Source organism: Ranitomeya imitator, chromosome 1 (assembly GCF_032444005.1).
Source record: "Ranitomeya imitator isolate aRanImi1 chromosome 1, aRanImi1.pri, whole genome shotgun sequence".
NCBI classification, from domain to species: Eukaryota; Metazoa; Chordata; class Amphibia; order Anura; family Dendrobatidae; genus Ranitomeya; species Ranitomeya imitator.
In genome coordinates, this window is record NC_091282.1 from 745,472,987 (window position 1) to 745,545,075 (window position 72,089).

Consider the following 72,089-nt stretch of genomic DNA (forward strand, 5'->3'; position numbering starts at 1 on the left):
GTCACCACACAACATACAGAGGTGGACCAAGTGGACATTTCTGTGAAAACAGAAGAGACAGTAGAAACATCATTATCTGTAGATGAACACTCAAAAACTGAAGAGGAAGTGGAAATTTCCACAACAGAGGATGCTGTAATAACGCTGTCTCTCAGAAAGGAACAAATAGTTGTCCCCACAGAAGATACAAAGGTTGACCAGGTGGACATTTCTGTAAAAATAAAAGACACAGTGGAAACATCACTGTCTGTAGAAGATAAGTCTAAAACTGACGAGGAAGTGAAAATTGCCACAACAGAAGACGTAATAAGCACATCTGTCCTACAAGAGGAAAGAGTTGTTGCCACACTACATAAAGATTTTAGCAAAGCAGACATTTCAGTGAAAGCAGACGAGACAATAGAAACATCACTGGATGCAGAAGATAGCTCTATAATAGAAGAGGAAGTGAAAATTGCGACCATAGAAGATTCTGTAATAACATCTGTCAGTCAGGAAAAAATTACTGTCACCACACAACATACAGAGGTGGACCAAGTGGACATTTCTGTGAAAACAGAAGAGACAGTAGAAACATCATTATCTGTAGATGAACACTCAAAAACTGAAGAGGAAGGGGAAATTTCCAAAACAGAGGATGCTGTAATAACGCTGTCTCTCAGAAAGGAACAAATAGTTGTCCCCACAGAAGATACAAAGGTTGACCAGGTGGACATTTCTGTAAAAATAAAAGATACAGTGGAAACATCACTGTCTGTAGAAGATAAGTCTAAAACTGATGAGGAAGTGAAAATTCCCACAACAGAAGACATAATAAGCACATCTGTCCTACAAGAGAAAAGAGTTGTTGCCACACTATATAAAGATTTTAGCAAAGCAGACATTTCAGTGAAAGCAGAAGAGACAATAGAAACATCGCTGTCTGCAGAAGATAGCTCTATAATAGAAGAGGAAGTGAAAATTGCGACCATAGAAGATTCTGTCAAAACATCTGTCAGTCAGGAAAAAATTACTGTCACCACAGAACATACAGAGGTGGACCAAGTGGACATTTCTGTGAAAACAGAAGAGACAGTAGAAACATCATTATCTGTAGACGAACACTCAAAAACTGAAGAGGAAGGGGAAATTTCCACAACAGAGGATGCTGTAATAACACTGTCTCTCAGAAAGGAACAAATAGTTGTCCCCACAGAAGATACAAAGGTTGACCAGGTGGACATTTCTGTAAAAATAAAAGACACAGTGGAAACATCACTGTCTGTAGAAGATAGGTCTAAAACTGATGAGGAAGTGAAAATTGCCACAACAGAAGACGTAATAAGCACATCTGTCCTACGAGAGGAAAGAGGTGTTGCCACACTACATAAAGATTTTAGCAAAGCAGACATTTCAGTGAAAGCAGAAGAGACAATAGACACATCACTGTCTGCAGAAGATAGCTCTATAATAGAAGAGGAAGTGAAAATTGCGACCATAGAAGATTCTGTAATAACATCTGTCAGTCAGGAAAAAATTACTGTCACCACACAACATACAGAGGTGGACCAAGTGGACATTTCTGTGAAAACAGAAGAGACAGTAGAAACATCATTATCTGTAGACGAACACTCAAAAACTGAAGAGGAAGTGGAAATTTCCACAACAGAGGATGCTGTAATAACTCTGTCTCTCAGAAAAGAACAAATAGTTGTCCCCACAGAATATACAAAGGTTGACCAGGTGGACATTTCTGTAAAAATAAAAGACACAGTGGAAACATCACTGTCTGTAGAAGATAGGTCTAAAACTGATGAGGAAGTGAAAATTGCCATAACAGAAGATGTAATAAGCACATCTGTCCTACAAGAGGAAAGAGTTGTTGCCACACTACATATAGATTTTAGCAAACCAGACATTTCAGTGAAAGCAGAAGAGACAATAAAAACATCACTGTCTGCAGAAGATAGCTCTATAATAGAAGAGGAAGTGAAAATTGCGACCATAGAAGATTCTGTAATAACATCTGTCAGTCAGGAAAAGATTACTGTCACCACACAACATACAGAAGTGGACCAAGTGGACATTTCTGTGAAAACAGAAGAGACAGTAGAAACATCATTATCTGTAGACGAACACTCAAAAACTGAAGAGGAAGGGGAAATTTCCACAACAGAGGATGCTGTAATAATGCGGTCTCTCAGAAAGGAACAAATAGTTGTCCCTACAGAAGATACAAAGGTTGACAAGGTGGACATTTCTGTAAAAATACAAGACACAGTGGAAACATCACTGTCTGTAGAAGATAGGTCTAAAACTGATGAGGAAGTGAAAATTGCAACAACAGAAGATGTAATAAGCACATCTGTCCTACAAGAGGAAAGAGTTGTTGCCACACTACATAAAGATTTTAGCAAAGCAGACATTTCAGTGAAAGCAGAAGAGACAATAGAAACATCACTGGCTGCAGAAGATAGCTCTATAATAGAAGAGGAAGTGAAAATTGCGACCATAGAAGATTCTGTAATAGCATCTGTCAGTCAGGAAAAAATTACTGTCACCACACAACATACAGAGGTGGACCAAGTGGACATTTCTGTGAAAACAGAAGAGACAGTAGAAACATCATTATCTGTAGATGAACACTCAAAAACTGAAGAGGAAGTGGAAATTTCCACAACAGAGGATGCTGTAATAACGCTGTCTCTCAGAAAGGAACAAATAGTTGTCCCCACAGAAGATACAAAGGTTGACCAGGTGGACATTTCTGTAAAAATAAAAGACACAGTGGAAACATCACTGTCTGTAGAAGATAAGTCTAAAACTGACGAGGAAGTGAAAATTGCCACAACAGAAGACGTAATAAGCACATCTGTCCTACAAGAGGAAAGAGTTGTTGCCACACTACATAAAGATTTTAGCAAAGCAGACATTTCAGTGAAAGCAGAAGAGACAATAGAAACATCACTGTCTGCAGAAGATAGCTCTATAATAGAAGAGGAAGTGAAAATTGCGACCATAGAAGATTCTGTAATAACATCTGTCAGTCAGGAAAAAATTACTGTCACCACACAACATACAGAGGTGGACCAAGTGGACATTTCTGTGAAAACAGAAGAGACAGTAGAAACATCATTATCTGTAGATGAACACTCAAAAACTGAAGAGGAAGGGGAAATTTCCACAACAGAGGATGCTGTAATAACGCTGTCTCTCAGAAAGGAACAAATAGTTGTCCCCACAGAAGATACAAAGGTTGACCAGGTGGACATTTCTGTAAAAATAAAAGATACAGTGGAAACATCACTGTCTGTAGAAGATAAGTCTAAAACTGATGAGGAAGTGAAAATTCCCACAACAGAAGACATAATAAGCACATCTGTCCTACAAGAGGAAAGAGTTGTTGCCACACTATATAAAGATTTTAGCAAAGCAGACATTTCAGTGAAAGCAGAAGAGACAATAGAAACATCACTGTCTGCAGAAGATAGCTCTATAATAGAAGAGGAAGTGAAAATTGCGACCATAGAAGATTCTGTAATAACATCTGTCAGTCAGGAAAAAATTACTGTCACCACACAACATACAGAGGTGGACCAAGTGGACATTTCTGTGAAAACAGAAGAGACAGTAGAAACATCATTATCTGTAGACGAACACTCAAAAACTGAAGAGGAAGGGGAAATTTCCACAACAGAGGATGCTGTAATAACGCTGTCTCTCAGAAAGGAACAAATAGTTGTCCCCACAGAAGATACAAAGGTTGACCAGGTGGGCATTTCTGTAAAAATAAAAGACACAGTGGAAACATCACTGTCTGTAGAAGATAGGTCTAAAACTGATGAGGAAGTGAAAATTGCCACAACAGAAGACGTAATAAGCACATCTGTCCTACGAGAGGAAAGAGGTGTTGCCACACTATATAAAGATTTTAGCAAAGCAGACATTTCAGTGAAAGCAGAAGAGACAATAGAAACATCACTGTCTGCAGAAGATAGCTCTATAATAGAAGAGGAAGTGAAAATTGCGACCATAGAAGATTCTGTCAAAACATCTGTCAGTCAGGAAAAAATTACTGTCACCACAGAACATACAGAGGTGGACCAAGTGGACATTTCTGTGAAAACAGAAGAGACAGTAGAAACATCATTATCTGTAGACGAACACTCAAAAACTGAAGAGGAAGGGGAAATTTCCACAACAGAGGATGCTGTAATAACACTGTCTCTCAGAAAGGAACAAATAGTTGTCCCCACAGAAGATACAAAGGTTGACCAGGTGGACATTTCTGTAAAAATAAAAGACACAGTGGAAACATCACTGTCTGTAGAAGATAGGTCTAAAACTGATGAGGAAGTGAAAATTGCCACAACAGAAGACGTAATAAGCACATCTGTCCTACGAGAGGAAAGAGGTGTTGCCACACTACATAAAGATTTTAGCAAAGCAGACATTTCAGTGAAAGCAGACGAGACAATAGAAACATCACTGTCTGCAGAAGATAGCTCTATAATAGAAGAGGAAGTGAAAATTGCGACCATAGAAGATTCTGTAATAACATCTGTCAGTCAGGAAAATATTACTGTCACCACACAACATACAGAGGTGGACCAAGTGGACATTTCTGTGAAAACAGAAGAGACAGTAGAAACATCATTATCTGTAGACGAACACTCAAAAACTGAAGAGGAAGGGGAAATTTCCACAACAGAGGATGCTGTAATAACGCTGTCTCTCAGAAAGGAACAAATAGTTGTCCCCACAGAAGATACAAAGGTTGACCAGGTGGGCATTTCTGTAAAAATAAAAGACACAGTGGAAACATCACTGTCTGTAGAAGATAGGTCTAAAACTGATGAGGAAGTGAAAATTGCCACAACAGAAGACGTAATAAGCACATCTGTCCTACGAGAGGAAAGAGGTGTTGCCACACTATATAAAGATTTTAGCAAAGCAGACATTTCAGTGAAAGCAGAAGAGACAATAGAAACATCACTGTCTGCAGAAGATAGCTCTATAATAGAAGAGGAAGTGAAAATTGCGACCATAGAAGATTCTGTCAAAACATCTGTCAGTCAGGAAAAAATTACTGTCACCACAGAACATACAGAGGTGGACCAAGTGGACATTTCTGTGAAAACAGAAGAGACAGTAGAAACATCATTATCTGTAGACGAACACTCAAAAACTGAAGAGGAAGGGGAAATTTCCACAACAGAGGATGCTGTAATAACGCTGTCTCTCAGAAAGGAACAAATAGTTGTCCCCACAGAAGATACAAAGGTTGACCAGGTGGGCATTTCTGTAAAAATAAAAGACACAGTGGAAACATCACTGTCTGTAGAAGATAGGTCTAAAACTGATGAGGAAGTGAAAATTGCCACAACAGAAGACGTAATAAGCACATCTGTCCTACGAGAGGAAAGAGGTGTTGCCACACTATATAAAGATTTTAGCAAAGCAGACATTTCAGTGAAAGCAGAAGAGACAATAGAAACATCACTGTCTGCAGAAGATAGCTCTATAATAGAAGAGGAAGTGAAAATTGCGACCATAGAAGATTCTGTCAAAACATCTGTCAGTCAGGAAAAAATTACTGTCACCACAGAACATACAGAGGTGGACCAAGTGGACATTTCTGTGAAAACAGAAGAGACAGTAGAAACATCATTATCTGTAGACGAACACTCAAAAACTGAAGAGGAAGGGGAAATTTCCACAACAGAGGATGCTGTAATAACACTGTCTCTCAGAAAGGAACAAATAGTTGTCCCCACAGAAGATACAAAGGTTGACCAGGTGGACATTTCTGTAAAAATAAAAGACACAGTGGAAACATCACTGTCTGTAGAAGATAGGTCTAAAACTGATGAGGAAGTGAAAATTGCCACAACAGAAGACGTAATAAGCACATCTGTCCTACGAGAGGAAAGAGGTGTTGCCACACTACATAAAGATTTTAGCAAAGCAGACATTTCAGTGAAAGCAGACGAGACAATAGAAACATCACTGTCTGCAGAAGATAGCTCTATAATAGAAGAGGAAGTGAAAATTGCGACCATAGAAGATTCTGTAATAACATCTGTCAGTCAGGAAAATATTACTGTCACCACACAACATACAGAGGTGGACCAAGTGGACATTTCTGTGAAAACAGAAGAGACAGTAGAAACATCATTATCTGTAGACGAACACTCAAAAACTGAAGAGGAAGGGGAAATTTCCACAACAGAGGATGCTGTAATAACGCTGTCTCTCAGAAAGGAACAAATAGTTGTCCCCACAGAAGATACAAAGGTTGACCAGGTGGGCATTTCTGTAAAAATAAAAGACACAGTGGAAACATCACTGTCTGTAGAAGATAGGTCTAAAACTGATGAGGAAGTGAAAATTGCCACAACAGAAGACGTAATAAGCACATCTGTCCTACAAGAGGAAAGAGGTGTTGCCACACTACATAAAGATTTTAGCAAAGCAGACATTTCAGTGAAAGCAGAAGAGACAATAGACACATCACTGTCTGCAGAAGATAGCTCTATAATAGAAGAGGAAGTGAAAATTGCGACCATAGAAGATTCTGTAATAACATCTGTCAGTCAGGAAAAAATTACTGTCACCACACAACATACAGAGGTGGACCAAGTGGACATTTCTGTGAAAACAGAAGAGACAGTAGAAACATCATTATCTGTAGACGAACACTCAAAAACTGAAGAGGAAGTGGAAATTTCCACAACAGAGGATGCTGTAATAACTCTGTCTCTCAGAAAAGAACAAATAGTTGTCCCCACAGAATATACAAAGGTTGACCAGGTGGACATTTCTGTTAAAATAAAAGACACAGTGGAAACATCACTGTCTGTAGAAGATAGGTCTAAAACTGATGAGGAAGTGAAAATTGCCATAACAGAAGATGTATTAAGCACATCTGTCCTAAAAGAGGAAAGAGTTGTTGCCACACTACATATAGATTTTAGCAAACCAGACATTTCAGTGAAAGCAGAAGAGACAATAAAAACATCACTGTCTGCAGAAGATAGCTCTATAATAGAAGAGGAAGTGAAAATTGCGACCATAGAAGATTCTGTAATAACATCTGTCAGTCAGGAAAAAATTACTGTCACCACACAACATACAGAGGTGGACCAAGTGGACATTTCTGTGAAAACAGAAGAGACAGTAGAAACATCATTATCTGTAGACGAACACTCAAAAACTGAAGAGGAAGGGGAAATTTCCACAACAGAGGATGCTGTAATAATGCGGTCTCTCAGAAAGGAACAAATAGTTGTCCCCACAGAAGATACAAAGGTTGACAAGGTGGACATTTCTGTAAAAATACAAGACACAGTGGAAACATCACTGTCTGTAGAAGATAGGTCTAAAACTGATGAGGAAGTGAAAATTGCCACAACAGAAGACGTAATAAGCACATCTGTCCTACAAGAGGAAAGAGTTGTTGCCACACTATATAAAGATTTTAGCAAAGCAGACATTTCAGTGAAAGCAGACGAGACAATAGAAACATCACTGTCTGCAGAAGATAGCTCTATAATAGAAGAGGAAGTGAAAATTGCGACCATAGAAGATTCTGTAAAAACATCTGTCAGTCAGGAAAAAATTACTGTCACCACAGAACATACAGAGGTGGACCAAGTGGACATTTCTGTGAAAACAGAAGAGACAGTAGAAACATCATTATCTGTAGACGAACACTCAAAAACTGAAGAGGAAGGGGAAATTTCCACAACAGAGGATGCTGTAATAACGCTGTCTCTCAGAAAGGAACAAATAGTTGTCCCCACAGAAGATACAAAGGTTGACCAGGTGGGCATTTCTGTAAAAATAAAAGACACAGTGGAAACATCACTGTCTGTAGAAGATAGGTCTAAAACTGATGAGGAAGTGAAAATTGCCACAACAGAAGACGTAATAAGCACATCTGTCCTACGAGAGGAAAGAAATGTTGCCACACTACATAAAGATTTTAGCAAAGCAGACATTTCAGTGAAAGCAGAAGAGACAATAGACACATCACTGTCTGCAGAAGATAGCTCTATAATAGAAGAGGAAGTGAAAATTGCGACCATAGAAGATTCTGTAATAACATCTGTCAGTCAGGAAAAAATTACTGTCACCACACAACATACAGAGGTGGACCAAGTGGACATTTCTGTGAAAACAGAAGAGACAGTAGAAACATCATTATCTGTAGACGAACACTCAAAAACTGAAGAGGAAGTGGAAATTTCCACAACAGAGGATGCTGTAATAACTCTGTCTCTCAGAAAAGAACAAATAGTTGTCCCCACAGAATATACAAAGGTTGACCAGGTGGACACTTCTGTAAAAATAAAAGACACAGTGGAAACATCACTGTCTGTAGAAGATAGGTCTAAAACTGATGAGGAAGTGAAAATTGCCATAACAGAAGATGTAATAAGCACATCTGTCCTACAAGAGGAAAGAGTTGTTGCCACACTACATATAGATTTTAGCAAACCAGACATTTCAGTGAAAGCAGAAGAGACAATAAAAACATCACTGTCTGCAGAAGATAGCTCTATAATAGAAGAGGAAGTGAAAATTGCGACCATAGAAGATTCTGTAATAACATCTGTCAGTCAGGAAAAAATTACTGTCACCACACAACATACAGAGGTGGACCAAGTGGACATTTCTGTGAAAACAGAAGAGACAGTAGAAACATCATTATCTGTAGACGAACACTCAAAAACTGAAGAGGAAGGGGAAATTTCTACAACAGAGGATGCTGTAATAATGCGGTCTCTCAGAAAGGAACAAATAGTTGTCCCCACAGAAGATACAAAGGTTGACAAGGTGGACATTTCTGTAAAAATACAAGACACAGTGGAAACATCACTGTCTGTAGAAGATAGGTCTAAAACTGATGAGGAAGTGAAAATTGCCACAACAGAAGACATAATAAGCACATCTGTCCTACAAGAGGAAAGAGTTGTTGCCACACTGTATAAAAATTTTAGCAAAGCAGACATTTCAGTGAAAACAGAAGAGACAATAGAAACATCACTGTCTGCAGAAGATAGCTCTATAATAGAAGAGGAAGTGAAAATTGCGACCATAGAAGATTCTGTAAAAACATCTGTCAGTCAGGAAAAAATTACTGTCACCACAGAACATACAGAGGTGGACCAAGTGGACATTTCTGTGAAAACAGAAGAGACAGTAGAAACATCATTATCTGTAGATGAACACTCAAAAACTGAAGAGGAAGTGGAAATTTCGACAACAGAGGATGCTGTAATAACGCTGTCTCTCAGAAAGGAACAAATAGTTGTCCCCACAGAAGATACAAAGGTTGACCAGGTGGACATTTCTGTAAAAATAAAAGACACAGTGGAAACATCACTGTCTGTAGAAGATAGGTCTAAAACTGATGAGGAAGTGAAAATTGCCACAACAGAAGACATAATAAGCACATCTGTCCTACAAGAGGAAAGAGTTGTTGCCACACTACATAAAGATTTTAGCAAAGCAGACATTTCAGTGAAAGCAGAAGAGACAATAGACACATCACTGTCTGCAGAAGATAGCTCTATAATAGAAGAGGAAGTGAAAATTGCGACCATAGAAGATTCTGTAATAACATCTGTCAGTCAGGAAAAAATTACTGTCACCACACAACATACAGAGGTGGACCAAGTGGACATTTCTGTGAAAACAGAAGAGACAGTAGAAACATCATTATCTGTAGACGAACACTCAAAAACTGAAGAGGAAGTGGAAATTTCCACAACAGAGGATGCTGTAATAACTCTGTCTCTCAGAAAAGAACAAATAGTTGTCCCCACAGAAGATACAAAGGTTGACCAGGTGGACATTTCTGTAAAAATAAAAGACACAGTGGAAACATCACTGTCTGTAGAAGATAGGTCTAAAACTGATGAGGAAGTGAAAATTGCCACAACAGAAGATGTAATAAGCACATCTGTCCTACAAGAGGAAAGAGTTGTTGCTACACTACATAAAGATTTTAACAAAGCAGACATTTCAGTGAAAGCAGAAGAGACAATAGAAACATCACTGTCTGCAGAAGATAGCTCTATAATAGAAGAGGAAGTGAAAATTGCGACTATAGAAGATTCTGTAATAACATCTGTCAGTCAGGAAAAAATTACTGTCACCACACAACATACAGAGGTGGACCAAGTGGACATTTCTGTGAAAACAGAACAGACAGTAGAAACATCATTATCTGTAGGCGAACACTCAAAAGCTGAAGAGGAAGTGGAAATTTCCACAACAGATGATGCTGTAATAACGCTGTCTCTCAGAAAGGAAAAAATAGTTGTCCCCACAGTAGATACAAAGGTTGACCTGGTGGACATTTCTGTAAAAATAAAAGACACAGTGGAAACATCACTGTCTGTAGAAGATAGGTTTAAAACTGATGAGGAAGTGAAAATTGCCACAACAGAAGACGTAATAAGCACATCTGTCCTACAAGAGGAAAGAGTTGTTGCCATACTACATAAAGATTTTAGCAAAGCAGACATTTCAGTGAAAGCAGAAGAGACAATAGAAATATCACTGTCTGCAGACGATAGCTCTATAATAGAAGAGGAACTGAAAATTGCGACCATAGAAGATTCTGTAATAACATCTGTCAGTCAGGAAAAAGTTCCTGTCACCACACAACATACAGAGGTGGACCAAGTGGACATTTCTGTGAAAACAGAAGAGACAGTAGAAACATCATTATCTGTAGACGAACACTCAAAAACTGAAGAGGAAGTGGAAATTTCCACAACAGAGGATGCTGTAATAACTCTGTCTCTCAGAAAAGAAAAAATAGTTGTCCCCACAGAAGATACAAAGGTTGACCAGGTGGACATTTCTGTAAAAATAAAAGACACAGTGGAAACATCACTGTCTGTAGGAGATAGGTCTAATACTGATGAGGAAGTGAAAATTGCCACAACAGAAGACGTAATAAGCACATCTGTCCTACAAGAGGAAAGAGTTGTTGCCATACTACATAAAGATTTTAGCAAAGCAGACATTTCAGTGAAAGCAGAAGAGACAATAGAAACATCACTGTCTGCAGAAGATAGCTCTACAATAGAAGAGGAAGTGAAAATTGCGACCATAGAAGATTCTGTAATAACATCTGTCAGTCAGGAAAAAATTACTGTCACCACACAACATACAGAGGTGGACCAAGTGGACATTTCTGTGAAAACAGAAGAGACAGTAGAAACATCATTATCTGTAGACGAACACTCAAAAGCTGAAGAGGAAGGGGAAATTTCCACAACAGATGATGCTGTAATAACGCTGTCTCTCAGAAAGGAAAAAATAGTTGTCCCCACAATAGATACAAAGGTTGACCAGGTGGACATTTCTGTAAAAATAAAAGACACAGTGGAAACATCACTGTCTGTAGAAGATAGGTCTAAAACTGATGAGGAAGTGAAAATTGCCACAACAGAAGACGTAATAAGCACATCTGTCCTACAAGAGGAAAGAGTTGTTGCCACACTACATAAAGATTTTAGCAAAGCAGACATTTCAGTGAAAGCAGAAGAGACAATAGAAACATCACTGTCTGCAGAAGATAGCTCTATAATAGAAGAGGAAGTGAAAATTGCGACCATAGAAGATTCTGTAATAACATCTGTCAGTCAGGAAAAAATTACTGTCACCACACAACATACAGAGGTGGACCAAGTGGACATTTCTGTGAAAACAGAAGAGACAGTAGAAACATCATTATCTGTAGACGAACACTCAAAAACTGAAGAGGAAGGGGAAATTTCCACAACAGAGGATGCTGTAATAACGCTGTCTCTCAGAAAGGAACAAATAGTTGTCCCCACAGAAGATACAAAGGTTGACCAGGTGGACATTTCTGTAAAAATAAAAGACACAGTGGAAACATCACTGTCTGTAGAAGATAGGTCTAAAACTGATGAGGAAGTGAAAATTGCCACAACAGAAGATGTAATAAGCACATCTGTCCTACAAGAGGAAAGAGTTGTTGCCACACTACATAAAGATTTTTGCAAAGCAGACATTTCTGTAAAAACAGATGATACAGTAGGAACATCACTGTCTGTAGAAGATAGCTCTAAAACAGAAGAGGAAATAAAAATTGAGACAACAGAAGATGCTGTAATAGCGCTATCTGTCAGTCAAGAAAAAATTACTGTCACCACACAACATACAGAGGTTGACCAGGTTGACATTTCTGTGAAAACAGAAGAGACAGTAGAAACATCACTGTCTGTAGAAGATAGCTCTAAAACTGAAGAGGAAGTGAAAATTGCCACAACAGAAGAAGCTGTAATAGCGCTATCTATGAGTCAACATGAAATAGTCTCTATAGAAGATGCAGAGGTTGACCAGGTGGACATTTCTTTAAAAACAGAAGAGACAGTGGAAACATTGCTATCTGTAGAAGACTTTTCTAAGACAGAAGAGAAAGCTAAAATTGCCACTGCAGAAGATGCTGAAATAACACTCTCTGTCAGTCAGGAAAAAATAGTTGTCACAACAGAAGATACAGTGGCTGACCAGATAGACTTTTCTGCAAAAACAGATGAAAAAGTAGAAACATCATCGTCTGTAGAAGATAGCTCTATAACTGAAGAGGAAGTGAAAATTGCCACAACAGAAGATGCTGTAATAATGCTACCTATCAGGCAGGAACAAATAGTTGACATCACACAACATTCAGAGATTGAAGAAGTTGACATTTCTGTGAAAACAGAAGAGACAGTAGAAACAGCATTGCCTATAGATGACAGCTTTGCTGCTGAAGAGGAAGTGAAAATTGCCATCATAGAAGATGCTATAATAAAAATGTCTATCCAACAAGAGGAAAAAGTTGACAAAACATCGTTATCTGTAGCAGACTTCCCCAAAACTGAAGAAGTGAAAATTGTCACCACAGAAGATGCTGAAATAAAAGTATCTGCCCAACTGGAAGAAATAATGATTATCACACAACATACAGATGTTGGTCAAGTGAACATTCCTGTGAAAACAGAAGAGACGAGAGAATTATCACAACCTGTAGAAGACAGCTTTAAGACTGAAGAGGAAGTAAAAATTGCCACCACAGAAGATGCTGAAATAAAAGTATCTGTCCAACAGGAGGAAATAGTTGGCACAACCACTGATGTTGGCCAAGTAGACATTTCTGTCAAAAGAGAAAAGTCAGTAGACACATCATTCCCTGAAAAAGAAAGCTCTAAGATAGAAGAAGAAAATATTTTCAAAGAAAAGTCCTTATCCACTTTTCAGATTCCACTGTTGAGTGAAACAGAAATTAAAACTGAGACTTCTACACAAGATCACAGTGAAATCACGACACAAACCAATGTGGAATTCACCACCAAAACTGCAACATTAGACCATGAAATAAAAGAGTCTCCAACCCCTGAAGCAGTTCTCAAAGAAAAAGAAAGAAGAACAAAGACCAAACTTGATATATCAATATCAGAGGGTGAAGAACAAAAAGTCAAAGAAGAAAATTTACAAGAAGAAACAGATTTAAGTTTCAAGATGCAACTGGAAAGTGTCCAAGTACCTATCCTCAGATCAGTTGAAGAAACTGTAGATGTAGTTTCTCAAACAATTTCAGTCTCAAAGGAGATTGAAAGGTGTGATTTGCAATTGGAGTCTCTATCTGAAAAACCATCACAAAAGTTAGGGTCTGTGCACATAGATGTGTCCCTCATTTTACCAACAGAAAAAATCAAACTTGAGACTGCAGAAGAGCTTGTTGAGGAAGCAAAAAGTCCAGAAGAAAAACTTCTTCTGCCTGAAAAGCAGCCATCAGTTAAAGTAGATGATGTTGAAAAAGTAAGAGTTGAAATGACCAGTGTCATAACAGAGGTTACTGAGGTTGATGAACAATTTCCTGCAACAGAAGGTGTTCAACTAAAGCACAAAAGTGGAAAGCAAAGGAAAAAGTTCACAAAGGTGGAGAAAACAATTAGGACTCAAGCAAGTTCAGAAACAGATACAGTAATTTCACCAATAAAATCTGATTCATTAGTATTTCAGACCAAGAGTGTTCCTACAGAAAGTCAAATCAAGGAAATATCTCCAGATGCTGAAATAATGGAATCTTTCCAGCAGGAAGAACTAGTCATCACTACACCACATATAGAAGGTAGTCAAGTGGACACTTCTGTGAAAGTAAAAGAGACCATAGAAACATCACAACCTGTAGAAGACCGCCCTAAGACTGAAAAGGAAGTGAGAATTGACACCACAGAAGATACTCTAATTAAAGTATCTGTCCAACAGGAGGAAATAGTTGTCACCAACACAGATGTTGGCCAAGTAGACATTTCTGTCAAAACAAAAAAATCATTAGAAACATCATTGTCTGAAAAAGACAGCTCTAAGACAGAAATGGAAGAAAACATTGTCAAAGAACATGGTGAAAAGTCCATATCCACTGTTCAAATTCCACTGTTGAGTGGAACAGAACTTAAAACCGAGACTTCTACACAAGATGGCAGTGAAATCACTACACAAACCAATGTAGTTCTTACACATGTGGAATTCATCACCAAAACAGCAACATTAGACCACGAAATAAAAGAGTCTCCAACCCCTGAAGCAGTTCTCGGAGATACAGAAAGAAGAACACAGACCAATGTTGAGATATCACTATCAGAGGGTGACGAACAAAAAGTCAAAGAAGAAGAAAATTTACCTGAAGAAACAAATTTAAGTTTTAAAACGCAACTACAAAGTTTCCAAGTACCTATCCTCAGATCAGTTGAAGAAACTGTAGATGTAGTTTCTCAAACAATTTCAGTCTCAAAGGAGATTGAAAGGTGTGATTTGCAATTGGAGTCTCAATCTGAAAAACCATCAGAAAAGTTAGAGTCTGTGCACATAGATGTATCCCTCACTTTACCAACAGAAAAAATCAAACTTGAGACTGCAGAAGAGCTTGTTGAGGAAGCAAAAAGTCCAGAAGAAAAACTTCTTCTGCCTGAAAAGCAGCCATCAGTTAAAGTAGATGATGTTGAAAAAGAAGTAAGAGTTGAAATGACCAGTGTCATAACAGAGGTTACTGAGGTTGATGAACAATTTCCTGCAACAGAAAGTGTTCAACTAAAGCGCAAAAGTGGAAAGCAAAGGAAAAAGATCACAAAGGTGGAGAAAACGATTAGGACTCAAGCAAGTTCAGAAACAGATACAGTAATTTCACCAATAAAATCTGATTCATTAGTATTTCAGACCAAGAGTGTTCCTACAGAAAGTCAAATCAAGGAAATATCTCCAGATGCTGAAATAATGGAATCTTTCCAGCAGGAAGAACTAGTCATCACTACACCACATATAGAAGGTAGTCAAGTGGACACTTCTGTGAAAGTAAAAGAGACCATAGAAACATCACAACCTGTAGAAGACCGCCCTAAGACTGAAAAGGAAGTGAGAATTGACACCACAGAAGATACTCTAATTAAAGTATCTGTCCAACAGAATAAAATAGTTGTCACCACCACAGATGTTGGCCAAGTAGATATTTCTGTCAAAAGAGAAAAGTCATTAGAAACATCATTGTCTGAAAAAGACAGCTCTAAGACAGAAAAGGAAGAAAACATTGTCAAAGAACATGGTGAAAAGTCCTTATCCACTGTTCAAATTCCAATGTTGAGTGGAACAGAACTTAAAACCGAGACTTCAACACAAGATGGCAGTGAAATCACTACACAAACTAATGTAGTTCTTACTCATGTGGAATTCACCACCAAAACAGCAACATTAGACCACGAAATAAAAGAGTCTCCAACCCCTGAAGAAGTTCTCGAAGATACAGAAAGAAGAACACAGACCAAAGTTGATATATCACAATCAGAGGGTGAAGAACAAAAAGTCAAAGAAGAAAAAAATTTACAAGAAGAAACAGATTTAAGTTTCAAGATGCAACTGGAAAGTGTCCAAGTACCTATCCTCAGATCAGTTGAAGAAACTGTAGATGTAGTTTCTCAAACAATTTCAGTCTCAAAGGAGATTGAAAGGTGTGATTTGCAATTGGAGTCTCTATCTGAAAAACCATCACAAAAGTTAGGGTCTGTGCACATAGATGTGTCCCTCATTTTACCAACAGAAAAAATCAAACTTGAGACTGCAGAAGAGCTTGTTGAGGAAGCAAAAAGTCCAGAAGAAAAACTTCTTCTGCCTGAAAAGCAGCCATCAGTTAAAGTAGATGATGTTGAAAAAGTAAGAGTTGAAATGACCAGTGTCATAACAGAGGTTAGTGAGGTTGATGAACAATTTCCTGCAACAGAAGGTGTTCAACTAAAGCACAAAAGTGGAAAGCAAAGGAAAAAGTTCACAAAGGTGGAGAAAACAATTAGGACTCAAGCAAGTTCAGAAACAGATACAGTAATTTCACCAATAAAATCTGATTCATTAGTATTTCAGACCAAGAGTGTTCCTACAGAAAGTCAAATCAAGGAAATATCTCCAGATGCTGAAATAATGGAATCTTTCCAGCAGGAAGAACTAGTCATCACTACACCACATATAGAAGGTAGTCAAGTGGACACTTCTGTGAAAGTAAAAGAGACCATAGAAACATCACAACCTGTAGAAGACCGCCCTAAGACTGAAAAGGAAGTGAGAATTGACACCACAGAAGATACTCTAATTAAAGTATCTGTCCAACAGGAGGAAATAGTTGTCACCAACACAGATGTTGGCCAAGTAGACATTTCTGTCAAAACAAAAAAATCATTAGAAACATCATTGTCTGAAAAAGACAGCTCTAAGACAGAAATGGAAGAAAACATTGTCAAAGAACATGGTGAAAAGTCCATATCCACTGTTCAAATTCCACTGTTGAGTGGAACAGAACTTAAAACCGAGACTTCTACACAAGATGGCAGTGAAATCACTACACAAACCAATGTAGTTCTTACACATGTGGAATTCATCACCAAAACAGCAACATTAGACCACGAAATAAAAGAGTCTCCAACCCCTGAAGCAGTTCTCGGAGATACAGAAAGAAGAACACAGACCAATGTTGAGATATCACTATCAGAGGGTGACGAACAAAAAGTCAAAGAAGAAGAAAATTTACCTGAAGAAACAAATTTAAGTTTTAAAACGCAACTACAAAGTTTCCAAGTACCTATCCTCAGATCAGTTGAAGAAACTGTAGATGTAGTTTCTCAAACAATTTCAGTCTCAAAGGAGATTGAAAGGTGTGATTTGCAATTGGAGTCTCAATTTGAAAAACCATCAGAAAAGTTAGAGTCTGTGCACATAGATGTATCCCTCACTTTACCAACAGAAAAAATCAAACTTGAGACTGCAGAAGAGCTTGTTGAGGAAGCAAAAAGTCCAGAAGAAAAACTTCTTCTGCCTGAAAAGCAGCCATCAGTTAAAGTAGATGATGTTGAAAAAGAAGTAAGAGTTGAAATGACCAGTGTCATAACAGAGGTTACTGAGGTTGATGAACAATTTCCTGCAACAGAAGGTGTTCAACTAAAGCGCAAAAGTGGAAAGCAAAGGAAAAAGATCACAAAGGTGGAGAAAACAATTAGGACTCAAGCAAGTTCAGAAACAGATACAGTAATTTCACCAATAAAATCTGATTCATTAGTATTTCAGACCAAGAGTGTTCCTACAGAAAGTCAAATCAAGGAAATATCTCCAGATGCTGAAATAATGGAATCTTTCCAGCAGGAAGAACTAGTCATCACTACACCACATATAGAAGGTAGTCAAGTGGACACTTCTGTGAAAGTAAAAGAGACCATAGAAACATCACAACCTGTAGAAGACCGCCCTAAGACTGAAAAGGAAGTGAGAATTGACACCACGGAAGATACTCTAATTAAAGTATCTGTCCAACAGGATAAAATAGTTGTCACCACCACAGATGTTGGCCAAGTAGATATTTCTGTCAAAAGAGAAAAGTCATTAGAAACATCATTGTCTGAAAAAGACAGCTCTAAGACAGAAAAGGAAGAACACATTGTCAAAGAACATGGTGAAAAGTCCTTATCCACTGTTCAAATTCCAATGTTGAGTGGAACAGAACTTAAAACCGAGACTTCAACACAAGATGGCAGTGAAATCACTACACAAACTAATGTAGTTCTTACTCATGTGGAATTCACCACCAAAACAGCAACATTAGACCACGAAATAAAAGAGTCTCCAACCCCTGAAGAAGTTCTCGAAGATACAGAAAGAAGAACACAGACCAAAGTTGATATATCACAATCAGAGGGTGAAGAACAAAAAGTCGAAGAAGAAAAAAATTTACAAGAAGAAACAGATTTAAGTTTCAAGATGCAACTGGAAAGTGTCCAAGTACCTATCCTCAGATCAGTTGAAGAAACTGTAGATGTAGTTTCTCAAACAATTTCAGTCTCAAAGGAGATTGAAAGGTGTGATTTGCAATTGGAGTCTCTATCTGAAAAACCATCACAAAAGTTAGGGTCTGTGCACATAGATGTGTCCCTCATTTTACCAACAGAAAAAATCAAACTTGAGACTGCAGAAGAGCTTGTTGAGGAAGCAAAAAGTCCAGAAGAAAAACTTCTTCTGCCTGAAAAGCAGCCATCAGTTAAAGTAGATGATGTTGAAAAAGTAAGAGTTGAAATGACCAGTGTCATAACAGAGGTTACTGAGGTTGATGAACAATTTCCTGCAACAGAAGGTGTTCAACTAAAGCACAAAAGTGGAAAGCAAAGGAAAAAGTTCACAAAGGTGGAGAAAACAATTAGGACTCAAGCAAGTTCAGAAACAGATACAGTAATTTCACCAATAAAATCTGATTCATTAGTATTTCAGACCAAGAGTGTTCCTACAGAAAGTCAAATCAAGGAAATATCTCCAGATGCTGAAATAATGGAATCTTTCCAGCAGGAAGAACTAGTCATCACTACACCACATATAGAAGGTAGTCAAGTGGACACTTCTGTGAAAGTAAAAGAGACCATAGAAACATCACAACCTGTAGAAGACCGCCCTAAGACTGAAAAGGAAGTGAGAATTGACACCACAGAAGATACTCTAATTAAAGTATCTGTCCAACAGGAGGAAATAGTTGTCACCAACACAGATGTTGGCCAAGTAGACATTTCTGTCAAAACAAAAAAATCATTAGAAACATCATTGTCTGAAAAAGACAGCTCTAAGACAGAAATGGAAAAAAACATTGTCAAAGAACATGGTGAAAAGCCCATATCCACTGTTCAAATTCCACTGTTGAGTGGAACAGAACTTAAAACCGAGACTTCTACACAAGATGGCAGTGAAATCACTACACAAACCAATGTAGTTCTTACACATGTGGAATTCATCACCAAAACAGCAACATTAGACCACGAAATAAAAGAGTCTCCAACCCCTGAAGCAGTTCTCGGAGATACAGAAAGAAGAACACAGACCAATGTTGAGATATCACTATCAGAGGGTGACGAACAAAAAGTCAAACAAGAAGAAGAAAATTTACCTGAAGAAACAAATTTAAGTTTTAAAACGCAACTACAACGTTTCCAAGTACCTATCCTCAGATCAGTTGAAGAAACTGTAGATGTAGTTTCTCAAACAATTTCAGTCTCAAAGGAGATTGAAAGGTATGATTTGCAATTGGAGTCTCAATCTGAAAAACCATCAGAAAAGTTAGAGTCTGTGCACATAGATGTATCCCTCACTTTTCCAACAGAAAAAATCAAACTTGAGACTGCAGAAGAGCTTGTTGAGGAAGCAAAAAGTCCAGAAGAAAAACTTCTTCTGCCTGAAAAGCAGCCATCAGTTAAAGTAGATGATGTTGAAAAAGAAGTAAGAGTTGAAATGACCAGTGTCATAACAGAGGTTACTGAGGTTGATGAACAATTTCCTGCAACAGAAGGTGTTCAACTAAAGCGCAAAAGTGGAAAGCAAAGGAAAAAGATCACAAAGGTGGAGAAAACGATTAGGACTCAAGCAAGTTCAGAAACAGATACAGTAATTTCACCAATAAAATCTGATTCATTAGTATTTCAGACCAAGAGTGTTCCTACAGAAAGTCAAATCAAGGAAATATCTCCAGATGCTGAAATAATGGAATCTTTCCAGCAGGAAGAACTAGTCATCACTACACCACATATAGAAGGTAGTCAAGTGGACACTTCTGTGAAAGTAAAAGAGACCATAGAAACATCACAACCTGTAGAAGACCGCCCTAAGACTGAAAAGGAAGTGAGAATTGACACCACAGAAGATACTCTAATTAAAGTATCTGTCCAACAGGATAAAATAGTTGTCACCACCACAGATGTTGGCCAAGTAGATATTTCTGTCAAAAGAGAAAAGTCATTAGAAACATCATTGTCTGAAAAAGACAGCTCTAAGACAGAAAAGGAAGAAAACATTGTCAAAGAACATGGTGAAAAGTCCTTATCCACTGTTCAAATTCCAATGTTGAGTGGAACAGAACTTAAAACCGAGACTTCAACACAAGATGGCAGTGAAATCACTACACAAACTAATGTAGTTCTTACTCATGTGGAATTCACCACCAAAACAGCAACATTAGACCACGAAATAAAAGAGTCTCCAACCCCTGAAGAAGTTCTCGAAGATACAGAAAGAAGAACACAGACCAAAGTTGATATATCACAATCAGAGGGTGAAGAACAAAAAGTCAAAGAAGAAAAAAATTTACAAGAAGAAACAGATTTAAGCTTCAAGATGCAACTGGAAAGTGTCCAAGTACCTATCCTCAGATCAGTTGAAGAAACTGTAGATGTAGTTTCTCAAACAATTTCAGTCTCAAAGGAGATTGAAAGGTGTGATTTGCAATTGGAGTCTCTATCTGAAAAACCATCACAAAAGTTAGGGTCTGTGCACATAGATGTGTCCCACATTTTACCAACAGAAAAAATCAAACTTGAGACTGCAGAAGAGCTTGTTGAGGAAGCAAAAAGTCCAGAAGAAAAACTTCTTCTGCCTGAAAAGCAGCCATCAGTTAAAGTAGATGATGTTGAAAAAGAAGTAAGAGTTGAAATGACCAGTGTCATAACAGAGGTTACTGAGGTTGATGAACAATTTCCTGCAACAGAAGGTGTTCAACTAAAGCGCAAAAGGGGAAAGCAAAGGAAAAAGATCACAAAGGTGGAGAAAACAATTAGGACTCAAGCAAGTTCAGAAACAGATACAGTAATTTCACCAATAAAATCTGATTCATTAGTATTTCAGACCAAGAGTGTTCCTACAGAAAGTCAAATCAAGGAAATATCTCCAGATGCTGAAATAATGGAATCTTTCCAGCAGGAAGAACTAGTCATCACTACACCACATATAGAAGGAAGTCAAGTGGACACTTCTGTGAAAGTAAAAGAGACCATAGAAACATCACAACCTGTAGAAGACCGCCCTAAGACTGAAAAGGAAGTGAGAATTGACACCACAGAAGATACTCTAATTAAAGTATCTGTCCAACAGGAGAAAATAGTTGTCACCACCACAGATGTTGGCCAAGTAGATATTTCTGTCAAAAGAGAAAAGTCATTAGAAACATCATTGTCTGAAAAAGACAGCTCTAAGACAGAAAAGGAAGAAAACATTGTCAAAGAACATGGTGAAAAGTCCTTATCCACTGTTCAAATTCCACTGTTGAGTGGAACAGAACTTAAAACCGAGACTTCTACACAAGATGGCAGGGAAATCACTACACAAACCAATGTAGTTCTTACACATGTGGAATTCATCACCAAAACAGCAACATTAGACCACGAAATAAAAGAGTCTCCAACCCCTGAAGCAGTTCTCGGAGATACAGAAAGAAGAACACAGACCAATGTTGAGATATCACTATCAGAGGGTGACGAACAAAAAGTCAAAGAAGAAGAAAATTTACCTGAAGAAACAAATTTAAGTTTTAAAACGCAACTACAAAGTTTCCAAGTACCTATCCTCAGATCAGTTGAAGAAACTGTAGATGTAGTTTCTCAAACAATTTCAGTCTCAAAGGAGATTGAAAGGTGTGATTTGCAATTGGAGTCTCAATCTGAAAAACCATCAGAAAAGTTAGAGTCTGTGCACATAGATGTATCCCTCACTTTACCAACAGAAAAAATCAAACTTGAGACTGCAGAAGAGCTTGTTGAGGAAGCAAAAAGTCCAGAAGAAAAACTTCTTCTGCCTGAAAAGCAGCCATCAGTTAAAGTAGATGATGTTGAAAAAGAAGTAAGAGTTGAAATGACCAGTGTCATAACAGAGGTTACTGAGGTTGATGAACAATTTCCTGCAACAGAAGGTGTTCAACTAAAGCGCAAAAGTGGAAAGCAAATGAAAAAGATCACAAAGGTGGAGAAAACAATTAGGACTCAAGCAAGTTCAGAAACAGATACAGTAATTTCACCAATAAAATCTGATTCATTAGTATTTCAGACCAAGAGTGTTCCTACAGAAAGTCAAATCAAGGAAATATCTCCAGAGGCTGAAATAATGGAATCTTTCCAGCAGGAAGAACTAGTCATCACTACACCACATATAGAAGGTAGTCAAGTGGACACTTCTGTGACAGTAAAAGAGACCATAGAAACATCACAACCTGTAGAAGACCGCCCTAAGACTGAAAAGGAAGTGAGAATTGACACCACAGAAGATACTCTAATTAAAGTTTCTGTCCAACAGGATAAAATAGTTGTCACCACCACAGATGTTGGCCAAGTAGATATTTCTGTCAAAAGAGAAAAGTCACTAGAAACATCATTGTCTGAAAAAGACAGCTCTAAGACAGAAAAGGAAGAAAACATTGTCAAAGAACATGGTGAAAAGTCCTTATCCACTGTTCAAATTCCACTGTTGAGTGGAACAGAAATTAAAACCGAGACTTCAACACAAGATGGCAGTGAAATCACTACACAAACTAATGTAGTTCTTACTCATGTGGAATTCACCACCAAAACAGCAACATTAGACCACGAAATAAAAGAGTCTCCAACCCCTGAAGAAGTTCTCGAAGATACAGAAAGAAGAACACAGACCAAAGTTGATATATCACTATCAGAGGGTGAAGAACAAAAAGTCGAAGAAGAAAAAAATTTACAAGAAGAAACAGATTTAAGTTTCAAGATGCAACTGGAAAGTGTCCAAGTACCTATCCTCAGATCAGTTGAAGAAACTGTAGATGTAGTTTCTCAAACAATTTCAGTCTCAAAGGAGATTGAAAGGTGTGATTTGCAATTGGAGTCTCTATCTGAAAAACCATCACAAAAGTTAGGGTCTGTGCACATAGATGTGTCCCTCATTTTACCAACAGAAAAAATCAAACTTGAGACTGCAGAAGAGCTTGTTGAGGAAGCAAAAAGTCCAGAAGAAAAACTTCTTCTGCCTGAAAAGCAGCCATCAGTTAAAGTAGATGATGTTGAAAAAGTAAGAGTTGAAATGACCAGTGTCATAACAGAGGTTACTGAGGTTGATGAACAATTTCCTGCAACAGAAGGTGTTCAACTAAAGCGCAAAAGTGGAAAGCAAAGGAAAAAGATCACAAAGGTGGAGAAAACAATTAGGACTCAAGCAAGTTCAGAAACAGATACAGTAATTTCACCAATAAAATCTGATTCATTAGTATTTCAGACCAAGAGTGTTCCTACAGAAAGTCAAATCAAGGAAATATCTCCAGAGGCTGAAATAATGGAATATTTCCAGCAGGAAGAACTAGTCATCACTACACCACATATAGAAGGTAGTCAAGTGGACACTTCTGTGAAAGTAAAAGAGACCATAGAAACATCACAACCTGTAGAAGACCGCCCTAAGACTGAAAAGGAAGTGAGAATTGACACCACAGAAGATACTCTAATTAAAGTATCTGTCCAACAGGAGGAAATAGTTGTCACCACCACAGATGTTGGCCAAGTAGACATTTCTGTCAAAACAAAAAAATCATTAGAAACATCATTGTCTGAAAAAGACAGCTCTAAGACAGAAATGGAAGAAAACATTGTCAAAGAACATGGTGAAAAGTCCTTATCCACTTTTGAAATTCCACTGTTGAGTGGAACAGAACTTAAAACCGAGACTTCTACACAAGATGGCAGTGAAATCACTACACAAACCAATGTAGTTCTTACACATGTGGAATTCATCACCAAAACAGCAACATTAGACCACGAAATAAAAGAGTCTCCAACCCCTGAAGCAGTTCTCGGAGATACAGAAAGAAGAACACAGGCCAATGTTGATATATCACTATCAGAGGGTGACGAACAAAAAGTCAAAGAAGAAGAAAATTTACCTGAAGAAACTAATTTAAGTTTTAAAATGCAACTACAAAGTTTCCAAGTACCTATCCTCAGATCAGTTGAAGAAACTGTAGATGTAGTTTTTCAAACAATTTCAGTCTCAAAGGAGATTGAAAGGTGTGATTTGCAATTGGAGTCTCAATCTGTAAAACCATCAGAAAAGTTAGAGTCTGTGCACATAGATGTATCCCTCACTTTACCAACAGAAAAAATCAAACTTGAGACTGCAGAAGAGCTAGTTGAGGAAGTAAAAAGTCCAGAAGAAAAACTTCTTCTGCCTGAAAAGCAGCCATCAGTTAAAGTAGATGATGTTGAAAAAGAAGTAAGGGTTGAAATGACAAGTGTCATAACAGAGGTTGCTGAACAATTTCCTGCAACAGAAGGTGTTGAACTAAAGCGCAAAAGTGGAAAGCAAAGGAAAAAGATCACAAAGGTGGAGAAAACAATTAGGACTCAAGCAAGTTCAGAAACAGATACAGTAATTTCACCAATAAAATCTGATTCATTAGTATTTCAGACCAAGAGTGTTCCTACAGAAAGTCAAATCAAGGAAATATCTCCAGATGCTGAAATAATGGAATCTTTCCAGCAGGAAGAACTAGTCATCACTACACCACATATAGAAGGTAGTCAAGTGGACACTTCTGTGAAAGTAAAAGAGACCATAGAAACATCACAACCTGTAGAAGACCGCCCTAAGACTGAAAAGGAAGTGAAAATTGACACCACAGAAGATACTCTAATTAAAGTATCTGTCCAACAGGAGAAAATAGTTGTCACCACCACAGATGTTGGCCAAGTAGATATTTCTGTCAAAAGAGAAAAGTCATTAGAAACATCATTGTCTGAAAAAGACAGCTCTAAGACAGAAGAGAAAGAAAACATTGTCAAAGAACATGGTGAAAAGTCCTTATCCACTGTTCAAATTCCACTGTTGAGTGGAACAGAACTTAAAACCGAGACTTCAACACAAGATGGCAGTGAAATCACTACACAAACTAATGTAGTTCTTACTCATGTGGAATTCACCACCAAAACAGCAACATTAGACCACGAAATAAAAGAGTCTCCAACCCCTGAAGAAGTTCTTGAAGATACAGAAAGAAGAACACAGACAAAAGTTGATATATCACTATCAGAGGGTGAAGAACAAAAAGTCGAAGAAGAAAAAAATGTACAAGAAGAAACAGATTTAAGTTTCAAGATGCAACTGGAAAGTGTCCAAGTACCTATCCTCAGATCAGTTGAAGAAACTGTAGATGTAGTTTCTCAAACAATTTCAGTCTCAAAGGAGATTGAAAGGTGTGATTTGCAATTGGAGTCTCTATCTGAAAAACCATCACAAAAGTTAGGGTCTGTGCACATAGATGTGTCCCTCATTTTACCAACAGAAAAAATCAAACTTGAGACTGCAGAAGAGCTTGTTGAGGAAGCAAAAAGTCCAGAAGAAAAACTTCTTCTGCCTGAAAAGCAGCCATCAGTTAAAGTAGATGATGTTGAAAAAGTAAGAGTTGAAATGACCAGTGTCATAACAGAGGTTACTGAGGTTGATGAACAATTTCCTGCAACAGAAGGTGTTCAACTAAAGCGCAAAAGTGGAAAGCAAAGGAAAAAGATCACAAAGGTGGAGAAAACAATTAGGACTCAAGCAAGTTCAGAAACAGATACAGTAATTTCACCAATAAAATCTGATTCATTAGTATTTCAGACCAAGAGTGTTCCTACAGAAAGTCAAATCAAGGAAATATCTCCAGAGGCTGAAATAATGGAATCTTTCCAGCAGGAAGAACTAGTCATCACTACACCACATATAGAAGGTAGTCAAGTGGACACTTCTGTGAAAGTAAAAGAGACCATAGAAACATCACAACCTGTAGAAGACCGCCCTAAGACTGAAAAGGAAGTGAGAATTGACACCACAGAAGATACTCTAATTAAAGTATCTGTCCAACAGGAGGAAATAGTTGTCACCACCACAGATGTTGGCCAAGTAGACATTTCTGTCAAAACAAAAAAATCATTAGAAACATCATTGTCTGAAAAAGACAGCTCTAAGACAGAAATGGAAGAAAACATTGTCAAAGAACATGGTGAAAAGTCCTTATCCACTTTTGAAATTCCACTGTTGAGTGGAACAGAACTTAAAACCGAGACTTCTACACAAGATGGCAGTGAAATCACTACACAAACCAATGTAGTTCTTACACATGTGGAATTCATCACCAAAACAGCAACATTAGACCACGAAATAAAAGAGTCTCCAACCCCTGAAGCAGTTCTCGGAGATACAGAAAGAAGAACACAGGCCAATGTTGATATATCACTATCAGAGGGTGACGAACAAAAAGTCAAAGAAGAAGAAAATTTACCTGATGAAACTAATTTAAGTTTTAAAATGCAACTACAAAGTTTCCAAGTACCTATCCTCAGATCAGTTGAAGAAACTGTAGATGTAGTTTTTCAAACAATTTCAGTCTCAAAGGAGATTGAAAGGTGTGATTTGCAATTGGAGTCTCAATCTGTAAAACCATCAGAAAAGTTAGAGTCTGTGCACATAGATGTATCCCTCACTTTACCAACAGAAAAAATCAAACTTGAGACTGCAGAAGAGCTAGTTGAGGAAGTAAAAAGTCCAGAAGAAAAACTTCTTCTGCCTGAAAAGCAGCCATCAGTTAAAGTAGATGATGTTGAAAAAGAAGTAAGGGTTGAAATGACAAGTGTCATAACAGAGGTTGCTGAACAATTTCCTGCAACAGAAGGTGTTGAACTAAAGCGCAAAAGTGGAAAGCAAAGGAAAAAGATCACAAAGGTGGAGAAAACAATTAGGACTCAAGCAAGTTCAGAAACAGATACAGTAATTTCACCAATAAAATCTGATTCATTAGTATTTCAGACCAAGAGTGTTCCTACAGAAAGTCAAATCAAGGAAATATCTCCAGATGCTGAAATAATGGAATCTTTCCAGCAGGAAGAACTAGTCATCACTACACCACATATAGAAGGTAGTCAAGTGGACACTTCTGTGAAAGTAAAAGAGACCATAGAAACATCACAACCTGTAGAAGACCGCCCTAAGACTGAAAAGGAAGTGAAAATTGACACCACAGAAGATACTCTAATTAAAGTATCTGTCCAACAGGAGAAAATAGTTGTCACCACCACAGATGTTGGCCAAGTAGATATTTCTGTCAAAAGAGAAAAGTCATTAGAAACATCATTGTCTGAAAAAGACAGCTCTAAGACAGAAGAGAAAGAAAACATTGTCAAAGAACATGGTGAAAAGTCCTTATCCACTGTTCAAATTCCACTGTTGAGTGGAACAGAACTTAAAACCGAGACTTCAACACAAGATGGCAGTGAAATCACTACACAAACTAATGTAGTTCTTACTCATGTGGAATTCACCACCAAAACAGCAACATTAGACCACGAAATAAAAGAGTCTCCAACCCCTGAAGAAGTTCTTGAAGATACAGAAAGAAGAACACAGACAAAAGTTGATATATCACTATCAGAGGGTGAAGAACAAAAAGTCGAAGAAGAAAAAAATGTACAAGAAGAAACAGATTTAAGTTTCAAGATGCAACTGGAAAGTGTCCAAGTACCTATCCTCAGATCAGTTGAAGAAACTGTAGATGTAGTTTCTCAAACAATTTCAGTCTCAAAGGAGATTGAAAGGTGTGATTTGCAATTGGAGTCTCTATCTGAAAAACCATCACAAAAGTTAGGGTCTGTGCACATAGATGTGTCCCTCATTTTACCAACAGAAAAAATCAAACTTGAGACTGCAGAAGAGCTTGTTGAGGAAGCAAAAAGTCCAGAAGAAAAACTTCTTCTGCCTGAAAAGCAGCCATCAGTTAAAGTAGATGATGTTGAAAAAGTAAGAGTTGAAATGACCAGTGTCATAACAGAGGTTACTGAGGTTGATGAACAATTTCCTGCAACAGAAGGTGTTCAACTAAAGCGCAAAAGTGGAAAGCAAAGGAAAAAGATCACAAAGGTGGAGAAAACAATTAGGACTCAAGCAAGTTCAGAAACAGATACATTAATTTCACCAATAAAATCTGATTCATTAGTATTTCAGACCAAGAGTGTTCCTACAGAAAGTCAAATCAAGGAAATATCTCCAGAGGCTGAAATAATGGAATCTTTCCAGCAGGAAGAACTAGTCATCACTACACCACATATAGAAGGTAGTCAAGTGGACACTTCTGTGAAAGTAAAAGAGACCATAGAAACATCACAACCTGTAGAAGACCGCCCTAAGACTGAAAAGGAAGTGAGAATTGACACCACAGAAGATACTCTAATTAAAGTATCTGTCCAACAGGAGGAAATAGTTGTCACCACCACAGATGTTGGCCAAGTAGACATTTCTGTCAAAACAAAAAAATCATTAGAAACATCATTGTCTGAAAAAGACAGCTCTAAGACAGAAATGGAAGAAAACATTGTCAAAGAACATGGTGAAAAGTCCTTATCCACTTTTGAAATTCCACTGTTGAGTGGAACAGAACTTAAAACCGAGACTTCTACACAAGATGGCAGTGAAATCACTACACAAACCAATGTAGTTCTTACACATGTGGAATTCATCACCAAAACAGCAACATTAGACCACGAAATAAAAGAGTCTCCAACCCCTGAAGCAGTTCTCGGAGATACAGAAAGAAGAACACAGGCCAATGTTGATATATCACTATCAGAGGGTGACGAACAAAAAGTCAAAGAAGAAGAAAATTTACCTGAAGAAACTAATTTAAGTTTTAAAATGCAACTACAAAGTTTCCAAGTACCTATCCTCAGATCAGTTGAAGAAACTGTAGATGTAGTTTTTCAAACAATTTCAGTCTCAAAGGAGATTGAAAGGTGTGATTTGCAATTGGAGTCTCAATCTGTAAAACCATCAGAAAAGTTAGAGTCTGTGCACATAGATGTATCCCTCACTTTACCAACAGAAAAAATCAAACTTGAGACTGCAGAAGAGCTAGTTGAGGAAGTAAAAAGTCCAGAAGAAAAACTTCTTCTGCCTGAAAAGCAGCCATCAGTTAAAGTAGATGATGTTGAAAAAGAAGTAAGGGTTGAAATGACAAGTGTCATAACAGAGGTTGCTGAACAATTTCCTGCAACAGAAGGTGTTGAACTAAAGCGCAAAAGTGGAAAGCAAAGGAAAAAGATCACAAAGGTGGAGAAAACAATTAGGACTCAAGCAAGTTCAGAAACAGATACAGTAATTTCACCAATAAAATCTGATTCATTAGTATTTCAGACCAAGAGTGTTCCTACAGAAAGTCAAATCAAGGAAATATCTCCAGATGCTGAAATAATGGAATCTTTCCAGCAGGAAGAACTAGTCATCACTACACCACATATAGAAGGTAGTCAAGTGGACACTTCTGTGAAAGTAAAAGAGACCATAGAAACATCACAACCTGTAGAAGACCGCCCTAAGACTGAAAAGGAAGTGAAAATTGACACCACAGAAGATACTCTAATTAAAGTATCTGTCCAACAGGAGAAAATAGTTGTCACCACCACAGATGTTGGCCAAGTAGATATTTCTGTCAAAAGAGAAAAGTCATTAGAAACATCATTGTCTGAAAAAGACAGCTCTAAGACAGAAGAGAAAGAAAACATTGTCAAAGAACATGGTGAAAAGTCCTTATCCACTGTTCAAATTCCACTGTTGAGTGGAACAGAACTTAAAACCGAGACTTCAACACAAGATGGCAGTGAAATCACTACACAAACTAATGTAGTTCTTACTCATGTGGAATTCACCACCAAAACAGCAACATTAGACCACGAAATAAAAGAGTCTCCAACCCCTGAAGAAGTTCTTGAAGATACAGAAAGAAGAACACAGACAAAAGTTGATATATCACTATCAGAGGGTGAAGAACAAAAAGTCGAAGAAGAAAAAAATGTACAAGAAGAAACAGATTTAAGTTTCAAGATGCAACTGGAAAGTGTCCAAGTACCTATCCTCAGATCAGTTGAAGAAACTGTAGATGTAGTTTCTCAAACAATTTCAGTCTCAAAGGAGATTGAAAGGTGTGATTTGCAATTGGAGTCTCTATCTGAAAAACCATCACAAAAGTTAGGGTCTGTGCACATAGATGTGTCCCTCATTTTACCAACAGAAAAAATCAAACTTGAGACTGCAGAAGAGCTTGTTGAGGAAGCAAAAAGTCCAGAAGAAAAACTTCTTCTGCCTGAAAAGCAGCCATCAGTTAAAGTAGATGATGTTGAAAAAGTAAGAGTTGAAATGACCAGTGTCATAACAGAGGTTACTGAGGTTGATGAACAATTTCCTGCAACAGAAGGTGTTGAACTAAAGCGCAAAAGTGGAAAGCAAAGGAAAAAGATCACAAAGGTGGAGAAAACAATTAGGACTCAAGCAAGTTCAGAAACAGATACAGTAATTTCACCAATAAAATCTGATTCATTAGTATTTCAGACCAAGAGTGTTCCTACAGAAAGTCAAATCAAGGAAATATCTCCAGAAGCTGAAATAATGGAATCTTTCCAGCAGGAAGAACTAGTCATCACTACACCACATATAGAAGGTAGTCAAGTGGACACTTCTGTGAAAGTAAAAGAGACCATAGAAACATCACAACCTGTAGAAGACCGCCCTAAGACTGAAAAGAAAGTCAAAATTGACACCACAGAAGATACTCTAATTAAAGTATCTGTCCAACAGGAGGAAATAGTTGTTACCACCACAGATGTTGGCCAAGTAGGCATTTCTGTCAAAACAGAAAAGTCATTAGAAACATCATTGTCTGAAAAAGACAGCTCTAAGACAGAAAAGGAAGAAAATACTACCAAAGAACATGGTGAAAAGTCCTTATCCACTGTTCAAATTCCACTGTTGAGTGGAACAGAACTTAAAACCGAGACTTCTCGACAAGATGGCAGTGAAATCACTACACAAACCAATGTAGTTCTTACACATGTGGAATTCACAACCAAAACAGCAACATTAGACCACGAAATAAAAGAGTCTCCAACCCCTGAAGCAGTTCTCGGAGATACAGAAAGAAGAACACAGACCAATGTTGATATATCACTATCAGAGGGTGACGAACAAAAAGTCAAACAAGAAGAAGAAAATTTACAAGAAGAAACAAATTTAAGTTTTAAAATGCAACTCCAAAGTTCCCAAGTACCTATCCTCAGATCAGTTGAAGAATCTGTAGATGTAGTTTCTCAAACAATTTCAGTCTCAAAAGAGATTGAAAGGTGTGATTTGCAATTGGAGTCTCAATCTGAAAAACCATCAGAAAAGTTAGGCTCTGTGCACATAGATGTATCCCTCATTTTACCAACAGAAAAAATCAAACTTGAGACTGCAGAAGAACTTGTTGACGAAGTAAAAAGTCCAGAAGAAAAACTTCTGCCTGAAGAGCAGCCGTCAGTTGAAGTAGATGATGATGAAAAAGAAGTAAGGGTTGAAATGACAAGTGTCATAACAGAGGTTACTGAGGTTGATGAACAATTTTCTGCAACAGAAGGTGTTCAACTAAAGCAGAAAAGTGGAAAGCAAAGGAAAAAGATCACAAAGGTGGAGAAAAAAATTAGAACTCAAGCAAATTCAGAAACAGATACAGTAATGTCACCAATAGAATCTGATTCATTGGTATTTCAGACCAAGAGTGCTCCTACAGAAAGTCAAATCAAAGAAATATCTTCAGATTCTGAAATAAAGGTATCTGTCCAGCAGTCTCTATCTGAAAGACCATCAGAAAAGTTAGAGTCTGTGCACATAGATGTGCCCCTGATTTTACAAACAGAAAAAAATAAACTTGAGACTGCAGAAGAGCTTGTTGAGGAAGTGAAAAGTCCAGAAGAAAAACTTCTGCCTGAAGAGGAGCTGTCAGTTGAAGTAGATGATGATGAAATAGAAGTAAGGGTTGAAATGACAAGTGTCATAACAGAGGTTACTGAGGTTGATGAACAATTTCCTGCAACAGAAGGTGTTCAACTAAAGCGCAAACGTGGAAAGCAAAGGAAAAAGATCAAAAAGGTGGAGAAAACAATTAGGACTCAAGCAAGTTCAGAAACAGATACAGTAATTTCACCAATAGAATCTGATTCATTAGTATTTCAGACCAAGAGCGTTCCTACAGAAAGTCAAATCAAGGAACTATCTCCAGATGCTGAAATAAAGATATCTATCCAGAGGGAAAAATTATTCAGCACCACACCACATATAGAAGGTAGTAAAGTGGACACTTTTGTGAATGTAAAAGAGACCATAGAAACATCACAACCTGTAGAAGACCGCCCTAAGACTGAAGAGGAAGTGAAAATTGCCACCACAGAAGATACTCTAATTAAAGTATCTGTCCAACAGGAGGAAATAGTTGTCACCACCACAGATGTTGGCCAAGTAGACATTTCTGTCAAAACAGAAAAGTCATTAGAAACATCATTGTCTGAAAAAGACAGCTCTAAGACAGAAATGGAAGAAGACATTGTCAAAGAACATGGTGAAAAGTCCTTATCCACTGTTCAAATTCCACTGTTGAGTGGAACAGAACTTAAATCTGAGATTTCTACACAAGATGGCAGCAAAATCACTACACAAACCAATGTAGTTCTTACACATGTGGAATTCATCACCAAAACAGCAACATTAGACCACGAAATAAAAGAGTCTCCAACCCCTGAAGCAGTTCTCGGAGATACAGAAAGAAGAACACATGCCAATGTTGATATATCACTATCAGAGGGTGACGAACAAAAAGTCAAAGAAGAAAATTTACCTGAAGAAACAAGTTTAAGTTTTAAAACGCAACTGCAAAGTTTCCAAGTACCTATACTCAGATCAGTTGAAGAAACTGTAGATGTAGTTTCTCAAACAATTTCAGTCTCAAAGGAGATTGAAAGGTGTGCTTTGCAATTGGAGTCTCTATCTGAAAAACCATCAGAAAAGTTAGAGTCTGTGCACATAGATGTGTCCCTCATTTTACCAACAGAAAAAATCAAACTTGAGACTGCAGAAGAGCTTGTTGAGGAAGGAAAAAGTCCAGAAGAAAAACATCTTCTGCCTAAAGAGGAGCTGTCAGTTGAAGTAGATGATAATGAAAAAGAAGTAAGGGTTGAAATGACAAGTGTCATAACAGAGGTTACTGAGGTTGATGAACAATTTCCTTCAACAGAAAGTGTTCAACTAAAGCGCAAACCTGGAAAGCAAAGGAAAAAGATCAAAAAGGTGGAGAAAACAATTAGGACTCAAGCAAGTTCAGAAACAGATACAGTAATTTCACCAATAAAATCTGATTCATTAGTATTTCAGACCAAGAGTGTTAATACAGAAAGTCAAATCAAGGAAATATCTCCAGATGCTGAAATAATGGAATCTTTCCAGCAGGAAGAATTAGTCATCATCACATCACATATAGAAGGTAGTCAAGTGGACACTTCTGTGAAAGTAAAAGAGACCATAGAAACATCACAACCTGTAGAAGACCGCCCTAAGACTGAAGAGGAAGTGAAAATTGCCACCACAGAAGATACTCTAATTGAAGTATCTGTCCAACAGGAGGAAATAGTTGTCACCACCACAGATGTTGGCCAAGTAGATATTTCTGTCAAAACAGAAAAGTCATTAGAAACATCATTGTCTAAAAAAGACAGCTCTAAGACAGAAGAGGAAAAAAACATTGTCAAAGAACATGGTGAAAAGTCCTTATCCACTCTTCAAATTCCACTGTTGAGTGGAACAGAACTTAAAACCGAGACTTCTACACAAGATGGCAGTGAAATCACTACACAAACCAATGTAGTTCTTGCACATGTGGAATTCATCACCAAAACAGCAACATTAGACCACGAAATAAAAAAGTCTCCAACCCCTGAAGAAGTCCTCGAAGATACAGAAAGAAGAACACAGACCAAGGTTGATATATCACTATCAGAGGGTGAAGAACAAAAAGTCAAAGAAGAACAAGAAAATATACAGGAAGATACAGATTTAAGTTTCAAGATGCAACTGGAAAGTTTCCAAGTACCTATCCTTAGATCAGTTGAAGAAACTTTAGATGTAGTTTCTCAAACAATTTCAGTTTCAAAGGAGATTGAAAGGTGTGAGTTGCAGTTGGAGTCTGTATCTGAAAAACCATCAGAAAAGTTAGATTCTGTGCACATAGATGTGTCCCTCATTTTACCAACAGAAAAAATCAAACTTAAGACTGCAGAAGAGCTTGTTGAGGAAGTAAAAAGTCCAGAAGAAAATCTGCCTGAAGACCAGCCGTTATTTGAAGTAGATGATGATGAAAAAGAAGTTAAGGTTGAAATGACAAGTGTCATAACAGAGGTTACTGAGGTCGATAAACAATCTCCTGCAACAGAAGGTGTTCAACTAAAGCGCAAAAGTGGAAAGCAAAGGAAAAAGATCACAAAGGTGGAGAAAACAATTAGGACTCAAACAAGTTCAGAAACAGGTACAGTGATGTCACCAATAGAATCTGATTCTTTAGTATTTCAGACCAAGAGTGTACCTACAGAGAGTCAAATCAAAGAAATAGCTACAGATGCTGAAATAAAGGTATCTGTCCAGCAGGAAGAAGTGGTTACTTCTGTGAAAATAAAAGAGACCAAAGAAGCATCACAAACTGTAGAAGACCTCCCTACGACTGAAGAGGAAGTGAAAATTGCCATCTCAGAAGATGCACTAATAAAAGTATCTGTCCAACAGGAGGAAATAGTTGTCACCACCAGAGATGTTGGCCAGGTAGACATTTCTGTCAAAACAGAAAAGGCAGTAGAATCATCAATTGAATCTGATTCATTAATCTTTCAGACCAAGATTGTACCTACAGAAAGTCAAATCAAAGTAATGTCTCCAGATGCTGAAATAAAGGTATCTGTCCAGCAGGAAGAAATAATCGTCACCACACTAGATGTAGAAGGTGGTCAAGAAGACACATCAATGAAAAAAGAAGAGACTGTAGAAACATCACAACCTGTAGAAGCCAGCTCTAAGACTGAAGAGGAAGTGAAAATTGCCACCATAGAAGATGCTGAAATAAAAGTATCTGTCCAACAGGAGCAAATAGTTTTCACCACACAAGATACAGATGTTGGTCAAGTGGATATTTCTGTCAAAACAGAAGAGATAGTAGAAACTTCGCCATCTATAGTAGATTTCTCTAAGACTGAAGAAAAAGTAAAACTTGACACCACAAAGGATGTGGAAATAACTTTATCTATCTGTCAGGATGAAGAAGTTGTTACCACACATGATAAAGACGTTGACCAAGTGGACATTTCTGTGAAAACAGAAGAGACATTTGAAACCTCACTGTTAGTAGAAGACAGCTCTAAACCTGAACATAGTGAAATCACTACACAATCCAATGTTTTTCATACAGAAGTGAAACTCACCACCAAAACTAAATTAGACTATGAAATAAAAGAGTCTCAAAGCACTAAAGCAGTTCTTGAAGATAGTGAAAGAGGAACACAGACCAAAGTTGATATTTCACCATCAGAGGTTGAAGAGCAAAAAACAGATACAAAAACAGAGTCATCAGGATGGAGACTGTCATGGTTCAAGCTCCCCAAGTTCTCACTATTTAGCTCATCTGAAGAGAAGTCAACAGTTGATTCTGTTATAACATCCCAAGAAGCAGACACTATCACAAAAAATGATCAAGTAACCACAGAAGTTTTAACCTCCAAAACTGAAAAGCTTGATTTTACTGAGAATACAGTAACAGAAAAGAGAGAGTTAGATACAGCAGATGCTCTGCTAAAAAGTTTAACAGTCGAAGATGAAGAAGAAGCTTTACAAGAAGAAGCAGATGTAAGTTTCAAGATTAAACAAGATTTCCAAGTACCTATCCTTAGATCAGTTGAAGAGATAGCAGATATTGTTTCTCAATCAATTTCAGTCTCCGAGGAGATCAAAAGGAGAGAGTTGCAATTGGAGTCTCTGTCAGAAAAGCCTTTAGAAAACCTAGAATCTGAACAAATAGATGAGACCCTCATTTTACCAAAACATTCAGTGAGCTCTATAACAGTTAAAGCCAAACTTGAGACTGCAGAAGAGCTAGTGGAAGAAGTAAAAAGTCCAGATGACTATGTCATTTTGCCCGATGAGCAGCCATCAGATGAAGCAGATGACTATGAAAATGGTCTAAAGGTTGAATTGACAAATGTCATAACACAGGTTGCTAAGGTTGATAAGCAATTACCTATGGAAGAAAGTGATCAAGTAAAGAGCAAATTTGAAACGCAAAGGAAAAATATCACAAAGGTGGAGAAAACAATTAGAACTCTAACAAGTTCTGAAACTGATACAGTAATTGCATCAATAGAATCTGATTCATCATTGGCTCAAAGCCAGAGTGTAAGTATTGAGAGTGAAATCAAAGAAATATTTCCAGATAGTGAAATAAAGGAATCTGTCCATCAGGAAGAAATAGCTCTCACCACTCAAGATACAGATATTGATGTAGTGGACATTTCTGTTAAAACAGAAGAGACAGTAGAAATATCTTTGTTTTTAGAAGACATCTCTAAGACTGAAGAGCAACTGAACGTTGCCACCACAAAAGATGCTGAAATAAAGGCATATGTCCATCAGGAAGAAATAGCTGTGACCAGTCAAGATGCAGATGTTGACCAAGTGGACATTTCTGTCAAAACAGAAGAGACAGTAGAAGACAGCTCCAAGTTTGAAGAGAAAATGAAAATTACCTCCACAAAAGATGCTGAAATAAAAGTTTCTGTCCACCACAAGAAAAAAGTTGTCACCCCACAAGATACTGATGTTGAAGAAGCGGACATTTCTGTGAAAACTGAAGAGGCAGTAGAAACATTGCTGTCTTTAGAAGACACCTTTAAGACAGAAGAAAAAGTGAAAAGTACTGCCGAAGACAGTGAAAAAGCCTTACCCACTTTCCAAATTGCACTGTTGAGTGGACCAGAAGTTAAAACCGAGACTGCTACACAAGAGAGCAGTGAGCCCATTTCACAAACCAATGTTGTTCTTACACATGCGGAATTCATCTCTAAACGTGCAATATTAAATAATGAAATAAAAGAGTCTCAATCCACTGAAGCAGTTCTCGAAGACCGTGAAAGAAGTATACAGACCAAAATTGATATTTCACTGCCAGAGGTTGAAGAGCAGAGAGAAGTAAGCACAGTAACAAAAGTAGACACTATCACAAAAACTGAGTGGGTGTCCACTGAAGTTATAACCAGCAAAACTGACCAAGTTGATTTGACTGAGTACACAATAAGCTCAATGCGAGATTTCGATACAACAGAGGCTATGCTACAAAGTTTGATAGTCAGAGATGAAGAAACTTTGCAAGAAGAAGCAGATTTAAGTTTAATGATGCAACCAAAAAGTTTAAAAGTCCCTATCCTCAGATCAGTTGAAAAGACAGCAGATGTTTCTCAAACAATTTCTGTCACAAAGGACATTGAAAGGAGTGAGTTGCAATTGGAGTCTATATCAGAAAAGCCATCAGAAAATTCACATTCTGTGGATGTCACTCTTATATTTCCAACACAATCTGCAAACTCACTAACAGAAAAAGCCAACCTTGATGCTGCAGAAAAGTTTGTGGAAGAAGTAAAAAGTCCAGATGAGGAATTAATTATTTCTGAGCTGCAGCGATCAGTTGAGGAAGGTGACTTTATTCAAGAACTAGATGTTGATACTTCAAAAGTAATAACTGAGGTCACGAAGTTTGATAAAAAATCACCTTCCAAAGAAAGCGTTAAAGGAAAAGGCAAAGTTAGAAAGCAAAGGAAAAAGATCACAAAGATAGAAAAAACCATTAGGACTATAACAATTTCTGACTTAGACACAATAAGTCCTTTAAAAGATTCTGATTCATCAGTCTCTGAAACAAAAAGTGTAGCTTTAGAGAGTCAAATCAGAGAAATGTCACCAGATGATGAAGTCAACAAATCAGATACAGATATTTGCCATCTAGACATTTCTATCAGAGCAGAAGGGGCAGTAGAAAAATCACCATCTGTAGAAGACGGTTCCAAGACTGAAGAAGTAAAAATTGCTGCTGCAGAGAATGTAGAAAAGTCCATATCCACTTTCAAAATTCCACTGTTGAGTGGAACAGAAGCTGAATCTGAGACTTCTGCAAACAAACTCGGTGAGACCACAACACAAATGAATGTTACCTCTAAACATGAGGAAACTAGAACCCAAGATGCATCAGTACACCATGAAATAAAAGAATCTGAAGCCATTGAAGAAGTTGTCTTACAAACTTCCATCACAAAGGAGTTTGAAAGGAGTGAGTTTCAGTTGGAGTCTCTATCTGAAAAGCCATTAGAAAAATCAGATTCTGCACTCTTGCATGTGACCCTTATATTACCAACTTACTCTGAAAGCACTATAAAAGAAGAAACCAAACTTGATACTGCAGATGAGCTTGAGGAAAAAGGAAAACTAAACACCCAGACTATAATATTAGATGATACAAGAAAGGAGTTTGAAGCTTCTACTACAGATCATAAAATCAATGATCGCAAATCTCATACTACATCTGAAATTTCCCTGAAAGTTGAGGAGAAAACAATTGATACAGAAGTAGAATCATTAAGAATTACAGATAAAAAAATAAAAGTATTTGAAGAGAATGAGGATAAAAAAGCTATTTCTGTTGAAGAGATTTCTAGCAAAAAAAGTATTTTCTCTGCAGACAGTAAATCTTCTCAATCGGATGCTGTAACGTCAGATAGACCATGCAGAGTCTTGACATCTCAGCAATCAATCCATGGAGTTGGTGTAACTGTTCATCAGGAAAGTATTTATATTGCTGACAAGGAAGTATCTCCAATTGAAATGTGGTTAATGGACAAATCTGTGAATATTTCTAAGGATGTTTTGAATTCAGCATTACAAAAAGATTTGTTACCTGAAAAAGATGTGTCAGAAGATTGCACAAAACTTACCATTAAGACATCTGAAAAATATGTCCATGAAACATTTGCTGAAGAATCAGAATCAACACAACTTACAATTCAGGATCCCAATATTTCTGTTCAGTCTCCTATATCACCAAGATCTGGAATAGTTTTCCCTAAGTTTTCAACACGAAAACTCAGTATTTCGGTTATTGAAGAAAGCATTAATATTGGAGCTGATGACAATACAAGATCGTGTGTTGATAACGCAACTGTAGATGATAATGTTTCAGAAGTTGTAGCAGAGCAAGAGTTGAAGACTACTAAAGAAAGTACTGAATCCCAAGGCTGGAAATTCCAAATTCCAGGGCTAAAAGGTCTACTAAAAAGTAAATCTGAGAAAAAATCTAGCACTACTGCAGATTTTAAGGAAATCATTCCAGCTAATGAGGACAATATGTTGAAAATATCTAAAGAAAGCATTTTAGAAAACACGGAGAGAGAAACAAAATTAGTGACTGACGAAAAACCTAGAAGTCCATTTAAGTTACCATCTTTTAAACTTCCTTCTATCAGTTTGACTGCAAAGAAAGAAAAAAACATTGATTATAGTGTTACGGGTTCATCAACTACAGGATCTGAAATGGAAGTGAATAAAATGTCTTCACAAGGTGAGATGTCTATTGACATAAAAAGAGACAATGATGTTCCTAAATTAAAAGCTGATGTTATTAGCAGTGACACTAAATTTGAAGTTGAAAAGGAAAAGTCAGGGTTATTCACCATAAAAGATCAATCAAAGATTAAATTTCCTAAAGTGGAACTTTCTAAGCCTTCAATGAAAAGTTTACCAGATAATAGTAACCCCACAGTTGACTCTTTTAACATTCATGTATCTCAATCTAATGAAAACAAGACTTTAGAATATATTACGGAACAGATGACTACTACTAAATTGCTTTCAGTTGATACTACAATTGACATTCAGAGAAAAGATATTTGTGATGGAAAGGAAATGTCAACTCAGGAAACTTCTTTTGAAGACGAAATCAAGTTTGAATTTCCTTATTTTAAAACACCTGTGATTTCTGGTATTACTGCACAAGAAGTCCACCCTGATGTTGAAGCCACAGAACAGGACTTACATCATACAGTAGAGGCAACCGAAGATGATTATGAACAGGTTACTATGAAAAGATCTAACATAATGCTCCTTAAAACAAAAAATGTGAATATAAGTGAAAATTTGGAGCGTACAGAACATGACACAGTTGTTTCTGAAATAAAACTTGATTTCCCTATTTCTCCTACACTAAAGAGTCCCGAGTCGAAAAGCAAACTGTCAAGAAAAGGTTTTAAAATATCCCTCCCAAAAGTTAAGATGCCAGTTTTGGCACTGTCTTCCTCCAAAGATGAAAAACAGAATTTTGATATTACTGCCATTCATGATGGGTCTGGCTTCACTCTTCCTGAGTATGATCTTTCTGGTGAAACAGACTTGGGAGGTGTGGATATTAGCTGTGTTGCTAATAAGTCAGTTCAGGACATAACCAAAGTTGTGGACCAAGCAGACTCATTAAGTGACCAAATTATTGATGTAACTAAACAAACTGTTTCAACATCTTCATCTGAAAATACTGGAATTATTGGTAATGTACACATCCAGGCCACTGGAATTATGGAAAGCATCAGAACTACAACCAGTTTAGAATCACATGTAGAAAACATTTTGATAACATCTAACCTTGAAAGTCAAAACAAAATAATTACAGAAATTCAAGAGACTGACATGTCGCTCAAAGAGCATGGAAATAAAGGCACGGAAGATACACAAACAGTCAAATTGTCTCATGTTAGCTACATCAAATGCAGTTTTCCATCACCAGATGGAACAATTGAGGCGCCAATCCAAAGTGATAAGGAATTATATTCAGACAGTAGTTCGGCAGAGATTCCAAGTGAATATGATAATGTGTCACCAGAAATAATCAAGACAGTTGAAAAGGCAACATTTTCGTCTGGAATTGTAAAAGAATATGAGATATCATCCTCTCAAATACAAACTCCATCCTATGGTTTTGCACTTCTCAAGACCAAGTTACCAGAGGTAAGCACCACCATTAGCACTCAAAGTTCAACAAGTCAGAAAGGAGAAGAAAAAGTTGACCAACCAGCCATTTCTGAGCAACAATCTGAGTCCATACAAACCAGGTTAGACGAAACCATTAATGAACCTCATAAGAGTGAACATGTTACGATTTCTAAAGTCCATGTATCACAGGTTAAGACATTTACATTAAAGTCACCCAGCCAGTCAACAGTTATTAATTTTCCTATACATGTAAAAGATTCAGAAGTTGCCAAAACTACAAAAGAAGATCCAAATTCAACAGAGGAACAGAAAAGTACACAAGAAAATGAAGTAAATCAGAAATCACCAACCAGGTTCAAGTTCCGGATTCCAAAAATTGGATTTTCATCTACAGGACATGAGACTGAAAGCAATAGAGTTAACCACGGAAAGGAAAAACAGATCGATAGCAAGTCAGAAAATGACTCAACAGCTAAAGAAAAAGGTTCTTGGCTCAAATTTCCCAAACTTGGATTCTCTACTGAAAGGCAAAAATCTGTTGAGAAAGAAGAGACAGAGAAATCAGAACTTGTAACAGTTTCGGTAAAAACAGAAAATAAAGACTCAGAAGAAACTTCAGCAGAAAAGGCACAGGCACCTTTGGCAGAACCTGAGATCTTCTATATAGATGATAAACACCCTGGAGAAAGTTCTGCCAAGTAAATCTAAGAAACTGTGAGGCAAATGTCATTTTTGCTTTAATTTTTCCTTTATTGTTTGAATGTGTGTGATATAAAACAGACATATACAGGGTATATGTAAATCACAATACGATAAAAAAAAAAAACAATCTTGCTGACAAAATAAAAAAACTCATACTTTCTAATAAAAAAAATTAAGCTACATGACTGGCTGCTAAAGCTAATAATAATAATAATAATAATAATCAGCTGTAACTTCTTAAGGAACTTAGCAGCAAGTGTTGAATTCTCCTAAAAATTCCACAGTTCCACAATCCTCTGGCTCACAGTTGGATCTTAAGTATTCTCAAATAATAAACATGGAAACAGATTAATGAAAAAATGACAACCTGAATGTCCGTATTTCGGGTCGTAAATTAATCAGTACATGATAAGCAAAAAAAAAAAGTTGCCTCAAATTTTATTTAGAGAATATGTTTATATAAACTTTAAAAAATATTCCGTGTTTTGGTTGCACAAAAGGACTACAAAAAATAGCATTCATGCAAATTTTTGCGCTTAATGTGATATCTTTGCATATATGTAACTATGTATACAGAGAGAGAAAGAAGGATGAAAGCATTGCATTCTCAAAAATCCCCTCCAGAGTTTTACAACTGACACCTGCAAAAAAACAAGTGGATTAATTACTTACAGACTATTGCCCCTAATAATTGGACACATAATCTTATGATTCTTGCCTTTCCTTATCACCTTTGTCTGAGATTTTAACCCTCATTTCATGTGTGCTCTTCACATACAGAGTACTTTGCGAAGGAGAGAACCCTCCTGTATTCCTCCATCACTCTTTGCAGTATCCTGCTGTGGCACCATGATGGTTTGGACTGTGTGTATGATGGTATGTGTGGCACGATATGGTCTCTACGCGTTTTTTTTTTTTGCAACTTGTGGTGGATTCTATGATGATGGGTTCATTGTTCCTACTCGGGATGATTGATCCTTTCACAATAACTCCCACCATTGTTTTGTAAAGGACTTCTGGCCATTTTGGACATTCTCGTGCTGTGTGTTGTTTGGATGCTTTCCTCTACTTATGCCACTTGCAGACCTGCTTCGGTCAGTAGTGACTTATCTCTATCTCAGGAGGGTTTCTGACATTAGCACACTACTCCGTATTGCAAGATGACACATCCATTGTATTTCTCCATTCGTTTTTATCCCCTTTTTTTCATCTTCTCCAATTCCTGCAGATTTTATTTGCAGATTTTTCTCTTATATTCAGTTGTGTGAATGAATACATTTCCTTTCTCCCATTACCGTGTGTGGATGTTCCTCAGTTGAAGTAAATCCTTACATTAAAGCAATGTACGGGAGGAAAACGTCCAAATTTATTCCAGGTCACTCAAGGCATTCTTCTACAAAAAAACTTTTAGGGTTGTGCATAAGGGCCAGCGATGTCACTAATCTACTGCTCCTTGTGAGCAGCCAAATATGACTTTGGAGTCCTATCCTAACACATTCACTATTGTCTATACAATTCACATCTTTGAATTCAAATGCAACATACTTTACTTTGGAGAAATCATAGGCACACTAGAAATGTCTGTAGGTGTGCACTAGATATTTGACCAACTTGTCTCTCTCTGTATAGATATACGTATAAATTACGGTGAGAATTTAAGAAAAATAAATAAAGCCAAAAAAAGCACAACCAGGGCTTAAGGAATATATGTAAAAATATCCCGAAGCTTTCTTTTGACATTAATTGCCACAGTGACATCTACAGACTAAAAGGTCTACTGCAACATGTTGTATAAACTGGTACAAGAAACACTAAGTAAACAGAATACAAATTGATAATGCATTTCTATAAAAGGTTGACATTATTCAAAAGGCTGTAAAATGTTTCAACTTACTGGGGTGGGGAAATCTAAATATCTTCAATTATTTCTTTATGCAGGGCAAGTAGAACAGCTGAACATGTAGGATACAAAGTTGAAGGGAATGTTCACTTTAAAATAAAAATAAACTGGAGTAGTCTTTTACATATCTTCCTAATATACTTGTATTAGTAAAGCTTTACCGACGTGATGGTAATCGCACTAATGATGTAGAGTTTTGCTCTACAGTGTCAGGCAGTAAATATCCCGGGATCAGCAAGAAAAAAAAAATTGAGCACATCAGTGGCGCTTTGGTAATACAAGTGCCTTAGTAAGTAATATATAAGTACACCTGACACACACTTACATATTTTTCTTTTTTTGTAAAGTGGACAGCATCCTTATACTTGTGCAACTAGATGTAAACTTTCCATTCAATGTGAATATAAATCTACCTCTCAAGTTATGGTGGAATGTAAAATTTCACCACATTCTACCAAAAATAGGGTAAAAATTGACAGTACTTGTGGTGCATTTCTTCCAGACTTCCATTTACTTTAGGTACTGCTGAGACATAGTATGGCTATCTTCTTCTGGAGTGCCAGCACACATTCCAATTTCAATGACATCGGTGGGACTTTTTTGGCCACCTGATATTGTTTTCCCCTTATCTTAGCCTTAAAAGTTTTTTCCAGCATAAGTGTTGTTGGTTTATTGAATAGATATGACAACAATGTCTGGTTGGCGGCAGTCTGACTGTTAAAGCGAAGAAACAGCGGCTCTTGGTAAAGTCTGATTCACACATCGTGGTTGGTGTCGCGGCTACAGGTCTCCTGACCCCAACTTGACAGGATCATACATGCCTGTTAGGCCGTTGGGTTTGGGTCTGGAGACCAGGGGCCGGTCCGTGCATCACGGACTGCGACACACAGATGTATGAATGTAGTAGCTTTAAAGGGGTCAAAACCGATTAGTCTGCAGTCACTCTGTGTGACTGCAGAAATATGAACTCCGCTCAGCACTCTCACTGTGTGCTGCAGGGATTTGCCAATTTCAGACCCAGGAACGGAGGGCATGTATAAGTTATGCATACCCCCGGTCAGTGGGCGCAGCATCGCTCTCCATATACTTGCATGGAGCAAGGCAGCGCTGTCTAGTCGGCCACACCCACTGGCCGGCTGTGTCACTGGTTGGGACGTGGCCTCGGCTCCATACAAGTGTATGGAGCAAGGCCGCACGCCCTGGACGGGGATATCTATAACTCATACATACCCTCTGTTACCGTGTCTGAAATTGGAGAATCCCTGTAGCGCAGTGTGTGCGCTGGAGGGATTCATAAGTCTGCAGTCACACAGGGCAACTGCAGACTTATCTGTTTTGACCAGAAAAGCCCTTTAAGCATAGGTGGCTCTTGTACGTTATTCTAAAATAGCAGCATAAATAGCTCAGTACCCATTTATGCATTTCCCAACAATTTACTGGGTTAGGAGTGGGAGTGGAGCTACAGTCCACTTCTTTCTTTATTTACAGACCTACCACAATCAGACATTGATGCCATAAATAATTAGTATATGATCAATGCTGCCATATCATCAGGAATATGCCATCACTTTATGATCGGTGGGACCCCCAGCAATCCAGAGAATTAAAGGGATGCTCCTCTTCTAAGTTTTTGCAGGCTGTTCTCCTTGCCAGAGAACTAGTAGCTCATACCGATTCGTATAAATGCACAGCGGGTGGCAACCACACTGGAAGTCCTGGCCACAAGTGATATGTCTTTTGGTTGCCTGTCAAGGGAATTATGAGAATGTGTCTTCCAAAAGAGTGTTGTATATGGCAATAAAGACAGCATACCTATATCTCCTTAAACACAAGTCTATACTACAACAAGACAAGCCACCGTGTGCTACCACACGTCTATAAAATGTGTATGGTGAATGTTTTATGTTTACCCTGTAAGATTCCAATTCTGTTCCTTCATGTAACCAAAGATATTATAATCCTATCAAATGGGTTGTGCCTATGCTGTGACCTGTTATCTGAGCTTATCAAACAAAATATTCTGTATATAGAAGCTTTAGGGAAGGTGTCAATGTTCTCGTTTCAATATTCTGTATGTCTACAACATAAAATATTCTATCACTATATGAAAATAAAAAGCATATGTTTTATATTATTTGCTGTGCTTTGTCATTTGTCCATCACTGTGCTTTTATATTTCAAAAATGAAGGTATCCACCTAGCAATAAAATAATGGTTAGCTTGCTGACTGCTGGCACCCCCAGATCGGGATCTTTGGAACCACAGGAAAGGGGCTCTGCAACCTTCAATGAAGGGGAGGTGCACATGTGGTTTGCACTCCATTCATGGTCTATAGGACTGCTGGAAAAAGCTGAGCACTGTACTCAACAGTCCCACAGACAATGAATGGAGAGGTGGTTGCGTATGGACACTTCCTTTATTCTGGGTGGGGCTGCAGAGATTTGTTCTCAAGGTTCTGTTGAGTCCTCTTCCGTCCCTGGCTTCCTGGATTGAGGAATCCAAGTAAATGACACGCAGCACAAAGGTTGTGTGTTCATAAACAGGGGTAGCCCTGGAGCACGCCTGCCTCACTGGGCGCTGCCCCTTCTTTATATAGTAAGAAGTTAGGCATTTACAGACATGCGCACAAGCGCTCATATTTCATAATCACTTACAAAGCAAATCTATACTAGTGAAAAGTTACAATATCTGGTATGTGGGTGAAAGGCTACAATATCAAGGAGAAATGCGCGCGTGATTACTTCTATAAAAGGAAATGTCAAGTTTGCTGTGCAGAAGCAGATTTCATCTGGGAGACAAAATGGATCCTTTGGTTCAGTCTGGTCTCCACAATTCCCCCCTTTGACATATTCTTTTATTATTTGGCATAAATTTTTGCATGAAGCTTGTGCATTTTCTTCTTTATGCGGCAGTATACTAAAATATAAAAGAAAATTAGTACGGCAATAATAAACTTTATACTCTTGCATCTATTACACAAAATTTATTTGTGCATACTAAGATACCCTTGAGTACAATCTTGAATAACACATATATGATTACAATAATCATAACTATATGTATTATGCTCTGCATAATCCCGGCAACCCACCCACCGATCCCTCTGAACCAGTTGGCTGGGTTAAGAAAAGAAAAGGTATCTGACCACCAGCTATCCTTATTCTGGTCATTGTCTTTGTCATACTGATCTCTGAGTCGTTGTACGTCCTTTAATTTGAATGTCATACTCATAGTACTATTCGGGTCTATATAATGACAGCAGGTGGGTCCAATGATTTGACACATACCCCCTTGTGAGGCAGTTAGGTAATCCAATACCAGGGTATGTTGGTTGACGACTATTATAAGCTGATTCTGGACAGCTATACTAGTGTTTAGTATATCCAATATATCCCAGATCTGATCATCTAGATAATCCGTGGCTCTAACTAATTTATCCCACATTTGTGTTAACATAGGATAAATGAAAATGGTACTAGCAATTTTGTTGGGAATTCCCATTTGTACTATATGTGGCCTCCCCGAGGGACGTGGTGAGTTATCTGCAGCTCTTTTATATAGTGTGTGCTTGGGCACGGCTTGCATATTCACTTGTTTATTTGAAATTATGAAAGTAGCTGGGGTTAGGCGTCCTAATGTACAAGTACCCTTTATACCTACGGGAAGCCATTTATATGCTCCTTCTCCGCATATCCAAAATGTACCCTCAGGCAGATCCCATAGAGCTGAGTGCTGCAATACCAATCTGTGAGCCAAATCCACAAAACTAGATACATTTTGAAGCATACACCAAGAGGGTTTTTGTCCCAAGGGGCTACAGTACCCGGCTGCGGGATTACCACATACATGCATTCCGTTGACATACTCATTGGATTCATTACAAACCAGGTTCCCCGGCTTACTTGTACAACTGTTATCATCACCTTGGGGGAACAACTCAGAATGTTCCCATTTTCTATTATGTATGTATCTTTCCAATACTACAGGTTTGAAAGCATCAGAGGGAGGGGCGGTTGTACTGAAACTGAGCTGTAGATTTTCTGTGGGGACCTGTCCTAAATTAGTTAATCCAGTCTTATTCCTAGGGACCCAGGCTCCACCCTTATAGGCCAAATATTGTAGATGTGTACTACTCCCTGAGAGATTACCCTGCCACCAAGGAAATTCTACCCATCCCACAATTGGTATGGCGATTGTAGTATTCCATAGCCTAGTATTACCAGTTTGGTTGTTGGCCAGGTTGTCTGAACAATTAGGCCAAGCGAATATTTCTTCTGCTGATACGGGAACTGCTAGAAAAGGTATACTTGTGGCTGATACCGGCGAATGGGTACAGATCCAACAATCTGTCAGGGTTTGTGTATTGTTTAACAAGTCGTGCACTAATTTTCTATGATGTTGTACGAATCTATTGTTCAAAGGGGCTAAAGAATTTAGTCTTTCCCATGCCTTCATTGTGGTTAACATTATTAACATCAATATCATGAGTTTTATACTGCTTTTTTGCAATGGCTTGCATGTATCCATGATGCCTTTCCTTCAAGCTTGACTGATGTAGGTGTTGTCAACAGGACTTGGAAGGGTCCGTCAAATCTTGGTTCCAGAGCCTTTCTGGTGTGTCTTTTTATATAGACTTGATCACCTGGTTCCAACTTGTGACTTCCTTCAGTGTTGTCAGGATCTGGAAGGGAAGCAAAAACTTGTGCATGCACCTTAGTTAATTGTTTCTGAAGATTTTGCACATAGGAAGTCAGTGATTCAATATTTAACACAAGTTGCTGTGGAAAGTAACATCCTAAATTGGCAGTCCTGCCAAACAAAATTTCATATGGAGACAGTTTAGTCTTACCCCTTGGGGTATTGCGTATTGAGTAAAGGGCCAGTGGAAGGCATTCTGTCCAAGGCTTTCCTGTTTCAGCCATGGCTTTCTGTATTTTTAATTTTAAAGTTCCATTCATGCGTTCTACCTTACCAGAACTTTGAGGATGATACGGAGTGTGTAACTGACTTTCAACACCCAACATTTTTAGTACATTTTGAAATATTTCTCCAGTGAAATGAGTACCCCTATCTGACTCGATCACTTCAGGGAGACCATAACGGGGCACCAGTTCGGTAACTAGTTTTACAGCAGTGTTTTTAGCTGAAGCCTTCCGAACTGGATAGGCCTCTGGCCACCCCGAGAACATGTCCACACACACCAACACATACTCATACCCATTACTCTTTGGCAGCTGGATAAAGTCTATCTGCAACCGTTGAAACGGGTAGAGAGGTCGGACGTGGTGCTTCATAGGGGTCTTTGCTGTCTGTCCGGGATTATGTGTCAGGCATATAGCGCATGCAGCACAATAGTCTCTTGCGTAGTTGCCAAAACCTGGAGCCAACCAGACTTGCTTTGCCAGTAGTGTCATTGCATTTGCAGACACATGCGTAGGGTGATGTAATCCACCAACTACTATCGGGTACCAGGCTCTAGGTAGACATATTAGTCCATTTTTCTTCCAAATTCCCTCTTGTTCTTCTGCCCCTTCCTTTTTCCACCTGTCCCTCTCCTCTTCTCCTGCATCTTCCTGTGCTTGTCTCAGTCTATCTTCAGTATTTTCTGTGAGGTTTACAGTATGGACCTGTTGTAAGGGTTTGACTGCTGCTGCTTTGGCTGCTTTATCAGCCCTATCATTTCCCCTAGATTCCCTAGTGTCGAGTCTCACATGTGCAGCTACCTTGATTACTGCTACTTCTTTTGTTTCTTGTGCAGCCTCTAAGATCTGTTTGATCAGAGAAGCATGTTTTACAGGTTGTCCTGACGCTGTCATGTAACCAGTAGCTCTCCAGATTACTCCAAAATCAAACACAATACCATGTGCATACCTAGAATCAGTGTATATATTAGCTGTCTGATTCTCAGCTATTTTTAGAGCTTCAATCAATGCTGTTAGTTCTGCTTCTTGTGCAGATTGTTTCGGTGGAAGCGGTTCTGCTTTGAGAGTTTCAGATCCTGACACAACTGCATACCCTGTATGGAAGTTACCTGTGTCATCTGCAAACCTACTACCATCTATAAACAGCTCTAAATCTGGATTTTGAAGTGGTGTTTCGGATACATTGGGTAAGCCTACCGTTTCTTGTAAAATGAGCTCTGTACAATCATGTGTATCTGTAGGGAAAAAATTTGCGTGTGGATCAGTGTCCTTATTCCCCCCTTTAGACTCGAGAGGTAGCAGTGTAGCTAAATTGAGAGTCTGAAGCCTAGCAAATGTGATAGTAGAGGGGAGCAGCAAAGAACACTGCAGCCGCAAATGTCTGGCCATGGAAATGTGTTTTGGTTGGACCTGGTTTAATATCCCATAAACATCATGTGTAGTTTGAACTGTGAGTGGATGCTCTAGGACAATTTCTGATGCTTTGTCCAACAATAGTGAGACAGCAACAACTACACGTACACAGGTTGGCGCTGCTCTAGCTACGGGATCTAACCTTGCTGAAAGATATGCAATTGGTCTTTGTTTCCCTGCATGCTTCTGGGTAAGAACTCCTGTAGCATGGGAATCAACTTCTGCAGCCATAAGCTGAAATGGTTTGGTGTAGTCTGGTAGCCCTAACGCTGGAGCTGAAACAAGGGCATCTTTTAATTGTTGGAACGAAATCTGACCTTCTTTTGTCAACAAATAAGGTTCACTTTTTACACAGTCATACAGTGGTTGCATTAGTTGACTGGCATGTATAATCCATTGTCTACAATGAGACACTATTCCTAAAAATGCTCGTAGCTGTTTATGATTTCTAGGCTCATTCATCTGTCTTATTGCTTCAGTTCTTTGAGGTGTAAGATGCTTTTTACCTTGAGAAATGCAATGACCTAGAAAGACCACTTTGGTCTGACAAACTTGTAGCTTTTGTCTATTCACTTTACACCCTTCTTTTTCTAGGAAAACATAGTAAACTCACAGTGGACCTTTCTGCAGTTTCTAGATCTGGGCAGCAAAGTAGTAGGTCATCCACATACTGCAAAATTACTACCTGTGGTTCGGGTTCAAACCTCTGAAGGACTGTTTGTAGGGCATTTGAATAAAGAGTAGGGGAGTGTATCATTCCCTGTGGAAGGCGTGTCCACGCCAACTGTTTGCCCTTAAATGTAAATGCAAACAAATGCCAACTGTCTTGGTGTAAAGGAACCGAGAAAAATGCATTTGAAAGATCTATTACAGTAAACACTTGAGAACTGGCTGGTATCTGTGATAGTAACGTATGAGGATTGGGTACAACTGGGGTGATTGGATCTAGAACTTTGTTTATTTCTCTTAGATCATGTACCATACGATATTTGGGCATAGAACCCTTATCAAGAGTTCTCTTCTTGACTGGATACAGAGGAGTGTTAGCAGGTGATTGTATCTCTACCAAAACCCCTTTCTCTCTATATCCCTCTATCTGTTTTGTAATCGCTAGTTCCTGCTGGGCACTCACAGGGTATTGTCTGAGCTGTGGGAGAACAGTTCCTGGTTGCACAGATAGCTTTACAGGAGAGATATGCAATAATCCCACATCAGTGTCACCCTGTGCCCACAGTGTTTCTGGGACCGTTGAGAGGTCTAGATCTGTGGTGTACTCTTTTTCTTCAGTATAATCCTCAAAAGCCTGAATTCTGACATATTGTTCTAATGTTTCTGCATCATCAGGGATAGTCAGCATGACTGTGCCATCTTCCCTAAAATTGATGTTAGCTTCTAATTTCTTCAAGACATCAGTTCCCAACAAACATGTTGGGGCACCTCTGGCATACAAAAATCTGGATGCAAAACATTTAGGTCCTAAGGAGACCTCTAGGGGCACAGTGTATGGTAGTGTTTGAATTACCCCATCATAACCCTCAGCAAAAGTTGTTTGTTGTGAAATATCTTCCGGGTTTGGAAGAAAATCTTGATTCAAAATTGAGGAAGTTGCACCTGTATCTATTAAAAATGGAATCTCTCTTCCCCCCACATTCACCTGTATTATAGGTCTTCTAGCTGGTAGGGAAGTTTGTAACACATTGAGTCAATCTGAGTCTGGTATGGGACCATCCACTATGGATGTCTGTTGGATGTCTGAGGGCTTATTCTTTGGTACAAATTTTCCTGATTTTATGTCTGCCTGCTTCTTTCTACATTCTCTCTGGAAATGTCCTGGTTTCTTGCAGTAATGACAGGGAAAATTATGTCTTGCCCTTCCACCTGTTGTGTTTGCTTGCGCTATTCTGACAGGCTTATGATTTTCTCTTAAATCCAACTCTATCCCTACGGCTTTTTGCCTGGCCAAGTGTGGGTCTTCCAAGGTTCTCCAATCAGGAGTTGCAGCCTTAAGTTTTTCCTTTACTTTTGGAGACAATCCATCTATAAAGGTTTTTGTAATTAACCTCATCATTCCTGGAGCGGTTAGATCTATTCCTTCATCTCTAAAATTATTCTCTACCCCTAGATAATATTCATCTACCGATTGTCCAGGTCTCTGAGCCACCACTCCCGTTGTTCCTCTCTGCCTCTGTTTCTGCCTCATGAAAACTATTAAATGGTCTACAAATTGTGTTCCTGATTCTATCGTTTGTAAGGCACCTTGTCCCGCTTGTCCGTCTTGTAGCTCCTGTCCCACCTGTGGCCTGTGTCCCTGTAGATGTGTTAGCAGTTCCTGGAAGAGACCAGGAGTCATTTTCATTCTACATAATTCCTCTCCATCTGCCCAGACTCCTGCATGAGTCTGCATAATTTGCTGTATATACTGTGCGAATCTAACTGGGTACTGGGTAGGATCTGGTGCATTATGTAGAAGAGACATTCCTTCAGCGGGGGACCAAGGGAAGTATTGTCGGGTTTGGTGATATCTAGTTGCCATTGCTCCATCTACACCAGTTTCTCTGAAGGGTTTCGGTACTATCCTAACAGGAGCTAACAATTGATGACCTCTGGGAACCCCACAGGCAGAACATTCAGTTCTCCAGTCTGGATTCTGCTGGCCACAATTTTTGCACACCCATCCTTCCACCCCATTTAACCCAGGATATAAATTTGGTTTGGTTTGTCCTCCTTCAGAAGGTACAAATGGTTGAACATTCGGATCTAGGTAAGGAGGAGGAACTGAATGAGTCGTGGCACAACATTTTCCCGTACCCATACTCCATTTGGAAGTGTCTGGATCATACTTCCAATTCTCCTCTTTAGCTGTTTTTGAGACCTTTATCATACAGTGTATGATTTCTTCCCACCCATTGTCTTTGATAATTCCACCTCGTTCTTTACTCAGTCTTTCCCATTCAGTGCTAAACATAAGTGCTTCTGAAATTCCCAATTTTTCTCTTACCCTTCTGATCTGCCTTCTGACTGTCTTTCCACATCTTTCCTGTATGATATCTTTTGCTTCTACTTGTCCTAAGACGGATTTTGTCTGTTTATTTCCCATTTTTCTTTTCAATAATAGCTACACTTATCCTAGGTGACGTTTGGACAATCACCTCACTAGAGTGATGTCTCGTTGTCTTCTTTCCTAGGGAGCTAAGATATTGAAGGGCTGATCTGCTCCGTTCTTTCTAATGTGCAGAATAAACTTGATTCCTACAATGCACGCAAACAGGATCAGCAACACCAAACAGATCACCAAACTCTCCGTCTCTGTTATCATACTTGTCCCAGGCTCATGGACTCGTGTCCTGGGCTCATTCTATCAAACTCTTATCCAAAAATGAAGGAACAAGTTTCTCAAAGAGAGTCAAGCATGGGCGGAGGTCTCCCCGAAAGGACGCAACCACATGACCCAGTTAGGCTGACTTCACTAATAAGACTTGTCCTAACAATTTCGGCTTATTGTTCTACGTACTTTTATCCTTCTTTCATAACATGCCACAACCTTCACACTTGTTCACACACTGCCAGGGACAGGACTCATAAATCTATACAATATGGTAACCCGAGTTTTATAGGTATCTACTCACTACTAGACTAACCCAGCGTGACACGGCTCGTAGAGATCTTTCGGATAATACAGGGCAGATAAAAGAGAACTAATAATGTCTCTTACCTGGCCAGGTTTTTCAATTCATTTGCCGTCCATTATCCCAGATCTCCGTTGTCCGTATCCGTAGGTGAATCTCGAGTAGACACTCTCGCCTCGGGTCTCTGTTTCGGGCGCCAAGAAATGTTGAGTCCTCTTCCGTCCCTGGCTTCCTGGATTGAGGAATCCAAGTAAATGACACGCAGCACAAAGGTTGTGTGTTCATAAACAGGGGTAGCCCCGGAGCACGCCTGCCTCACTGGGCGCTGCCCCTTCTTTATATAGTAAGAAGTTAGGCATTTACAGACATGCGCACAAGCGCTCATATTTCATAATCACTTACAAAGCAAATCTATACTAGTGAAAAGTTACAATATCTGGTATGTGGGTGAAAGGCTACAATATCAAGGAGAAATGCGCGCGTGATTACTTCTATAAAAGGAAATGTCAAGTTTGCTGTGCAGAAGCAGATTTCATCTGGGAGACAAAATGGATCCTTTGGTTCAGTCTGGTCTCCACAGTTCCATAGCCCTGATTTCAGGATGCTGTGGGTCCAAGCGGTGGTCAGATCTCCTGTGATGTAAACTAATCCTTAATCCTACAGATAGAGGATAACTTGATTTTTTTTTCAGCGTAATAACACTTTATGACACAAAGATTTATATGATCAGTTTCTTGATATGTCTGTTTTCAGCACTTAAAAGAAATGTTCACTACTTAGATTTTGATAGCCTATCCTTTGCTAGGCAAGGGGTCTGGCGTCAGGCCCCCCGAAGATATTGATGGTCTAACCAATCAGATGCGTCAGAAAGGTATACACAGCATTAGAAGCCAGGAAAACACATCTCCATACACATTGTCCATTCTAAGGTACTCAAGATCAGATCCCATTCACTTCAATAGGAGCTAAACTGTAATATTTGAGAAAGGCCATTATACAGTGTGCCGACACTGAAACCACTGATCAGCTGGTTTGCTGATATTGGTGACCAATCCTACGAATTAGTCATGAATATGTAAGTAGTGGGCAACCCCTTTAATTCTTACATTTCCAATTAAAGTAATTCTAGATTATCCTAACTATAGAATAATTTAAAAAAGAGTGACCTCCTAATGGAAGACTCAAGTGTGATCCTTTCTATAGAACGTTATGGGCTATAATCTGTTATTCCTCCAGGAAATGTATGAATACATTAACAATTAAGAATTACCATCTGCCCTTTTCAATAGGGTCAGTATCAAACTATGTAGGAACAGACTCTTTAGCAATGTATCTTTAGGAAACTAGTAATGCCCAGTTGTCAATTTCTTAATACATTTTGAGGGGGAATTACAGAGTAATTATAAAAAAAAAAAAGAAAGGTTGTCCAATGAAAAAGAAAGTTATCAAGCATTAAAGTGTTCTAGTTTTACCCCAGGTTAAAGATCTATATTATTTATGCTTGTAAAATTATTCCTATTCATTTTTATGGGAAGTCATCTTTGCTATTCATTTGAGAGGCATTATTTTTACAGCATTTTTTTTTTAATTTTTGAGAAACTCCTCTGGGAAAAAATAAAAGTGCATGTCACTTCTGTCAGGTCCAAAACTCTGTGTGACTGCAGACTTATAAATTCCCCCCCCCCCCCCCCCCCCAGCGTGCACACTTTGCGCTGCAAAGATTCGCAGCTTTCTGAGCTGGGACCGGAGGGTATGCATGCATTATACATACTCCTGGCCAGAACCCGTCCAGTGGGTGTGGCCTTGCTTCATACACTTGTATGGAGCGAGGCTGTGCCCTCTAGTAGGCCGTGCCCACTGGAAGACTGCATTACTAGTCGAGGCGTGGCCTCACTCAATATAAGTGTATGGAGCGAGGCCACACCCACTGAACATGCTCTGACCGGGAGCATGCATAACTCATACATAGCCGCCGGTCACTGCCTACAGCATACAGCGCATTCACTGAGGGGATTCATAAGTCTGCAGTCACACAGAGTTACTGCAGACTTATCAATTTAGACTGGACAACCCCTTTAATAGAATCAGGAAAATCAGGCACTTTTTTTTAGAAAAATGATGCAAAAAATCTTCAAATCCTCCTCAAAAATGCTTCAGGAAAACAAAGACTCTTCCAAAAATGCCCCCCAAGTGAGTGTTGTCTGGCTCAAAAACCTGTGTGCCCAGGGGTAACTGTACAGGTACGCGTATAATGTTTTCTTCACATGAAACGCTACCAACACTGTAAAAACATGCAATAAACTACAGTACAGAGAGTGTGAATGGGATTTTTATCAAACCACGCAGCTCTGTTCCAGGATGATGTCGGTCCTCAGTGCGCTGCTGCCCAGGCTCCATGGGGCAAGTCCAGACATAACAGATTTGTTGTACAGACTCCACACCACAAATTCTTACCAATTTCCATTACTTTGCAAGTGGATGGTGTAGAGTGAAAAATCAGAATGAAAATCAAAACCTTATGCAGATTATCAAATCACTAGCATGCTCATTATTGTAACACATTTTCATGGCGGATATCACTCTCTGGCATGTGTTCCATTTCATTTGGGCAAAATCTGCTGCTGAAAATTTGGACTAAATCCACTGTCACAACTTTGCATTTTTTCTCAAATTTGGAGCAAATTCCGCATCACAAAATATCCACACATTTGAATATTAGTACACAGACACATTTTGATGTCTGCAATATGCTGGGGGGTTTAGCATTAGCTCCAACACAGGTTGCGCCCCCAAAGAACGCTGTATGCCACTGGCACATTGCAGCATAGTGCAAGTGAATTGGGTCATATTGCGACCTGCAAGATACAAGCAACTTACAAAACAATTTGCATCCAATTCGATTTTTTGCAACTTGTCACGGTGCTGATATGCGAAACGCAATACCATTACTTTGCACTATGCTGCGATATAGCAGCGGCATTCAGCCATCTTTGGCCATGGGACTTGTGTCGGCGCGTAGCCCAAGCTATATTGATACATGACCCAGCTCTCTGTGGTTCTTTAGAGATCTTAGGGGGCCCGGATAGTTATGGTATGGTGCCTGAATCCGGCCCAGTTCAAGATGGATGAAAACTAGTGTTGGGCGAGCATGCTCACCACTCGAGTGAGAATCGGGGCACTCGGGTACGTATCCAGTGTCGTGAGTGATTGAGCGTCATGCTCAAGTCTCCACCTCGCATGTTTGCGGCTTTTAGAAAGCCAATAAAACTGCGTTGATTGCCTGTGTATGGCAGGCAATGCCTGCATATTTTTTGGTGGTATAACAGAAGCGAAACATATGGGTAGGGGACTCGAGCATGACGCTCAAGCACACGCGACACTGGATGCGTACCCGAGCGCCCAGATTCTCAGTCAAGTGATGAGCACGAACACTAATAAAAACATTAAATATTATGCCCTGATGCATTCACAAGCGGTATGCTCACTGATTTCTATAGTAAAAAGGTGTTTTTTTTTTCCTGAGGTAAAATAGTAATAAGTTTAATTTCCCTCATCTCACAACCACCTATAGGAACAGTGCTCTAAAATTATTTCACACATTTAATTGCATATCACTGCAGTTTATATGTGAACTAGGCCTAAGCCATATTTTATTTTATCAGCCTTGTTTTGAGGTGGTTGCCAATAGCAACCAATCAGAATCCAGCTCTCATATTTCTAGTACAGGTTTGGATATAGAAGAAAGGATCTGATTAGTTGCTAGGCTGTCATACAGGGGACACATTGGAAAATAGTGACTGAAGTACTTACAGCTGATGCAGGCCTATGTAGAGCTCTGTACATCATCCATATGTGCTCATAATGGCGGCTACAGTATCTATTGCAGGCCATCTCACAGTAAAGATACACAAACTCATGGTGTGCAGGCATCTGCTAGGAAAAAGCAATCAAAGACCCATCTGTCACTTGGGAGATGTGCATAAGATGATGACAGACAGATCATTTTAGGGTTGGTGCAGTCTTAACCTCTGCAGTACTAAATAAGCAGACATGTAATATGCATTGAGGTCACATTCACACGATCAGTATTTGTAAGCCAAAAACAGGCGAGGAACAATCAGAGGAAAAGTATAATAGAAACACGTCGCCACTTCTGCATTTATCACCCACACCTGGTTTTGGTTTATAAAGACTGGTGTAAAATACTGACCAAATACTGAACGTGTGAACATGGTCTAAAGGCCAATTCCACCACATACAGTACATTGGAAAAGGTGATGAAATGCACAGCGTTTCCACAGGCTAACACATATGCACATATGGGCAAAGCGCCAGAATTAGATGCGCCTTTTCTGGGCAGCTGCGAGCTGCTGTTTTTAGGCTGGGGGGAGGGGGGTATATCAATGGCCCATTACAAGCCTGAGAATACCAGCCCCCAGCTGTGAGCTTTAGCAAGGCTGGTTGTTAACAATGCAGGGGACCCCACACCGGTTTTTAAATTATTTATTTAAATAATTAAAAAAACAGTGTGGGGACCCCTGTATTTTTGATAACCAACCATGCTGAAGCTGACAGCTGAGGGTTGCAGCCCCCAGCTGTGAGTTTTGCCTGGTTGGTTCAAGAAAATAAGGGGCAACCCACTTGGGGTTTTTCATTCATTTAGTTAGATCGCAGGCGGCGGCTGAGGAATACCTCGATCATCCGCTCTTGCTGTCACTGTTATTCGCGGCAGCAGGTGTCGGATGATAGGAGTAAGAGTCACAAAAACCCCCACCTGCTGTCATCATTCGGACTTTATTATAGCGCTCATCATTCTCCTCTGCTCACGCCGATCGCTGCAGAGCAGGTGAGAATGATGAGAACTGTCTTCAGCAGCTGCCGCCGGGAAACAGCGCTTACTGTAGCACTTCTTCCCCGGGGCCAATGCGTGTCACACGGAGGACATCAATGTGTGTTCTGCGTGTGCACATGTGTGGGACGTTTTGCCGTCCGTTATGATGGTAAAAAACTGACATGTCAGTGTGTTTTGCCCACGGACACATGGTTCGTGGAAACATACTCACTGATATGTGCACAGACCCAATCATTTGAATGGGTCTACGTGTGTACGTGTCTCTGGTACATGTGAAAACTGTCACCACACGTACCATAGACCTTATATAGAGTCATTAAAAACAGAGTGATGTATTTCAAGTGTTATGGCTTACAGCCAATGAAAACCCCAAAGTCATTATCTACAGTAAGTAAATTAGAATACTTTATAACACTAGCTTGAAAAATGAGTTTAAAATCCGAAATGTTAGCCTACTGAAATGTATGTTCAGTAAATGCACACAATACTTGGCTGGGGCTCCTTTTGCATCAGTTACTGCATCAATGGCATGAAGATGATCAGCCTGTGGCACTGCTGAGGTGTTATGGAAGCCCATGTTGCTTTGATAGCAGCCTTCAGCTCATCTGCATTGTTGGTTCTGGTGTCTCTCATCTTCCTCTTGACAATACCCCATAGATTCTCTATGGGGTTAAGGTCTGGCGAGTTTGCTGGCCAATCAAGCACAGTGATACAGTTGTTTTTAAACCAGGTAGGTATTGGTACTTTTGGCAGTGTGGACAGGTGCCAAGTTCTGCTGGAGAATTAAATTTCCATCTCCAAAAAGCTTGTCTGCAGAGGGAAACCTGAAGTGCTCTAAAATTTCCTGGTTGACGGCTGTGGTAACTTTGGTCTTGATAAAACACAGTAGATCTACATCAGCAGATGACATGGCTCCCAAAACTACCATTGATTGTGAAATACACTATACCTCAACCAGCTTGGATTGTGTGCTTCTCTATTCTTCCTCCAGACTCTGGGACCTTGATTTTCAAATGACATGCAAAATTTACTTTCATCTAAAAACAACAGATTGGACCACTGAGCAACAGTCCAGTTATTTTTCTCCTTGGCCCAGGTAAGACACTTCTGGCATTGTCTAATGGTAATGAGAGGCTTGACCCAAGGAATGCGACACTTGTGGCCAGGGCCGGTGTCAGCACCCGGCGCACCGGGGTAAGTGCCGGGGCCCTGAGCAGGCAGGGGACCCACTCACCGTTGGGGACACTGGCGCACTATAGTGGACCCCCCCGCAAGTGGACCTGCTTCGGGCCCCAGCACTTGCGATACTTACCTCTCCCGGTTCCAGCGCTGCAGCGTCTTCCATCCTCTGATTGTGACGTTCAGGTCAGAGGGCGCAATGACGTCCCCAGTGCGCGCCCTCTGCCTGAGCAGCCGCAGCACAGAGAGCAGGAAGATGCCGACGGTGAGGAGTCCAAAGCAGAGCAACGTCAAGCAACGAGAGGTGAGTATTTAATTTTTTTTTTAATATTTGGAGCAATATATGGGGACCATCAGAAAGGGCCCATATATGAAGCATTATATGGGGCTAATTTTATATGGAGTATCTTATGGGGCCAATAATATAGGGAGCATCTTATGAAGCCAATTCTATAGGGAGCATTATATGGGGCCAATTTAATATGGAGCATCTTATGGGGCCAATTCAATATGGAGCAGAATATGGGGCCAATTACATTTGGAGCAGTATATGGGGCCAATAATATATGAAGCATCTTATGGGACTAATTATATATGAAGCATTTTATATGGCCAATTATATATGGAGCATTATATGGGGCCCATTATACATGGAGCATCTTATGGGGCCAATTATTTTTGAAGCATTATATGGAACCCATTATGTAAGGAGTATTATATGGGGCCCATTCTGTATGGAGCATCATATGGGGCCCATTATATATGGAGCAATAGATGGGGCCCATCATATACTGTATGTAGAATTATATGTTGTTAGGGCTAGCGGAACGCACCAAATACTAAGACAGATAGAGTATGGTACGTTCGCAGCCCGGGGTCCACCGTGCAGAGATGGAACCTGCTGCCAAGTAATGACGGACTATATGGCGGTACTCATAAGTATAGACACGTGGGTTAAACTTCACCCAGCGTGAAGGAAGCGATCCTGTTGCGTCACAGGATCGCGGTACCGCACATAGAGCGCGAGCAAGTAGTCAGCGAACTCAACCCCAACTAGGATTGAAGTCCGATTAGACCCTTGCTGGCACAACACCGCAACTGGGTGTGTAAGGAAGCCAAACAATAATATCAGGGCACAAGAGTGCATGCGGTGCCGCACTGACGAACGCCACTAACCACCAAGGCTTGGGTAAGGAAAGCACAGAGGAAGTGCACGGCGCCGTACTGGTGGTCACAGCAACTGGACGCTGTAATGTGTGATTCGTGCTGTAGGATAAGTCGGGCGCTAGATAGCAACCATACACCTTCCGCGAACATACATTCAATAGGGAAGGGGTATCCAAGGACGACTTGCACTCACAACAAACACACGTATGCAAATGTACACTAGCACATGGCCGTGCGGTCATGCGCAGTTTATATAGTTGCAGCACAGGAAGTGGCCACAGAAACTTTGCCCTTCCAAGACCTGCCAAGAGGACCAATGGAATGTGCTGCAGGGCCTGAGCACATGACCCTCGATCTCCAACGGGAGATCTTGCCCTGGGCATGCTCAGTGTGTGCAGACAAGGACTTAGTCCCAGAGAAGTCTGCTCGCTGCTGACCAGCACTGGCTTTAATGGCAGAAGCTGAAGAAGCAGCAGTAACTCTCTGTACAGAGTGAGACTGAGCAAGACGCTGGGACCGACGTCACTGCTGAGCAGACTCCACTGCGGCTGGATAAGAATGGGAGACCGCAGCGGAGATGGCTCGAGATTCCCCCTGTGCAGAAGCGGGAACTCGAGACCTAACATTACCCCCCCTCCTAGGGCCCCCCCCCCTCCTTGGGCCTCGCCACGCTCGAAGGCAGCAATGAGCTGTGGGGCCCGAATGTTTTCAGCAGGCTCCCATGACCTGTCCTCTGGGCCATAACCCTTCCAATCCACCAGATAGAACTTTTTGCCGCGTACCACCTTGCACCCCAAAATAGCGTTCACCTCGTAATCGTCCGTAGACGAACCCGATGTCCCGGCAGATGACTCGGAAAACCGGGACATGTATACGGGTTTCAAGAGGGACACATGAAAGGTGTCGGTGATACCCAAGCGTGGAGGAAGAGCCAAACGGTAGACCACAGGATTAACCTGTTCGAGAACCTTGAAGGGACCCAAGTAGCGAGGAGCAAACTTAGTGGACTCAACTCGCAGCCTGATGTTATGGGCGGAGAGCCACACCAAGTCGCCAGGAGCAAAGGTCGGAGCGGGGCGCCGATGAACATCGGCGGAGGACCTCATTCTCTCCTTGGAGGCCCGAATGGCATCCTGCGTGCGGTCCCAAATGTCCCGTGCCTCCACAGCCCAATCTGCCACCCTGGAGTCAGCAGAAGACACAGGCATGGGCACAGGAACACGCGGATGCTGGCCGTAATTTAAGAGGAATGGAGTCTGACCGGTGGAGTCGGCTACGGCATTGTTAAGTGCAAACTCTGCCCACGGTAGCAAGGATGCCCAGTCATCCTGCCTGGCAGAAACAAAATGTCGTAAATATGTGACCAAGGTCTGGTTGGCCCTCTCTACCAACCCATTCGTCTCGGGATGATATGCCGAAGAGAGATTCAACTCAATACTGAGTAGACGACAAAGCTCTCTCCAGAATCGAGACGCAAACTGGGGACCCCGGTCACTATCAATTTTGTCTGGCATACCGTGTAGGCGAAAGATATGCTTGACGAACAAGACAGCCAACGCCCGTGCAGAAGGTAGCCGTGGAAGAGGCACCAAGTGCACCATTTTGGAAAAATGGTCGGTGATCACCCAGATAATGGTGCAGTTACGAGACTTGGGTAAGCCCACCACAAAGTCCATCCCGACCATCTCCCAGGGCCTGTCCGCCACCGGCAGAGGATAAAGCAAACCAGCTGACCGTTGCCGAGGAGTCTTGTTCTTGGCGCAAGAGACACATGCCCGAACATACTCTGCGACATCACGAGCCATATGCGGCCACCAGTATGTCCTCGCCAGTAACTCAGATGTCCTTTTGGTACCAAAATGTCCACCCACCCTGGACGAGTGTGCCCAAGAGAGAACCTCCGGTCGCAAACTGGATGGTACAAAAGTCTTGCCCGGAGGCACAGACTCTAGCGAAACCGGGGCCACAGTTCTCAAGCTCTCGGTGGGGACAATAAGCCGAGGCTCCTCCTCCTCCGCAGATGACACAACGGCGCGAGAGAGAGCGTCGGCCTGAATGTTCTTCTCCCCAGAAAGAAAATGGAGGGTGAAATGAAACCGGGAGAAGAATAAGGACCATCTGGCCTGGCGAGAATTCAACCGCTGGGCTGTCTGCAGGTACACCAAATTTTTATGGTCTGTGAAGACTTGGAAGGGAAAACGTGCTCCCTCCAAAAGATGTCTCCACTCTGAGAAAGCCAAATTCATGGCTAGCAACTCCCTGTCCCCGATGGAATAATTCCTCTCTGCTGGTGAGAAGGTCTTGGAGAAAAAGAAGCAAGGATGCTTCCGACCTTGAGCATCCTTTTGGAAGAGGACTGCTCCAGCACCAACAGAAGAGGCATCCACCTCCATGATAAATGGCTTATCAACATCGGGGCGATGTAGGATGGGAGCGCTAGCGAAGTGTGACTTTATAGAGTTAAAGGCCTTGGAGACCTCCTCAGACCACAATTTGGGATTCACCCCCTTCTTGATGAGGGCAACCAAGGGAGCTACCAAAGTTGAGAAGTGCGGAATGAACTGGCGATAATAATTAATGAACCCCATAAAGCGCTGCACCGCTTTAAGAGAATGGGGTTCCTGCCAGTCCATCACCGCCTGTAGTTTGGCAGGATCCATAGCCAATCCCTGGGCAGAGATGATGTAGCCTAGGAAAGGTAAGGACTCCTGCTCAAACATACACTTCTCCAACTTGGCATAGAGGGAGTTTGCCCGTAGGAGGTCGAAGACTTTGCAAACATCTCTCCGGTGGGAGTCAATATCTGGAGAGTAGATGAGAATATCATCCAGATAGACTACGACCGAGGTGGAAAGCATATCCCGGAAGATATCGTTCACAAAGTCTTGGAAAACGGCTGGGGCATTACAGAGCCCGAAGGGCATCACCAGGTATTCATAGTGCCCATCCCTGGTGTTAAAAGCCGTCTTCCATTCGTCCCCCTCACGGATGCGAATCAGGTTGTAAGCACCCCGCAGATCTAGTTTAGTAAATACCCTTGCTCCCCGAAGCCTATCGAAGAGCTCAGATATCAAGGGCAAAGGATACTTATTTTTAACGGTGATGGCATTAAGACCCCTGTAGTCTATGCATGGACGCAATTCCCCATTCTTCTTCTGCACGAAGAAGAACCCTGCCCCAGCAGGTGACACTGACTTCCTAATGAATCCTCTTGCCATATTTTCCTGGATGTACTGTGACATTGCCTCAGTCTCCGGGAGAGATAGCGGATAGACCCGACCCCGGGGAGGCTCAGCACCAGGCAAGAGATCAATAGGACAGTCATAGGGGCGATGGGGCGGAAGGATCTCCGCCGCCTTTTTGGAGAACACGTCTGCATAAGACCAATACTGCTTGGGGAGAGAGGAAAGATCTGCGGGTACCTCTGTAGTAGCAACCTGAACGCACTCCCTCTGACACCTACCCCCACAAGATTCGCCCCATCCCAGGATTCTGCCAGAGGACCACTCGATATGAGGAGAGTGGTACCGTAGCCAAGGTATTCCCAACAGGACCTCATCAATTCCCTCAGGAATGACGAGCAGAGATATAATCTCCTGATGAGATGGCGACATGGACAGAGTAAAAGGGATGGTCTGGTGTGTTATCTGTGAGGGCAGTGTCGACCCATTCACCACTCGTACCGTTACTGGTTGAGCTAGCATAACCAGGGGTATTGCGTGACGTTGGGCGAAGGCAGAAGACATAAAATTGCCCTCCGCCCCAGAATCCACGCAGAGCTCTACCGAGTGGGAGAATGAGCCTATAGTAATTGTCCCCTTAAAGGACAATTTAGAGGCAAACGTCGCCATGTCTAGTGTACCTCCACCTACTACCACTAGACGCTGACGTTTCCTCGACCGCTGAGAACATCTGATGGCTAGATGTCCTGACTGCTGGCAAACATGACAGACCTTGAGTGCACAAGCGGTCCGGGACTTAGATCCCGCCTGTGACACTTCCCTGGCCTCATGTGACTCAGGAACCAGGACCGGAGATTCCAGAGGTTTGGCGAAGGTAGGAGCCAGCCGAAACCTCTGCCTACACTGGGCTCGCTCTAACCTTTGCTCGTTAAAACGGAGGTCAATTCGAGTGGAGACAGTTATTAACTCCTCCAGTGTGGCAGGAATCTCCCTAGTGGCCAGAGCGTCCTTAACGTGGTCAGCCAGGCCCCTCCAAAATATGGGGATAAGAGCTTTATCCGACCAATCCAGCTCAGAAGCTAAAGTGCGGAATTGGACGGCAAAATGACTGACCAAGGACTCACCCTGAGTTAATGCCAGCAGTTGGAGCGCAGTATCATGGGTGACTTGAGGTCCTAAAAAGACCTGTTTCAGAGTGCTCAGAAACAGCGGAGCACTCTGCACCACATGATCGCCACGCTCCCACAGCGGCGTAGCCCATTCCAACGCCCTGTCTGACAAGAGAGACACTATAAATCCCACCTTAGCCCGCTCTGTGGGAAAACGTGCAGCCAGGAGCTCGAGGTGAATAGAGCACTGACTCACAAATCCCCTACAAAATTTGCTATCACCAGAAAATTTTTCTGGCAGCGGGAGGCGAGATAATGTCGGAGCAGGGGTGGCAATGGACAGGGTTGCTGCAGCCACGCTAGCAGCCTGTACAGCAACTGCGGTAACATCCACAGCTGAGGTTGCGCTCTCAAGAGCTGCCAACCTACCCTCCAGCTGCTGGATATACCGCAAGGACTGCTGTTTGTCCGTCATTACTAGCCAGACCCTGGCGCTAGTGTAATGTTAGGGCTAGCGGAACGCACCAAATACTAAGACAGATAGAGTATGGTGCGTTCGCAGCCCGGGGTCCACCGTGCAGAGATGGAACCTGCTGCCAAGTAATGACGGACTATATGGCGGTACTCATAAGTATAGACACGTGGGTTAAACTTCACTCAGCGTGAAGGAAGCGATCCTGTTGCGTCACAGGATCGCGGTACCGCACATAGAGCGCGAGCAAGTAGTCAGCGAACTCAACCCCAACTAGGATTGAAGTCCGATTAGACCCTTGCCGGCACAACACCGCAACTGGGTGTGTAAGGAAGCCAAACAACAATATCAGGGCACAAGAGTGCATGCGGTGCCGCACTGACGAACGCCACTAACCACCCAGGCTTGGGTAAGGAAAGCACAGAGGAAGTGCACGGCGCCGTACTAGCGGTCACAGCAACTGGACGCTGTAATGTGTGATTCGTGCTGTAGGATAAGTCGGGCGCTAGATAGCAACCATACACCTTCTGCGAACAGACATTCAATAGGGAAGGGGTATCCAAGGACGACTTGCACTCACAACAAACACATGTATGCAAATGTACACTAGCGCATGGCCGTGCGGTCATGCGCAGTTTATATAGTTGCAGCACAGGAAGTGGCCACAGAAACTTTGCCCTTCCAAGACCTGCCAAGAGGACCAATGGAATGTGCTGCAGGGCCTGAGCACATGACCCTCGATCTCCAACAGGAGATCTTGCCCTGGGCATGCTCAGTGTGTGCAGACAAGGACTTAGTCCCAGAGAAGTCTGCTCGCTGCTGACCAGCACTGGCTTTAATGGCAGAAGCTGAAGAAGCAGCAGTAACTCTCTGTACAGAGTGAGACTGAGCAAGACGCTGGGACCGACGTCCCTGCTGAGCAGACTCCACTGCGGCTGGATAAGAATGGGAGACCGCAGCGGAGATGGCTCGAGATTCCCCCTGTGCAGAAGCGGGAACTCGAGACCTAACATATGTGGCTCACTATACTGTATGGAGCATTATATGGGGTCAATTCCGTATGGAGCAATACATGCAGCTCATTCTGTATGGAGCACTCTGTGGTGCCCATTATTCTGTATGGAGCATAATATTGGGCTCATTATTCTGTATAGAGGACTATGTGGTGCCAATTATACTGTATTGAGTACTATATGAAGCCATTATACTGTATGGGGCTCATTATTCTGTATAGAGGACTATACTGTCCGGTTTCTGAGCTAATGTAGAATGCACAATAGATATCACTCATGTAATGTAAGAAGTAAGTGAAATATTTGGCATTGTGCTATACCTATATTTCTCTGCCGTATCCGTGTGTTATGAATTGTGGTATGTGTTAGGCTGCCGTCACACTAGCAGTATTTGGTCAGTATTTGTAAGCCAAAACCAGGAGTGGAACAATTACAGGAAAAGTATAATAGAAACATATGCACCACTTCTGCATTTATCACGCACTCCTGGTTTTGGCTTACAAATACTGATGTAAAATACTGACCAAATACTGCTAGTGTGACGGCAGCCTTAAAGGGGCCCACCGGGACTCTTTTGCCCAGGGCCCATGAAAACCTGGAGCCGGCCCTGCTTGTGGCCCCAGTCCTAGATATGTCTGTGTGGTGGCTCTTGAAGCAATGACTCCAACAGCAGTCCACTCCTTGTGAATCTCTCCCAAAGTTTTGAATGGCCTTTTCCTAACAATCCTTTCAAAGCTGCAGTTATCCTGATTGCTTGTGCACCTTTTTCTACTACACCTTTTCCTTCCCCTCAACTTTCCATTAATATGCTTGGATACAGCCCTCTGTGAACAGCCAGCTTCTTTAGCAATGAACTTTTGTGGCTTACCCTCATTGTGGAGTGTGTCAACAACTGCCTTCTGAACATCTGTCAAGTCAGACATCTTCCCCATGATTGTGGAGCCCACTGAAACAGAAGGGACCTTTTTAAACAATTAGGAAGCCTTTGCAGGTGTTTTTTGTTAATTATTCTAATTCACTGAGATGACTTTTGGGTTTTCATTGGCTGTAAGCCATAATCATCAACATTAACAAAAATAAACACTTGAAATAGTTGAAGACTTTGCCTGATGTTATCAATCTTCTGCTTGAAAAATGAGAGACAGTTTTGTTCGACAACCCCCAGAACCCTTCTTCCTAACTGCTCATCCCTCCTCCTCCAAAACCAACTCCTCCACCATTACAGAAGATTGACTCTTCACTCTACTCTCAAGATCACATCTCACCACCAGTGCACTAGGCCCAATCCCATCCCACTTCATTCCAAATCTCACCACAGTCTTCATCTCAACCCTAACCCATCCTTTCAACCTATCACTAACAACTGGTGTTTTTCCCTCATGCTTCAAACATGCCTCAATCACACCTATGCTCAAAAATCCGTCTATTGACCCATCCTCTGTATCTAGCTATGACCTCATATCGCTTCTCCCCTATGCCTCAAAACTACTGGAACAACACATCCATCTTGAACTGTCCTCCCACCTCTCTTCTTGCTCCCTCCTCGACCACTTACAATCTGGCTTCCGGCCGCGTCACTCCACTGAAACTGCCCTAACTAAAGTCACCAATGACCTATTAACCGCCAAAGTCAAGCGACACTACTCTGTCTTCCTCCTCTTGGACCTGTCCTCTGCCTTTGACACAGTGGACCATTCCCTATTACTACAGACCTTCTCATCTCTCGGTATCACTGACTTGGCCATATCTTGGATCTCCTCATGCCTAACAGACTGGACATTCAGCGTCTCCCACTTGCACACCACCTCCTCATCTCGCCCCCTGTCAGTCAGAGTCCTGCAAAGTTAATTTCTAGGGCCCCTGCTCTTCTCTATATACACCTTCGGCCTTGGACAGCTGATAGAATCTCACAGCTTTCGGAATCATCTCTTTGCTGATGAAACAAAGATCTACATCTCTGGACCAGATATCACCTCCCTACTAACCAGAATCTCACAACGTCTGTCCGCTATGTCATCTTTCTTCTCTGCTAGATTTCTAAAACTTAATATGGACAAAACAGAATTCTTCATCTTTCCCCCAACTCACTCGACCCCCCCAAAGGACCTATCCATTAAATAAAATGTTTGCACACTCTCCTCAGTCCCACAAGCTTGCTGCCTCGGGGTAATCCTTGACTCTGATCTCTCCTTCAAACCACATATCCAAGCCCTTCCCACTTCCTGCTGACTTCAACTCAAAAATATTCCATAGATCAGTACATTCCTCAACCAAGAATCTGCAAAAACCCTAGTCCATGCCCTCATCATCTCGCGCCCTGACTACTGCAACCTCCTGCTCTGTGGCTTCCCCTGTAACACTCTTGCACCCCTCCAATCTATTCTAAACTATGCTGCCGGACTGACCCACCTGTTCCCCCGCTATTTCCTGGCCTCTCCCCTCAGTCAATCCCTGCACTGGCTCCCCTTTACCCAAAGACCCAAGTTCAAAACCTTAACCATGGCATGCAAAACCATCCACAACTCGTCTCCTCCATACATCTGTAACCTCGTCTCCCAGTACTTACCTGCACGCAACCTCTGATCCTCACAATATCTTCTTCTTTACTCTCCTCTTCCCACAATCGTATACAAGATTTCTCCCGCACATCACCCCTACTCTGGAACTCTCTACCACAACATATCAGACTCTCGCCTACCATCGAAACCTTCAAAAAGAACCTGAAGACCTACCTCTTCCGGCAAGCCTACAACCTGCAGTAACCACTGATCCACCAAACCGCTGCACGACCAGCTCTACCCTCGCCTACTGTACTCTCACCCATCCCTTGTAGATTGTGAGTCTTCGCGGGCAGGGTCCTCTCTCCTCCTGTACCAGTAGTGACTTGTAGTGTGTAAGATTACTGTACTTGTTTTTATTATACCACTCCTCAAATGTAAAGCGCCATGGAATAAATGGCGCTATAATAATAATAATAAACAATAATAAATAGATCACTATGTTTGAAATTACTCTATATTTCACTTTTTGCATTGTAGAACATAAATAAATTAACTTTGTGATGGTATTCTAATTTAGTGAGAAGCACATGTGTGTGCGTGTGTATATACATATAAATATATATATATATACGGTATATATATACGGTATATACATACACACAGTCGGTGCGGAACGTATTCAGACCCCTTTAAAATTTTCACTCTGTTTCATTGCAGCCATTTGGTAAATTCAAAAAAGTTCATTTTTTTCCTCATTAATGTACACTCTGCACCCCATCTTGACTGAAAAAAAAAAACAGAAATGTAGTCATCTTTGCAATTTTATTAAAGAAAAAAACTGAAATATCACATGGTCATATGTATTCAGACCCTTCGTTTAGTATTGAGTAAAGCACCCTTTTGCCATGAGTCTTCTTGGGAACGATGCAACAAGTTTTTCACACCTGGATTTGGGGATCCTCTGCCACTCTTCCTTGCAGGTCCTCTCCAGTTCCATCAGGTTGGATGGTGAACGCTGGTTGACAGCCATTTTCAGATCTCTCTACAAATTGGGTTTAGGTCAGGGCCCTGGCTGGGACAGTCAAGAATGGTCACAGAGTTGTTCTGAAGCCACTCCTTTATTTTAGCTATGTGCTTAGGGTCATTGTCTTGTTGGAAGGGGAACCTTCGCCCAAGTCTGAAGTCCAGATCACTCTGGAAGAGGTTTTCTCTGTACTTGGCTGCATTCACGTTTCCTTCAATGACAGCCAGTTGTCCTGTCCCTGCAGCTAAAAAACACTCCCATAGCATGATGCTGCCACCACCATGTTTCACTGTTGGGATTGTATTGGGCAGGTGATGGGCAGTGCCTGGTTTTCTCCACACATACCGCTTAGAATTATCACCAAAAAGGTCTATCTTCATCTCATCCAACCAGAGAATCTTATTTCTCACAGTCTGGGAGTCCTTCTTGTGTATTTAAGCAAACTATGTGGGCTTTCATATGTCTTGCACTGAGGAGAGGCTTCCGTTGGGCCACTCTGCCATAAAGGCCTGACTGGTGGAGGGCTGCAGTGATAGTTGATTTTGGGAACTTTCTCCCATCTCCCTACTGCATGTCTGGAGCTCAACCACAGTGATCTTGGGGTTCTTCTTTACCTCTCTCACCAAGGCTCTTCTCCCAGCCAGCCAGGTCTAGGAGGACTTCTGGTGGTCCAAAATTTCTTCCATTTAAGAATTATTGAAGCCACTGTGCTCTTAGGAACCTTGAGTACTCCAGAAATTCTGTTGTAACCTTAGCCAGATCTGTGCCTTGCTACAATTCTGCCTCTGAGCTCCTTGGCCAGTTCTTTTGACCTCAAGATTCTCAATTGGTCTGACATGCACTGTGAGTGGTGAGGTCTTATATAGACAGGTGTGTGCCTTTCCAAATTATGTCCTATCAGTTTAATTAAACACAGCTGACATCCCATGAAGGAGAAGAACCATCTCAATGAGGATCACAAGGAAATGGACAGCATGTGTTAGCGTTGGTGGATTGCGCTAAAATAAATGAATAATAAAGCGCAATGGAAACCCAGGGTCCACCTTGTAGAGATGAATACTGCTGCCAGTGAATAATGACGGGATACCCGCATACTGGGTAAACGCCATGCATTGTGATCAGGACTCAGGAAGCTGAGTTCCAAACTCTGTTATTCCACAGAAAGGAACAGCACAAACAAGTACTAAGTGCTTTGTCCTGTTAAACTGCACAGGACAAGCAGGAGAACTTGACTTGCACACAAAAACAAAGCAGATGCTCAGCAACAGAGCTGTGTCACTCGCACACAGAAGCAAAAGAGCTGCCCTGCAACTGAGCTGTCACTCGCACACAGAAAAAAAGAGAAGCTCTGCAACTGAGCAGTGTCACTCGCACACAGAAACAAAAGAGAAGTTCTGCAACTGAGCTGTCACTTGCACACAGAAATGGAACAGATGCTCTGAGCGTAATACCCTGACTAGGGTTGTGCTTGCTCTGGAACTCTGCTATGCTAACTGCACACATGCAGGAACCAGATGCTAAGCCAACAGCTAATTTCCCCCACGGATGCTAACTACCTGCCTACGTGTACAGGCCAAAGGTAGACAGACACACAACACTTGCAGACAGAGTGGTAGAGACTCACTCACATAGCCGAACATAAAGTTATACTAGTGCACTGGCATGCGCCTCTGAGAACCTTTCATGCACTAGGCACATGTCCGGTCGGACAGGACCTTGCTTGTGGACCCATCCGGAACTGCCACATCAGAGCAGCTGACATCCGACCACCAATAAGAAGACACCA